General features: G+C 36.8%; 3 protein-coding genes and 2 pseudogenes across 3 annotated transcripts; 2 read left to right on the forward strand and 3 right to left on the reverse strand.

The window, feature by feature from the left end:
* Nucleotides 1-8,244: 8,244 nt before the first annotated feature.
* Nucleotides 8,245-8,741, reverse strand: LOC125217862 (annotated as a pseudogene).
* Nucleotides 8,742-10,783: 2,042 nt separating this feature from the next.
* LOC125219615 lies at nucleotides 10,784-13,099 on the forward strand. Its single transcript, XM_048121636.1, has 3 exons — nucleotides 10,784-11,014; nucleotides 11,087-11,227; nucleotides 12,801-13,099. Exons 1-3 carry the CDS (start codon nucleotides 10,817-10,819, stop codon nucleotides 12,939-12,941), a joined length of 480 nt encoding a protein of 159 aa, XP_047977593.1. The 5' UTR covers nucleotides 10,784-10,816; the 3' UTR covers nucleotides 12,942-13,099.
* A 24,089-nt stretch (nucleotides 13,100-37,188) lies between these two features.
* On the forward strand, nucleotides 37,189-39,189 carry LOC125221693 (acyl-coenzyme A thioesterase 13-like). Its single transcript, XM_048123901.1, has 3 exons — nucleotides 37,189-37,456; nucleotides 37,604-37,744; nucleotides 38,849-39,189. Exons 1-3 carry the CDS (start codon nucleotides 37,253-37,255, stop codon nucleotides 38,996-38,998), a joined length of 495 nt encoding a protein of 164 aa, XP_047979858.1. The 5' UTR covers nucleotides 37,189-37,252; the 3' UTR covers nucleotides 38,999-39,189.
* Nucleotides 39,190-39,801: 612 nt separating this feature from the next.
* On the reverse strand, nucleotides 39,802-45,061 carry LOC125221691 (beta-glucosidase BoGH3B-like). Its single transcript, XM_048123900.1, has 9 exons — nucleotides 44,857-45,061; nucleotides 44,580-44,784; nucleotides 43,811-43,901; nucleotides 43,058-43,203; nucleotides 42,649-42,892; nucleotides 41,835-41,939; nucleotides 41,567-41,749; nucleotides 40,757-40,958; nucleotides 39,802-40,480 (listed from the first exon to the last, which is right to left on the reverse strand). Exons 1-9 carry the CDS (start codon nucleotides 45,005-45,007, stop codon nucleotides 40,008-40,010), a joined length of 1,800 nt encoding a protein of 599 aa, XP_047979857.1. The 5' UTR covers nucleotides 45,008-45,061; the 3' UTR covers nucleotides 39,802-40,007.
* Nucleotides 45,062-55,860: 10,799 nt separating this feature from the next.
* Nucleotides 55,861-58,026, reverse strand: LOC125219961 (annotated as a pseudogene).
* Between the last annotated feature and the right edge of the window lie 14,063 nt (nucleotides 58,027-72,089).

Here is a 72,089-nt window from a genome sequence, read left to right on the forward strand (position 1 = left end):
TGAATGACGCCACAATCGAATATGAACGTTCGATTGATAAGTCGATAAATGCCTTGAATAAACGAGCACTTTGCTACAAGAAAATTCAAGACGAAGAAGAAGAATCAAAGACTCTAACTCACAAAATATTATTCATCACAAAAAAACTCGTCCCTTCCTTCCGTAAACCACACGCCTTTTATAGGCAAACTATTGAATATCAAATCTAATAAATCTCCTAATGAGATAACTACTACTAATTAAATAATCTAAGCTAACTCCTAATTCTAATATTTAAGCTGTCCCCTTGCTGATAGGGCTAAAACAAAAGTGATGGTGGTCTCCGGTTCTGGCGTAGCTTCTTCTTCGAAGGCTTTCTTCATCATCAGTTTCGCAAGATGGAAAATTTTCCAACCTATTCATTGAGGAGTCCGTAGACGCCTTCGACAAAGGGGTTGGTGCACAGGCTAATTGATGGTATCGCGTGGCTCTGATACCACCTGATGTGAGCCTCGCTGGCTCGCGGAACTCTCGCGACACCTCTCCGAACGAATTAGCCTCTCGCCTTCGCCACAGCTCGCTATACTTGTAATAAATCGAAAATAATGAATCTGCCATGACATTCCTCCGGTTTAAGATGGATATTTGTGCAATAATTACAATATGGTGGATGTGAACTCGACGTGAAGATGGTGGTGGGAGTGGAATGAATGACGCCACAATCGAATATGAACGTTCGATTGATAAGTCGATAAATGCCTTGAATAAACGAGCACTTTGCTACAAGAAAATTCAAGACGAAGAAGAAGAATCAAAGACTCTAACTCACAAAATATTATTCATCACAAAAAAACTCGTCCCTTCCTTCCGTAAACCACACGCCTTTTATAGGCAAACTATTGAATATCAAATCTAATAAATCTCCTAATGAGATAACTACTACTAATTAAATAATCTAAGCTAACTCCTAATTCTAATATTTAAATAAACCGAAAACTAATATATCTACTAAGGTGAATCTTCCTATTCTATCCCCAACATAAATTAAGGAATAAAATATACACAAAATATCTTATAAATCTCCCTAATGTAAATTATAGGAGATACACTTTAACTATGCTATAATTGAGATAGAATTAATCTTAATTAGTTTAACTATTCTTATCTACTCCTAAATAATAGTAATCTCCAACTTCATTCTCTTGTTTCATCCAACTCAAGACTTCGGGCCAAGCTAAGTTTCTTCTTCTCGTGCGTAGCTTCGGGATCGAAACGAGGATCACATCATACTCTCCCTCTTCAAAAGGATTCGACCTCGAATCCTCGAAATCCTCATATTTCCTTGCAATTACGAGATCCATAGTAACTCCTGTGAATAATGAATGTATCCTCTTCTTTCCTTGCCCAATGTATTTCATAATAAGCCAATCCATCAATTTATCTTGTTTGGGCCTTCTCGCACACAGACCATGTATGCAAAATTTGAGCCGCCAAAACTGTATCAATCGTCTATGCTCTTTGGATTTTCTACGATACTTGACCTGCGATATTTGCCACCTGATCAACTTGTGAGGGCGTGAATTGCTTGGAGGACCTTGCGTAAGTTTCCTCGCTTCTCTTGTTGAATTTTCGTTCAGATAGAGGCTGGGAATCCCAGAAAGTGGCCTGGTTGGCATTGCCTCAATTCGTTGCATCTGAACAGGAACATTCTCTTCCACATTTGAGCGTTTTAATGCAGCATCAGTTGGTTCTTGTTCATCTTTACATTGCTGTCCCCTTGCTGATAGGGCTAAAACAAAAGTGATGGTGGTCTCCGGTTCTGGCGTAGCTTCTTCTTCGAAGGCTTTCTTCGAATCACTACTGTCTGGTACGATGAAGGGCTGCAACTCTTTATCTACCTTTTCCACGGCGGCAACTTTCTCTTGCTTCAATTCACGATGTTGTCTCAATAGCTCCGCATAGGCCTTTTCAACACGTAACTCGATCTTTGGCTCTAGTCGACGCATTACTTTGTCAAGCAAATCATCATCAGTTTCGCAAGATGGAAAATTTTCCAACCTATTCATTGAGGAGTCCGTAGACGCCTTCGACAAAGGGGTTGGTGCACAGGCTAATTGATGGTATCGCGTGGCTCTGATACCACCTGATGTGAGCCTCGCTGGCTCGCGGAACTCTCGCGACACCTCTCCGAACGAATTAGCCTCTCGCCTTCGCCACAGCTCGCTATACTTGTAATAAATCGAAAATAATGAATCTGCCATGACATTCCTCCGGTTTAAGATGGATATTTGTGCAATAATTACAATATGGTGGATGTGAACTCGACGTGAAGATGGTGGTGGGAGTGGAATGAATGACGCCACAATCGAATATGAACGTTCGATTGATAAGTCGATAAATGCCTTGAATAAACGAGCACTTTGCTACAAGAAAATTCAAGACGAAGAAGAAGAATCAAAGACTCTAACTCACAAAATATTATTCATCACAAAAAAACTCGTCCCTTCCTTCCGTAAACCACACGCCTTTTATAGGCAAACTATTGAATATCAAATCTAATAAATCTCCTAATGAGATAACTACTACTAATTAAATAATCTAAGCTAACTCCTAATTCTAATATTTAAATAAACCGAAAACTAATATATCTACTAAGGTGAATCTTCCTATTCTATCCCCAACATAAATTAAGGAATAAAATATACACAAAATATCTTATAAATCTCCCTAATGTAAATTATAGGAGATACACTTTAACTATGCTATAATTGAGATAGAATTAATCTTAATTAGTTTAACTATTCTTATCTACTCCTAAATAATAGTAATCTCCAACTTCATTCTCTTGTTTCATCCAACTCAAGACTTCGGGCCAAGCTAAGTTTCTTCTTCTCGTGCGTAGCTTCGGGATCGAAACGAGGATCACATCATACTCTCCCTCTTCAAAAGGATTCGACCTCGAATCCTCGAAATCCTCATATTTCCTTGCAATTACGAGATCCATAGTAACTCCTGTGAATAATGAATGTATCCTCTTCTTTCCTTGCCCAATGTATTTCATAATAAGCCAATCCATCAATTTATCTTGTTTGGGCCTTCTCGCACACAGACCATGTATGCAAAATTTGAGCCGCCAAAACTGTATCAATCGTCTATGCTCTTTGGATTTTCTACGATACTTGACCTGCGATATTTGCCACCTGATCAACTTGTGAGGGCGTGAATTGCTTGGAGGACCTTGCGTAAGTTTCCTCGCTTCTCTTGTTGAATTTTCGTTCAGATAGAGGCTGGGAATCCCAGAAAGTGGCCTGGTTGGCATTGCCTCAATTCGTTGCATCTGAACAGGAACATTCTCTTCCACATTTGAGCGTTTTAATGCAGCATCAGTTGGTTCTTGTTCATCTTTACATTGCTGTCCCCTTGCTGATAGGGCTAAAACAAAAGTGATGGTGGTCTCCGGTTCTGGCGTAGCTTCTTCTTCGAAGGCTTTCTTCGAATCACTACTGTCTGGTACGATGAAGGGCTGCAACTCTTTATCTACCTTTTCCACGGCGGCAACTTTCTCTTGCTTCAATTCACGATGTTGTCTCAATAGCTCCGCATAGGCCTTTTCAACACGTAACTCGATCTTTGGCTCTAGTCGACGCATTACTTTGTCAAGCAAATCATCATCAGTTTCGCAAGATGGAAAATTTTCCAACCTATTCATTGAGGAGTCCGTAGACGCCTTCGACAAAGGGGTTGGTGCACAGGCTAATTGATGGTATCGCGTGGCTCTGATACCACCTGATGTGAGCCTCGCTGGCTCGCGGAACTCTCGCGACACCTCTCCGAACGAATTAGCCTCTCGCCTTCGCCACAGCTCGCTATACTTGTAATAAATCGAAAATAATGAATCTGCCATGACATTCCTCCGGTTTAAGATGGATATTTGTGCAATAATTACAATATGGTGGATGTGAACTCGACGTGAAGATGGTGGTGGGAGTGGAATGAATGACGCCACAATCGAATATGAACGTTCGATTGATAAGTCGATAAATGCCTTGAATAAACGAGCACTTTGCTACAAGAAAATTCAAGACGAAGAAGAAGAATCAAAGACTCTAACTCACAAAATATTATTCATCACAAAAAAACTCGTCCCTTCCTTCCGTAAACCACACGCCTTTTATAGGCAAACTATTGAATATCAAATCTAATAAATCTCCTAATGAGATAACTACTACTAATTAAATAATCTAAGCTAACTCCTAATTCTAATATTTAAATAAACCGAAAACTAATATATCTACTAAGGTGAATCTTCCTATTCTATCCCCAACATAAATTAAGGAATAAAATATACACAAAATATCTTATAAATCTCCCTAATGTAAATTATAGGAGATACACTTTAACTATGCTATAATTGAGATAGAATTAATCTTAATTAGTTTAACTATTCTTATCTACTCCTAAATAATAGTAATCTCCAACTTCATTCTCTTGTTTCATCCAACTCAAGACTTCGGGCCAAGCTAAGTTTCTTCTTCTCGTGCGTAGCTTCGGGATCGAAACGAGGATCACATCATACTCTCCCTCTTCAAAAGGATTCGACCTCGAATCCTCGAAATCCTCATATTTCCTTGCAATTACGAGATCCATAGTAACTCCTGTGAATAATGAATGTATCCTCTTCTTTCCTTGCCCAATGTATTTCATAATAAGCCAATCCATCAATTTATCTTGTTTGGGCCTTCTCGCACACAGACCATGTATGCAAAATTTGAGCCGCCAAAACTGTATCAATCGTCTATGCTCTTTGGATTTTCTACGATACTTGACCTGCGATATTTGCCACCTGATCAACTTGTGAGGGCGTGAATTGCTTGGAGGACCTTGCGTAAGTTTCCTCGCTTCTCTTGTTGAATTTTCGTTCAGATAGAGGCTGGGAATCCCAGAAAGTGGCCTGGTTGGCATTGCCTCAATTCGTTGCATCTGAACAGGAACATTCTCTTCCACATTTGAGCGTTTTAATGCAGCATCAGTTGGTTCTTGTTCATCTTTACATTGCTGTCCCCTTGCTGATAGGGCTAAAACAAAAGTGATGGTGGTCTCCGGTTCTGGCGTAGCTTCTTCTTCGAAGGCTTTCTTCGAATCACTACTGTCTGGTACGATGAAGGGCTGCAACTCTTTATCTACCTTTTCCACGGCGGCAACTTTCTCTTGCTTCAATTCACGATGTTGTCTCAATAGCTCCGCATAGGCCTTTTCAACACGTAACTCGATCTTTGGCTCTAGTCGACGCATTACTTTGTCAAGCAAATCATCATCAGTTTCGCAAGATGGAAAATTTTCCAACCTATTCATTGAGGAGTCCGTAGACGCCTTCGACAAAGGGGTTGGTGCACAGGCTAATTGATGGTATCGCGTGGCTCTGATACCACCTGATGTGAGCCTCGCTGGCTCGCGGAACTCTCGCGACACCTCTCCGAACGAATTAGCCTCTCGCCTTCGCCACAGCTCGCTATACTTGTAATAAATCGAAAATAATGAATCTGCCATGACATTCCTCCGGTTTAAGATGGATATTTGTGCAATAATTACAATATGGTGGATGTGAACTCGACGTGAAGATGGTGGTGGGAGTGGAATGAATGACGCCACAATCGAATATGAACGTTCGATTGATAAGTCGATAAATGCCTTGAATAAACGAGCACTTTGCTACAAGAAAATTCAAGACGAAGAAGAAGAATCAAAGACTCTAACTCACAAAATATTATTCATCACAAAAAAACTCGTCCCTTCCTTCCGTAAACCACACGCCTTTTATAGGCAAACTATTGAATATCAAATCTAATAAATCTCCTAATGAGATAACTACTACTAATTAAATAATCTAAGCTAACTCCTAATTCTAATATTTAAATAAACCGAAAACTAATATATCTACTAAGGTGAATCTTCCTATTCTATCCCCAACATAAATTAAGGAATAAAATATACACAAAATATCTTATAAATCTCCCTAATGTAAATTATAGGAGATACACTTTAACTATGCTATAATTGAGATAGAATTAATCTTAATTAGTTTAACTATTCTTATCTACTCCTAAATAATAGTAATCTCCAACTTCATTCTCTTGTTTCATCCAACTCAAGACTTCGGGCCAAGCTAAGTTTCTTCTTCTCGTGCGTAGCTTCGGGATCGAAACGAGGATCACATCATACTCTCCCTCTTCAAAAGGATTCGACCTCGAATCCTCGAAATCCTCATATTTCCTTGCAATTACGAGATCCATAGTAACTCCTGTGAATAATGAATGTATCCTCTTCTTTCCTTGCCCAATGTATTTCATAATAAGCCAATCCATCAATTTATCTTGTTTGGGCCTTCTCGCACACAGACCATGTATGCAAAATTTGAGCCGCCAAAACTGTATCAATCGTCTATGCTCTTTGGATTTTCTACGATACTTGACCTGCGATATTTGCCACCTGATCAACTTGTGAGGGCGTGAATTGCTTGGAGGACCTTGCGTAAGTTTCCTCGCTTCTCTTGTTGAATTTTCGTTCAGATAGAGGCTGGGAATCCCAGAAAGTGGCCTGGTTGGCATTGCCTCAATTCGTTGCATCTGAACAGGAACATTCTCTTCCACATTTGAGCGTTTTAATGCAGCATCAGTTGGTTCTTGTTCATCTTTACATTGCTGTCCCCTTGCTGATAGGGCTAAAACAAAAGTGATGGTGGTCTCCGGTTCTGGCGTAGCTTCTTCTTCGAAGGCTTTCTTCGAATCACTACTGTCTGGTACGATGAAGGGCTGCAACTCTTTATCTACCTTTTCCACGGCGGCAACTTTCTCTTGCTTCAATTCACGATGTTGTCTCAATAGCTCCGCATAGGCCTTTTCAACACGTAACTCGATCTTTGGCTCTAGTCGACGCATTACTTTGTCAAGCAAATCATCATCAGTTTCGCAAGATGGAAAATTTTCCAACCTATTCATTGAGGAGTCCGTAGACGCCTTCGACAAAGGGGTTGGTGCACAGGCTAATTGATGGTATCGCGTGGCTCTGATACCACCTGATGTGAGCCTCGCTGGCTCGCGGAACTCTCGCGACACCTCTCCGAACGAATTAGCCTCTCGCCTTCGCCACAGCTCGCTATACTTGTAATAAATCGAAAATAATGAATCTGCCATGACATTCCTCCGGTTTAAGATGGATATTTGTGCAATAATTACAATATGGTGGATGTGAACTCGACGTGAAGATGGTGGTGGGAGTGGAATGAATGACGCCACAATCGAATATGAACGTTCGATTGATAAGTCGATAAATGCCTTGAATAAACGAGCACTTTGCTACAAGAAAATTCAAGACGAAGAAGAAGAATCAAAGACTCTAACTCACAAAATATTATTCATCACAAAAAAACTCGTCCCTTCCTTCCGTAAACCACACGCCTTTTATAGGCAAACTATTGAATATCAAATCTAATAAATCTCCTAATGAGATAACTACTACTAATTAAATAATCTAAGCTAACTCCTAATTCTAATATTTAAATAAACCGAAAACTAATATATCTACTAAGGTGAATCTTCCTATTCTATCCCCAACATAAATTAAGGAATAAAATATACACAAAATATCTTATAAATCTCCCTAATGTAAATTATAGGAGATACACTCAACTTCATTCTCTTGTTTCATCCAACTCAAGACTTCGGGCCAAGCTAAGTTTCTTCTTCTCGTGCGTAGCTTCGGGATCGAAACGAGGATCACATCATACTCTCCCTCTTCAAAAGGATTCGACCTCGAATCCTCGAAATCCTCATATTTCCTTGCAATTACGAGATCCATAGTAACTCCTGTGAATAATGAATGTATCCTCTTCTTTCCTTGCCCAATGTATTTCATAATAAGCCAATCCATCAATTTATCTTGTTTGGGCCTTCTCGCACACAGACCATGTATGCAAAATTTGAGCCGCCAAAACTGTATCAATCGTCTATGCTCTTTGGATTTTCTACGATACTTGACCTGCGATATTTGCCACCTGATCAATGTCAATTTATTTCCATGAATTTAAATTTTAATTGTGAATTAATTTAATTGTGGGAAAGGGCTAGTGGGAGGAAGCAGTGGAAATTTGATGATATGGCGGTGGAATGGGGCCAGTCTTGACGTGGCGTGGGAAGGAGGCGAGTGGGAGGCGCCCATGAGCCTGTCTGACTATGATTTCATAGTTAGTGACAAAACTCATTTCACCAGTAAATGGTAGGGGAAGTCTAGAACATAAAACAGATCATAGATTCTTATAAACAATGCAACTATCTCTGACCTAAAATCAAATTGCACTACATCCGCTACGAAAATAAAATCGAGATTCATAAATAAACAGACGACTTTACAATTAAACAAATTCTAGGGTTTGAAAAGGCACAAACTTACTCTTTCTGTGCCTCTGAACAAATGGAGATTTCGCCGCCTCCTCCTCTGAAAAGAAAACGCACAAATCATGAATAAAACAGATGATAAAAATTGGGGAGAAATGGGGATTTGGGTAATACCTGTGAGGCTGAGGGACATCTTAGTGACAATGGTGGCAGTGACTCCGAATCCGACTAGGAATGGCCAGCAGCGGTTCCATTCTCTCTTGAAGAACACCGGCGATCAAATTTCCTCATTTTCTCTCTCTCTAGAGATGAAATGCGACGGAGGTATGGTGATGAAATCGGCTTGCTTGGCTTCTGTGGGCTTGGCCCATTTTTGTATTTTATCCCAAAGTTTATAATGCATACAAATTAAAATATTGCATAGCGATTCGAACCTAAGGAATTTGGGTAAGCATCAATCCTTTACCACTATCATTGTCACTATGGCAATGTTTGATTTTTCAGATAAAATAATAAGAGTACAATATATAATTTAGAATTGAATTGTAAATTTATTTTAATTGAAAAGGCTTAGTTATGAAATTCATTTAAGATTGAGTTATAAGATTGAATCTCATGAATCAAACACACCGTAAATTTCTTCACAGTAAGTACATATTGGAGCTTTGAATTCCAAGTCATTATAATGTCAATTCACAATTGTAATCAAACCAAATAACATAGCATTTTTTAATATATTTATAGGGTGCTGTTAATTAATTTTGATTTTTTTCGTTTTAACCGAACCACTAAATTATTTATTCTTTGTCATTCTATTTTATAAATAAGTACTCATTCCGTTCCAAAGAAGATTACAGTAGGGGTGGAAAGAATTTTTTTTACCAATTTTGATGCGTGGGAGGGATGGAATACCATTAAGAATGTGCAATTTACCATTTATTGATGAAACATTTTTGTACGTATTCAGCAATTATTATCCCCTAATTCCACAATTTTGTTTCTTGGGTTATATTGAATGAACAGTGCTGGCTTTTCGAAGAATCAATTCAGTTACTCCTCTCTCTGCCTTCGCCGGCGGCGGGCAACGCCATTTCGTGGTATCATTCGTAAGAGCATCCACTATAGGTGGATGCTTTTTGGTGGACAACTTTTTTTTGTCCATAACCCCATTTTATTTGTCCACGGCCACAAAAAAAAGTGTTCGCAGCAATAACGGACACTTTTTGGTGGACAAATTTCACTTTATTTTATTTGTTGTTATTTTAATTCAATTACAATTAAAATTATCGGACTATAAATAATTAGAGAACGAGATAATAATAAAATTAAAAAGTTCGATGAGACCAAATATTCGTTGTATTCATAGATACCGGAAAACTAAACAACGAAGTTTTTAAAAAAAACATACAAAAACAAATAAAAACACTGACCACAATCTACTTTCGGTAGCGGAGTCGGAATCCTACTGCCTCATCTTAAATCGCTTACTCACTCCGGCGTAAAAGCACTGGGACCAGTCAGACCCAGATCCTCTACTGGTCACTACACATTGGCTCGTAGTATATCGCACTTGGTGATCGGAATTGGGTGGCCGACTCGTAGAAAGCAGCAGATTATCTTGCAGTTGTTTCATCAATTGCACATTCAGGTTCCTTTGTTCGAGACCACGCGGATGGTTGGGCGAGTCCATAGTGGGTCGATAATCTCCAAATGCCGAACGACCCAAATTCCTCTGATGAGAAGATTGACCCCGATATTAGCTTTGTTGTCACGGCGAGGATGTCGGTGACCACGACTGGAATGGAGGGGGACTGGGACTCGATCCCCACAGCTGAGATGGCTGGGAAGAAGGATAGTATCCGTATCCCGATTCTTCCGTGCCGGGTGAATCTTCGTCTCTCCCGTGCATTTGGTAAAATCTAGGGTTGTGAAATTGGGGGTGGAGTGAAAATGGGCGTGGAGTGGAAAATAAATTGGTGGAGTATTTAAATAAGCCAAAAAAATGAATTAAAATTCGAATTTAAAAAAAAAAAAAAAAAACAAAAACAAAAATCCGGCGACCGCCGTGGCGGTGCTGCCGCGCAATAGATAGGCGCGGCGGCCGCCGCGATTCTCTCTCATGCGGCCCGTCCTCGCCGCAAAGCCGGCGATGCCCCTTCCGCCCCAAGAGTTTCGTCCGCCCACGGGGAGGACGCCTTCCCTCCTATAGATCGCCGCGGCTAAGCCGCCTCCGGGGCGGCCGGCGCGCCGGCCCTATAGTGGTTGCTCTAAGATCTCATCCTACGCCTTCCATTAATGTCCCTATATGTGATTGGTGAGTTCCGAACAGAAAAAGGGCATTTTAGGTAAAACGTGTTTTAGTCAAAGGAATGGCAGTTGAGTGGTTGAGTGATACACGATAGATTGAGATTGATAATGCGTTTGAGCCTGATTGATAATGCGTTTGAATGGAGAAGGCGAGAGAGTTTCTGGAGAAATACACCACCGGCGAAGCAGCCGATGAGGTGTCGCGGCTCCGCTTGCCTCCCCACCGACCCCTCGCCGAGTCCAGCTTCTACGAGTGCTTCGGCGGCAGAGGCGTCCGCCTCCACGTGCTCCGCCCGGATTTAATCTCATCCTCTTTCAGAGTGCCTCCCCGTCTCCTCGTAAGCTTGAATCTCCATTTTCATGTTTCCTGGAAATCGGAATTGGAATTGAATGTCAACAACAACTCGCAGGGTGGAGATGGCAACCTAACTATGGGTGCGATCAGCACTCTAGTTGATCTTTTAGGAGCTGCGGTGGCGTACCAGGGTGATGATTCCTGGAATCTATCAGCTGACATTTCAATCTCCTTTATCTCGCCTGCCAAACTGGATGTAATTGCTTCTCTCAATTTCAATTTCCCCTATGAAATTGGTCGCATTAATTCATTGAGGAGGAGAAGCATTGTTTGCTGTGATAATCGCTCATGTTAATTACTTTTCTCAGATAGATGTGATTTCATTTTCCCCTATGAAATTGGTCGCATTAATTCATTCAGGAGGAGAAGCATTGTTTGCTGTGATAATCACTCATGTTAGTTGCTTGTCTCGGATGGATGTGATTTTCATTTTCCCCTATGAAATTGGTTGCATTGATTGATTGTTACCTTTAATTATAACCGCGCTTCTGGCCTGCCTGCAATATCTTGTGTTTGGAATGGTAGTGGTGGTGCTTGGTTGCTACAAAAACTCATCAAATCCAACATTGTGTCATTTGAGAGTGGAGTTTCTATATGTGTAGAGGATATTAATTCAACTTGTAGTGAAATCATTATCCAAGTTATGGCTTTGCTAACACGTACCTTTCTGATTGAAAGCTACTAAGTTTTTAGATTCCACAAGTTGAGTAGGAGATAATGGATCCACTTTTTAGTTTCTACATCCAAAATACGGAATTATCCTCAGCGAATAATGGTAGAATTAAGGGAAGAAAAAATCCCCAATACACCTTTTCTCCTTGCCTACCCCTCATCATGTTTGGCCTTCCGGAACTGTAGTTTCGTAAGCTTTATAAGAACCACATTCAAAGCTTTGTATCAACTGTCCAGTGTCCAAGGATGCAAGAAGATGATGGGTTGCAAAATTGTCATAACTGCTTGCAAATTTAAAGTGCATATGTGCCAAGAGAAGTAGGGCTAGGTAGACAATTTTCATATTTGACCGAGTTAGGTTGAAGATAGATCAGAGGAAATATATATGGATTAAAAGTTGGAAATTAGTTTGATTGTATAATCAAATGAGAAGGTAAGGTTGATCTATTTAATAAATATCTTTAGCATTGCATGGCAAGTGAACTTCTAGCTTTAAATTTGTCTGTCCTTGCTTTGCCAGATTGGCGAATTCAAGTTGGTAGAAGAGTCATTCTTCTTATCTATCAATAATCAAAGGTATAGAAAGGGAATAATGCTAGTTGAAAAGTAGAAACAAGACCTGTTGAAAACCAGAAATAGGTTTGGAGGTTGGGAGGTTTATTTATTTGCATGGGTAGTGAATAGGGTCCTTCAAATGAAATCACAACCTTACAGTTTGCTAACCACTGTTATACATATCTAGAAGATGTTTGCTCAAAGATCATTAGATAGGTTTTAGACAGGTTTTAGCATGTAAGGATAGTTGTTGCAGAGATGGACTGTAAGAGATTTGCGATAATGTAAAAATTTAAAGGAGGTGATGGCATTGTAGCAGTGGAATTTTGGGTCGAACAAAGTTTGGTGGGTGCAGGAACAGGAAATATGAGGTTTGGGGTAGGTTGGTGCAATGTGTTTGATTTGCTGCTCAGTGTTTCACTTCTAGTATTTTGCCATGACATGTGTTCTTGAGTTTGCTTCAGATATCAGAGTAGCTGCTTTTACTGAGCATCCTACTAATATATTGATAGTTCTTACTTCTTATTCGTCTTCCTTGGCAGGATGAACTGGAGATTTTGGCAAGGTGTTTAGGACGACGAGGTGGCTACTCGGGAACGCACGTGCTCATACGAAACAAAATAACTGGAGCAGTTGTTGCTGAAGGCCGACATTCATTATTTGATGCTCGCAGCAATTTGTGAAGACGCTCTTGCATTCACATGCTTGCTCTTATATAGTTATATACTCAAACTTTCCAAATTTACATAATGCTATAATAAATGGAATTTTAAGGGGTGTTCAGTTTGCAAGATTGTATCTCGATATTAAATATGTAGTGTTTTTGGTTAATGAGATTCAATCCAACGACTCAATCCTAGATGGATAATCATAGGATAATTAGTCACAGTTAATCACCTTCAATTAAAATAATTTATAACTCAATCCTAGATTATATCTTAGATAATATTATTTTATTTAGAAATTTGAATACCACCTAAATGTATAAGTTGCATATTCTACTACGTAGGGGTGAGAAAAAAACCGAAACCCGAATATCCGAACCGATCCAAACCGAAAATTTGAAATTCGGTTTGGTTTTTTCGGTTTTTCGGTTCGGTTCGGTTTGGTTCGGATGAAAAAAAAAACCGAAAAACCGAAAAACCGAATTATATTTAATATATTAATTATATATATATATATATATATATATATATATTACCTATAAAATACTTAAAACTCAAACCCTAGAATAATTTCTTCCGCCTCCATTCTGCTTTACTCTCTAAACCTAAAACTCTCCATCTTCTGTCTCCCAAGTCTAAATCGACGGCTATCTCCTCCAGATTCCAAATCGTCGCCTCCAGCCCGTCGTCTCCGCCCTACAGCCGTGTTCCAGTCCGTCGCCTCCGGTCAACAGCCGTCCTCCAGTTTGCCTCCTCCCGTCTCCACATCGTCGCCTCTCCAGCCCACCATCCGTCACCTCCGCGGCTCCGCCTTTCAGCCATCCACATCGCCTCCGGGAAGGTACAAATTCAGACTTATGTTTAGGAATTAATTAAAGTGTAATATGTCCAGATTTATAAGTTTTCGATGTTGGCTATGTGTTATTTTTACTTTGATTCTTGAAATTGTGTGTTGTAATTTTAACATGTTGAAATTGAGTTTAATTTTCTCCAATTTACTGAAATTCATATGCACATATGGTTAAATTGAGAATTTTTCCTCTACTATTATTTGCATTTTCTATAATTTATAATTTATTATTATAATCTTCTTAATGTTTGTTCTTGCAGATGTTGAATAAAAGGGAGTACTTGAAGTTTGAGCAAGAAGAAGTTATGTGAAGTCTTTAGATTCTTGAAAAACACGGTGAAATCTCCATTAGTTAATAATGTTGTTGCCTACATATTTATATATTTATGAAACTTTATTTTTGTTGATAGTTGTAGCCTAAATATTTGTTTTTTGTTGTTTGAGATGTTAATCTTGCTATGGTTCTGTGAATATTTGTTTTTAATTTCGGTTTTTCGATTTTTTGAAATTTTATAGAATTTCGGTTTTTATCGGTGTAATTCGGTTTTATGGTTTTTCGGTTTTTTGAAATTTTATAGAATTTCGGTTTTTCGGTTTAATTCGGTTTTTATAGTTCGGTTTTCGGTTTTTCGATTTTTGGTTTTTTGGTTTTTCGGTTTGGTTCGGTTTTGATTTTCAAGAAAATTCGGTTTTTCGGGTTCGGTTCGGTTTGGGCAAAAAACCGAACCGAAACCCGAATGCACACCCCTACTACTACGCATCAACCAATTTCTGGACTCACCTTACAGAGTGGACGTTTAGATCAGGTGATTATCGATGTACATTCCGAACTACTCCCTCCGTCCCATTTAAGATGACACGTTTTCCTTTTTAGTTTGTCCCAACTAAGATGACACATTTCCTTTTTTGGTAACTTTTTCTTCCAATTAATACACTCAATCATTTTTTTTCACTCCTATTAAAATATCCATCTTTCTTTATCTCTCTCCAATTAAACACTTTAACCAAAAACTCCTAAAATCCCGTGCCAGCTAAACAATGTGTCATCTTAGCCGGGACGGAGGGAGTAATTTATTTGATGGATTTAACATGTTTGAGCTTCTTGGGTGATGTGATTTTGTAAATATTCAATCTAATAATATAAATCCTACCTATGTAAATATCTTTCCATAATAATGGATGGGTATGCGTATACCAGCATTTGCTGTGACAAACGAAAAACATCTTTGCTTAATTAAATGGTTAGGGATTCGATCTTTATCTTTCGATCGGTGGATACTATTGATCTAACTAAAAAATATGGGGGTGCGTTAAAATGACAACACCTCTTAAAGAAACATCATACCACCATTCCTAGCCAATCATTTGTATACATGGACAAATAATCGGCTACCATGTGACAATCATAAAAAATGTTCAAGGGTAAATTTTCTCGGCCATCAAATAAATTAGAACTACGAAACTTCATCTACAGAGTTTCGTCCCTTTGTCCTTCAAGATGCATTTTGAAAATAAATTAGAACTACAAAGTTTCTCATCAGTCAATTTTTCCACCCTTAGGTGACACTTACATTGCAGAATCAAAGTCCATTATAATTAAATTGTAAATCATGTTCATATTTCCAATTATAATTTTACAATACCCAATTAAAATATACTCCACCCGTTCCATAGTAATAGGGGCGTTTTTCCATTTTCGTCTGTTCCATAGTAATAGAGTCATTTCCCTTTTTAGTAAAAGTCAACACATTTTTTCACACCCACTACCTTTTTCTCTCTTCATCCCTCTACCTTTTTCATTTTTCCACTTTATTCTCTCTTTACTTAACTCACCTAACACAATTTTTCTTAATCTCCGTGCCGAAAAGTTTTGCCTCCATTACTATGGAACGGAGGGAGTAGTAAATTTTATTATTTTTTAATAATTAATAGATTTATTATAATGGATAATATATAACACAAAATTAGAGAAGGAACTTTTACAGAAATATTGTCTCCGTCCTCCATTAATTGACATCATTTAATTTGACACGAGTTTTAAAAAATATTGTAGAAAGTGGGTGGAAAAATTAGTGGATATAATAAATAGTGAGTGAAATGAGTTAGTGGAATGTAAGATTCATTATCAAAATTAGTAAAAAGAAAGGGTGTCAATTAATTAGGACGATAAAAAAAAGGAAATTGGTGTCAATTATGGGGACGGAGGAGAGGAAATAGAATATGATTAATTTTGTGGATAATGAAAAATAAAATAAAACAAAACTATTGAATGTGTACGAGTGGATGGAGATACTAAATAATTAAAATAATATTCCATTTGTTCTATTAGTGTTGAAGCATTTTGGGCACAAAGATTAAAAAATAAATATTTAATTTATTTAATAGGTTAAGTGAAGTGACTAGAAGAGAGTAAAATAAAAAGGAAAATAAAGTAAGAGAGATAAGAATTGTATATTTTAAAGAAGAAAATGATTCAACTCTAATGAAACGGCCTAAATATGAATTTGTTCCAAGCCTAATGGAACCAAGGAGCACCTTTTTAGTTGTCCCACGAACCGTCACATTTTTTTGAAAAAGTTTTATCGTGTTTAATATACTCCCTCCGTCTCATTAAAGATGACTCACTTTCCTTTTTTATTTGTCTCAATCAAGATGACTCAGTACTAAAAATGGAAACACATTTATCTCTACTCTATTCCATCTCTCTTACTTTACTCTCTTCACTTAACACACAAAATAAAGCTACTTAAAATCCCGTGCTGCCCAAGGAAGGGGTCATCTTCCTTGGAACAGAGGGAGTATAAAAAATATATTTTCTCACTATCTAAAATCTTATATCATCATCGAGACGTGACATTTTGTTTGGAACAGATTGAATAGTACTTCATTTGTCCACCATTTAAAGAACCATTTTATCATTTTGGGCTGTCCACGGTTTGTAGAACCATTTATTTTATTCCACTCACTTTCTCCCTTTACTTTTCTTCACAAAATCAAATATTCCCTCCGTCCCACTTTAGGAGTCCCGGTTGAGTTCGGCACAGGTTTTAAGAAATATAAAGGAAAGTTGGTGAAAATAGATAGTGGAATGTGGGTCCTATATTTATATATTAGTTTTATAATAAAATGTGAGTGGAAAAAGGTGAGTGGAATGTGGCGCCTATTACCAATTATGGAATATTCCAACCGGGACTCCTAAAGTGGGACGGAGGGAGTAACTTCTTAAAATCCGTGCCGAGTCAAAAGGGATATCTAAATGGAGAAAATATTCAATAGTCAAGGTATCTTCTTTAAATACTAGGTGGAGAGAGTACTTAAATGTTAGAATAATTGAATGAACATGTTATATAAAGCTCTCTATGGTGATTAACCAAAAACAATGGAGAGGGAGCACAAACTGTAAGGCGGAAGCCCAAATGTCTAACAATCCCCCACTTGGGCAACACATGACATCAATTGAATGTGTACAAACCGAATAAGCGCTCAAATATGCTATCACATGGTGTATTCCTATACAATCTTATTATCAACCATATCGACATAGGACTAAAGAGGCAGTCACCATATTTTTTCATGATTAAACCCATCGGTAATCACATGCAAAACAACATGTTTTGAGCATTAACAAAATGAACTACTCCCACTAAACGGTAGTGTAGTATGGAAAATTCATGCAAGGTGATCAAACATGCCTATTTCCAACTAGTCCTCCCAAATCCTTAGTGAGATCAAACCAAAACCAAAACTAAATAACACAAATAATGAAAAAAAAACATAACAATTTATTTATGCAGAAAATAACATGAGTTTTATAACATGTTTAAACACAATATAGAGCATTAACAAAATGAACTACTCCCACTAAACGGTAGTGTCCTCAAATGACAAGACACTCGTATGGCTTACATGCCTATGAAAGACCTTAAGTGCTAGTCCCTAAGTGAGCGGATCTACAATCATCAAATCCGTTCCTATATGCTCTATAGAAATTTGTCCACTCTGAACCCTTTCTTTTACAACTAGAAACTTTATCTCAATATGTTTTGACTTAGCAGAGCGCCTATTGTTATACTTATGGGAGTACTGCACTGCAGAGTTATTGTCAATACAACTTAGTGGTCTTTCAACTCCTTGAATAGTACGTAGCTCAGAGACAAAATTTCGCAGCAATAACCCATGACAAGATACTGAATAACAAGCTAAGAATTTTGTTCCCATGGTGGAAAGTGCCACAAGTGTTTGCTTAGCACTTTTCCATGAAATGACTCCTTCAGCCAGCAGAAATACATAACTCGAGGTGGATCTCCTACTATCTTGACATCCAGCAAAATCAGAATCAGAATACCCAATGATCTCCAAATGATTTGATTTTCTAAATGTGAGCATGTAATTTTTGTTCTCTGTAAATATCTCATAACCCGTTTTGCTGCTTTCCAATGATCCATTCTGGGACTACTAAGATACCTTCCCAACATGTTAACAATAAAAGCCAAGTCAGGTCTAGTACATACTTTGACATACATTAGATTAGAGTTCCAATAGCCAAAGCATATGGAATCTTTTGCATCTCATTCATCTCAAGACTTGTTCTAGGGCATTGAGCTAGACTAAACATGTCTCCTTTAGCCTCGGGGTGTCTATAGGCTTGCAACTGTGCATCTCAAACATTTAGCACTTTTTCAATGTATCCTTTTTATGGCAATCTTAGAATATCAATAGAGCGATCACGATGAATCTCGATTCCTAATACAAAATTCTTGGTATCATGCAACATTTCTTTATCATTTGTGGCAATCAATATGCCACCCATATATAGTACCAAGAAGATGCTTCTGCTCCCACTGAACATGTGATCTACACAATCATCAACAACAAACCTTTTCGAAACCGAACGAGAGAACCGCTTCATGAAATTTGTGGTACCATTGACGAGAGGCCTGCTTGAGCCCATAGATGGATTTCTTAAGGCTGCAAACCATTTTCTTTGGGCCTCCGACAACAAAACCTTCTGGTTGCTCCATATAAATCGTTTCATCAAGTTCACCATTGAGAAACACTATCTTAACATCCATTTGATGTAGCTTACGATTAAATTATACTACCAATGTCATGATTTTTCTAAATGAGTCTTTCAAAGAAACCGGAGAGAAAGTCTCTTTGTATTCAATGTCTTCCTTCTGAGTGAAGCCTTTAGCTACAAGACATGCCTTAAATTTATCCACATTACCCTTTGAATCCCTTTTGGTCTTAAAAATCTATTTGCAATCAATGAGTTTCACACCTTCAGGTAATGGGTCAATATCCTAAACGTCATTAAATATCATTGACTTATATTCCTCATCTAAGTCTTGAGTCCACTTCTTAAATTGAGCATCTTTCATTGCTTGATCAACAGACATGGTCATTATTTTTCAAACTAATATTAAGTAAGAAAAAATACATAATCATCCGGAATGGAATTTCTCCTTTCTCTAGTGGACCTCCTTATTGGCATTGGTTCTTGAGGTTGTTGGGGTTGAACTTGAATAACCAATGATGTTGGTCCTGAATGATCATCAACTTGGATTTGTGTATTTATAACATCATTTTTTTTAGGATCATCAACTTATTGGCATTTTTTTTAGGTTCTTGAGGTTGTTGGGGTTGAACTTTCAGGAATATAAATTTGGGCATTGTCGAAAGCAGCAGCAGCAGCAACAATCATTGTAGACGCCTTCTCAAAAGTGATGTCCCTTATTGCATTCTTCCCCCCAAACTCAACATTCTCAAAGAACACAACATTTCCAATCTCAAAAATTGTTCTTGTGGTGGGATCATAAAATTTGTAATCCGTTGACTTTTCTAGATAACCAATGAAGTTGCTGCTTACTGTTTTGGAGTCCAATTTCTTTTCATTTAGCTTGTAACGCCTAGCTTCAGCTGAACATCCCCAAATGTAAGTGTGACTTAGACTAGGATTTCACCCAGTCCAAAGCTCATAAGGTGTTTCAGTAGTTGTTTTAGTTGGTACCTGATGCACTTTTTATTAGCACTAAAAATACCTGCAAGTATACATGGTAGATCTAGTATAGCTAAAGGTCAGTACCGGGATATCGAACATGGGGAATATAATTGCAACTGGCTATCATGTACTAAGCGTCAAATACTATCTAGTGAAACATAGATTTGAGTTTGAAATATATAAAACTAGAGATAAAGTAAAACAATAAAAGCAAAGAAGATAGAATTAGGCAAATAGAGGAATTTCAAGGATAATGATTTCACTAACTCTTTAGTTATTCTAATTAGTTCTACGTTCATCCGACTCAAGTTTTACCACGATTTCTCCCTATCATGCATTAATACTCATATCACAATTATTGTATGAACATATAAGATAAACCAATCAAAGCTATCACCAATCAAAGATTGACAATAATCAAGGTAACGGCCAATTAGTTTAACAAAAGTTCAAGAAAAATCAAGTGGAACGAGTTCTGAACATTAAACATTAAAAGAACAACATAAAAATCAATTACTATCAAACCTCAAAATTCTATTGTTTAGCAACCCGTAGACAGATGAACTAAAACAATAATTAAAGTACGAGACATGAAATAAACAAACAAAATCCAAGGATGAATCTTGAAGTCTCCATGATCCTCTTGCCTTGCTTCAATCTCCAAGAAAGGTGATGGAAGGATGGTTGGAGGAATTAGGGTTGGAGAATGGAGGGGGGAGCCATGAAGGCTCCCCTTTTGGGAGCTATGAATTAGTTGAATTCTATGAATGAGGTTATGGGGTATATATAGGCATGAGAAGGATTTAAATTTGGTAATAAGTTTCCTCCAAGCATTAGGAAAGATGTAATTTTCGTTCCCTATAGTAGAAGGAAAAGATTTGGCTTCACAAGGTAATATCTTCTTTCCTTTGGTAGAACGGCCATAACTCTCTCCACAGAACTCCGATTGAGGTGACCTTGGTACTAACTTGAAGCTCTTTTCATGGCTAAGAGAATGGTGTGTATAACGCCCTGATCGGACTTCAAGATCTCCGGCAAATTGAGTTTGAAGACAGCTATCGCGCGCCACGTTTTCCCAGCGGTCGTTGGCAAGGGTGTAGCGACCGCTGGAGAGAGTCAGAGCCCTATGGAGTCTTTACAGCGACCGCTGCACTTGTTCCAGCGGCCCGCTGGGTGTCCTTCGGCTCCTGCTTCCGGAAATTCACCTTTTTATGTCCTTTTCCTGCTCTATTTTGCATATTTCTCTCAAAACACGTCAAAATACCAAAATGGATAAAATATGTAAATAATGGACATGTAATGTAACTTCGACACTCAAAACGGACCAAATAATGGCCTTAAAATCGTGCAAAATCCGAGCATATCAACTCCCCCAAACTTATATTTTTGTTTGTTCTCGAACAAAACAATAAAGACACAAGAATAGACGCACGGAAGCACAAGGACTAGACGTCATAATTGCCTCAAAAAATGAAAGAATAGATTAAGCATGAATTAACGCAATCAAATCAAGCAAGGCTTATTAGTGCACTTTCATTACTAACATGTGGAACACCTTGAATTCACGCACTCACATGTGGCAAACTTCCAAAGATGGGAAGTGTTCTTTCTCTCACTCTCAAAGTGTACATAGGTTAAGTGTATAAGCAATCAAATCATGCATCATGCAAAGTTTACCATAGGCTTGCTCAAAATCTAATCCCTCTCTACTAGATGTGATTAAGCATCAAAAGTCCGAAAGGTCTTTCTTTTTTGTTGTAATATAGGCTCTTTGGTAGGTGAGAAATATTTGGTTGAAAAGTGACTAAACCCAAACATAGCAAAAGTGATCAATTTCTACCACATCAAACTTAACACCTTACCAACAATTCAAATCTCAGTAAACTCTAGACTTTGTCTATATTTCTTCTCACTTCCCAAATTCCTTTGATTTTTCTTTTCTTTTCACAACCTTTGACAACCCTTTTTTTTTCTTTTTCATACACATCCTTTCTAGATCAAGCACATATTTTGACTTTTTTCTTTTTTTTCAACTTGTACTTTTTCAACATTTTAAGCACACTACTTTTTACAACTTTCTCCTTATCTCTCCAATTCCTTTACAAAATGTATAGAAACTATACTAACCCCAAGAAATTGTCCCCATTTATTTGGCTTCCAAAGAAAAGGTTTAAAGGATCAAAATTGGCTCCGAAGGGAAAAATTTTGAGAGGGTCGAAAATTTTGGATATAAAAGTAGGCTAGAAAAGATGGCCTAGCATCTTCCCTTGTCAACTTAAACACTATGTAAACTTAGGAAAGACTAGGAGCAAGTTCTAGAAACATATACATGAATGCATATAAATCACACAAAAGAAAAAATTTTAGCTCAAATCAAGATCAAAACGTCAAGCCATACTTAAACATGGATGGAATGTAATATCATTGGCAACTCGGTCTAAAGTGTGCCCCTAAGCATACGTATTTCTAAGTTCTTCATGTTAAGTTCATAACATATTTTCACAATAAATTCATCTCCGGGTTTTATTCCAAAACAAAAACAAAACAAAAACCCTAAACTCACGTTCCACCACGTCATCCCCCCAAACTTATTTACAACAAAGTGTAAAATAAGTTTATAGAGTCGGTAGGGACGTGAGTAAACTAGATAACAATAAAGATACCTTGAAATTTTCTCGTGGGGTCCGGACGGGGCTAAAATTAGAAAGAAATTGAAAAATCGCGCTAGAACTGTAGTTGGGCAGTGGTCGCTGGGCGTCCCACAACGGTTGCTGCGGACGAGTCAGATCCTTCCAGTGCGTGGCCAACGGATCGCTGCGAGCTCAGCAGCGGTCGCTGGAGAGAGTCCAAAACCTGCAAAATTTCAATCAAACATAAAAACGCAACACAAATCAAAAACAACTTTAAAAATTTAAGGAAAATTTGTTGGGTTGCCTCCAAACAAGCGCTTGTTTTTCGTCTTTAGCTTGACGTTCTTTGAAGCTCATGAGTTATCCCCTATCATGGGAATTCCTTTGGGATCCCTTTGTACCTACAAATTCACAATGTGAGCATAGAATGGAGAAAATTGTAGTAGGATACAACACATAGTATTTGGCAATCCCCCAAACTTGAACCATATCAAGGTGTAAACATAATCACATGCAAGACCAAGTAACCCATCTTGATTCAAAAATCATCCCCCATCAAGACTTCTGTCCCCCACTAATTTGCAAGAATTTTCAACAATAGACCAAGGACATAAAAAACAATATAAGCTCAAAAACACACACGTCATGCAAGATAAAATAGTATCTCAATGCTATGAACATGAACTATGCGTATCAACGATCAAATCAACGGGGTATTCAAATTTCTTCCACGACAAGAAGCTAATTCAAGCACACCCAACAATGATCAATTCCAATAATTCAACTCACAAATTCACCAACAAATTAGCAAAAGTATATCATCCCCCATCAAACTCCAATTCAAACTACCAAAATATATACCAACAACAAAGTCATCCAATGAAAGAATTCAAGATCAAAGCTCAGAAATTACAGGAAGAACGTACCTTGCGTTGGTTAACATTTGAGCACAAGAACAATTTGGTAGAATCTAAAGAATTTAATTGAGTGATGTGAATTAGGAGTGTGGGTGTGTGAATAATGTGGAGAAAAAGAATTTAAAGAGAGGGGCGAAGTGGAAGCTAGGGTTAGAAAAAATAAGAATTAAAGAAGGAAAAGAGGAAACATACCTTAAGTAAAATATCGTGTCTGACTCGCCACAGCAGTCGCTGGCTACAGTCTAGCGGACCGCTATGGATGTTCTGCCCACACTGTCCTTCTCTCGGCGGGCCGCTGAGTTCAATGCAGCGGATCACTGACCCTGCTCCAATAATAATAAATTTTTTTAAAAGGGAAAAATGAAAAAAAAAAAAATTTAAAGCAAAATGAAAATAAATAAAAATGTTTTTTGTTTTTTTTTTCAAAAACGAAAATAAAAATTAAAACCTAAAAAATTAAAGTAATATTGGAACACCTTCTGTCACGCCCGGATTTTCTAAGGATAGAAAACACGGTGAATCGCGATCAGAGGAGGGTTAAAGAAGCGGGGAAGAAAGGGGGAAACAACAAAACTCGGCCAAAGCTTAATATAATATAAATAGCTCGAATAAAATCAGAGTATCATTTCAATAATCAACAACTCCAAATGAAACTATCTTGACAATACACGAACTCAAAAGAAACAACATTTAGCGGAAGCATTTCGAGAGTAGAATAATGCCATGTATGAAGACACAACATATTCCGAACATTTGATAAACATCTTCTTCACTTTTATGCTCATCACCCACCACGCTCGTCACCGCTCAACCTGCACATATTTTTAAAACAAATGCAGGCTTGAGTACTTGATGCACTCAGTGGACTCATGCCGAAAACATTTTTTTAAAATTATTTATCATGCCATTAACGAGTGACCTCGGGGTTTTAACTTTGAAAGGGCCCGAGTCACTAAAACATTTCACCAACATCATCATCACCGTCAACCTCAACATCATCAACATCACCATACCATATCTGAACTACATGACAAGGAATGTGGCCACATTCCAAATCACTAGACCGGCCAACTAAAAGAGATACCGCACGATCTACTGGGTGTACACCAACCTGAGTAGGGACTCACTCCCTAGTCAGACCCGAATTTGATTAACCATACATGGCAAAAGCCACTTCAGATTGGTCCCACATCAACACAAAAATATGGCATGACAAACATATTTTGCACCATTTAAAAATAAACATACTTGGGACATAGTCCTTATTTAAAAAGAAAGTCCACCTCAAATACTTAACTCCTCAACTCGTCTTTCCATTCCGTTCTCAAACAGCTTACAAAAATTCACCCTTTTTATGAAAGAACATATCATGCAAAAATTAGACTTTAGAGAACACAACATTCAATTAAACCAAAGCACGAATCCTATGTGATATTAAATCTTACCCTTCGACATTACTTAGAAAATTCTGAAATCCTCGTCTGTTAGGACTCTTTAATCCAATCCTTGAAGCTCCTAGCTACTGGCCCAAATTCAATACACCATCACCTTTATTTCTTTGGCGCAATCTTCCATTCAAATAATTTGGCCCGAACCAAATTAAGTCCAATTCATCTCCTTTATTAAAATAGTAAGCCCAAAATTTAAATTAATTCATTAAGCCCAAAATATTAAATCAACAAGGCCCAAATCCTTAATCTTCCTCACCTTACGTGAAGTTCTAGAATGGAGTTGAAATCCTCTTCTCAAATCAAAACACACGCGGTCATCCCTCTGCTCTTTCTTCTACAGCTCTCCGACGTGCCATCATCATCCTTTCAGTGTTCGTCGCCCACACACAGACCATCGCGTCACCTGCTGTCGTCGCTGTTCGCTCTCTCTCCGTGACATTTCGCCGCTGCTGCCGTCTCCTATTTCTCTCTCAATTTGTTCCCAATTCCAGAAAGCACTCGTCGCCTGCATTCTCCTATCCCAAAGAAACTTCTTCTCTTTCTCCCCTTCTCTTTTCTCGGCGACACCGAGCTGTCGCCAAATTCGCGACGCTGCGGTTTGCTGCTGCTACTCGCCCTCTAAGTCCGACGTCGCCGTCGCTGAACCACTGCACGGCTGCTGTCCTTCGCGCAGCTATTGCCCCTGTTCCAAAACTCGCTCTCTCTGCCCTCCGATCTGTTCTCCGTTGTCACCGTCGGCGAGTTCAAGGGCTCAAGCCTCCGCCTATCTTCTTCTCTCATCACCTCTGCGATTCACCGCAGCTGCGACTCTCCATCATCGCTGCTGCCTGCTGGATACACGTTCTGCCCGCAGCCTTATTCTCAAAACCATCAGCCCCTCAGCGTATCTCTCTAAATCTTTCACCAACAAGCACCCTCATATTTCTCTCTCAAACTCTCGTTGTCTTCTTTCTCTCTCAAAATCGATCGCTCTGCCTTCCTCTCTCTTCGATTTTGATTCCAAAATCAAAATCAGTGAACTCCGATTCTACTCCTAATATCAATCTTCTTCTTCTCAATCCATATAGAACCCCTTATACTCTCCTTTTCTTCCCGCAGCGATGTCATGCCGTCTCCGACAAGTTGTCGTCCCTCTCTCTTCTCCTTCGCTGGTTTTCTCCGGCAAAACACAGCACCGCAGCCTGCTGCTGCTCTTGATTCCGAAACTCGTTGCAGATCGTGCCGCCGTGCAGCCGTGGTCGCTGCTTTCACTGTGCAGCGCTGCTGCTGTCACCTCGATCCAGCCACCGCCGCTACCTCCATCTATTTGAGTCTCTTTGTGTATTGAAGCATCTGCCTCTTTACATATTCTAGAGTTTTCCCCTCACGATTTCTTGAAACTGAACGAATGGTAGAGAAAGATCGTGTGATATAAAGATGAAACTCTAATTGTTCTTGTTCCTATTTTTCAGGTGGTGCTGCCAAAAATTTCGTAAAAGAAAAGGAGTGGCTGATTTTGTGCAATCCCCGTTTGATTCTCATGGAAGTAATTTGGACTTCTCCAAAAGTGGGCTCAAGTTAAAGAATTGGTCTAGAAAAGAATTGTCATAGGCCCAAAATTTTAAAATTATTCTCTCGATAAAAAAAATAAAGGCAAACAAATTTTTAAATGCGCAAACGACGTCTTTCGATGACAAATAAAAATGCATAAAAAATCGGGGTGTTACAATCTACCCATCTTAACAAAAATTTCGTCCCGAAATTTACTTACATCCTTCGAATATAATATCTCTCCATCATCTTGTCTTCCAATTCTTTAATTCCTTTCTTGTATTCATGGTGTATAAATTTATTTCTCAACTTTTGCACTTTATATTGTAGGATAACCTCGATTTTTCTTCGTTACACAAATATGGGTGTAGGCTCCATCACTCCTAGCCGCAAGACTTCTTTTCCTTTCTCTTGCGCTAGTTCTTATACATGTAAATTTGAATTTATGTTTCAATAATGAAAGTGGTGGTGCTTCACGAGATTCTTCTCTCGTCTGTCTCTCCCACTTGTTAGTTCTACTTCACACCTTGGACAAATCTCTATTGTTGACGACATTTGTTTGTTATACCGTAACCTATGAGGGTGCCCAAAATTTTCTCTACAACATCCTCGCATAACAAGGTTCGTAAACACTTCATCTCTTATTCGTTATTCGCGTATCGATCAATCAATCGCTTATATAGATATCTCGTGGTACAACAATGTTATTTGATATATATTATGTTCCTTCACATTTCTCTTTCTTGAGGCCCGTTATCTGTGTATATCGCATAACGTTCGATCCCTAAGCAACTCACTACAAGAGGTATGTAGATGTGGTATATTTAATGTCTCTTTTGTTGGTTATGTCGACTATAGAAACTTATTCCTCGTGTGTTTCCGAAAAGCTCAACTTCATCCTTTCACTAGAGTCTAGTGCCAAGAACTCAAAAATTGATCAAACAGTCTTACTTGGATAGAAACTTATTTCAACTTGAAGAATCACTACTGAAAATGTCTTTAATCGGAAAGGCTCCAAAATTAATCAAGGAAACAAGAACAGCGTTTCTAGCTCGACTCTTTCAAATCTCTTCACCAACTTGCAACAATTGGTTTGAAAACAAGGCAAGGACTAAATTCAATTGAACTTAACACGTTCATTCCGAGAATTAAAAGGTTTAAAAGGTATCAAATAAAACTCATAGATCTTAAGAATTTACTTCAGATGAGAGCTCGAAAGGACATGAGATAGACCATGATAATAACATGAAACTGAATTAAATCTCAAGTTCCATAGGAGGCTGCCAAACAAGATAGTTCAATTGTCCGATCAATTATACGAAAATTTTCGACATCAATGAATGATGGTTCAAACATGTCAAGGCCTGAAATATTCAATTGCATGGGGATTTTAAAAAAACAGGCATTGGTGTGAAGCAACATTGATTTTGGTTCAACAACATCACAATGCAGAATGATGAAGTTACATCAATAGGTTCACGGGTTAAAGGCAACTCAAAGTGAAAGAACTTTTTGGAAAAATCAACTAGATCAAACCCGTTAAGGAAAAAGAGGACATGATAGCCTTAACTTGGTGTTGCAGAAAGAAAAATCTCTGAGCATGTAACAATATATGTAGTGGAACTGAGTTAAAAGAATTTCACTTCACCAAGAAAGAACTTGCCACATGGAGTACATGATTATGAAATAAAGAAAAGTGAACAACAGTTCAAGAAGAGAATATTCCACCATTTCAGAAAGCATGTCTGGGATACATGATCATAATGAAGGTAACCGTACAAATGCAGTTATATGACAGGAGCTCACGAAATCAAAATCTTGCTCAAATGAATGATGAGTCAAAAGACTACAACCCCTCAAGGTGTCTGGAAATATGAGGGAAAAACCTGATATCCGAAAACTGGAAGTGAGTTACTAATTTCATAGGAAGAAGAAACAATGCTGGAAGCTCACAATATCAAAATAAACTCATATTTTAGTCGGTTTAATTGGTATGTTGAGGTGCTTAATGTTGAGTTTCGATGCTTGAATTGTCTATTTCCAGCCAATTAACCTATCTTTTGGAGTTTCATGTGTTTGTTGAGTGTTCTAGGATAAGTAGATAAAAAAGAGGCAAAAATCCGGCCAATTGTGCATAGGAGGCAGCAGGGCCTTCAAAGGCTACACCCGGCCGGGTGAGTTTTACTATTATAAATTCTACCCGGCCGGGTAGGACTTGAGGATCAGAAAGGAGCCGGAAAACGACACTCGACCGGGTGAATTTACAGCACAAATATTCCACCCGGCCGGGTATCCTGAAGACAGCGTGACGAGTTCAGAAAGGGGTCTGAAATTGTCACCCGGCCGGGTGGATTTACAGTTCATAAATTCTACCCGGCCGGGTACGTCAGTTTGACGCGTCTGAAAGCTGAAAACGCGATTTTTGAAGTGGAAAAACGAGAAGAAAAGGCTAGGGTTGGATGTGAGGAGATTCATTCTACCTTACCGCCTCCAACACCTACACACACCTCCAAGAACACTTCTAGAGAGAGAATTGAAGATTGAAGACTCCAAATCGGAAGATTGAAAACTTCATTCCATAGATTCGTTCCACAGGAGTTCTTAGTATCTATCTTTCATGTTTTTGTTCGGATTCTTTGTGTTAAACTTAGTTTTCTCCATGAACATGAGTAGCTAAACATTTCTTGTAGATTCTTGGTGATGATGCATTAATTTCATAGTTTTTATCCAATTGATTTTGTTCTTACCTTGCTCTTGTAGTTATTTGATTATTCTTAGGTTTATTCCTTTCAATTGCTTGATCACCACTTGATTGCGTAGGATTAATTAGATTAATCGGGAGATGAAATAATTAATCTGGAAATAAGAATAATTCACACCTTAATGCAATAAAACTCGGGAGAGTTGAGGTTTTGAGTAAGGTCATTGACCTAATCGAGCTTAGGGGTTTTAGGATTAGAAGGGGACTTCAATCCTAGCACCTAATCTGCAGGTTTCTCACCTCGGGAGGGGGTTTAATCTATAATTGTGGTCGGCTTAGTAATTCTAGAGACACCAAAAGGTAAGGCAATTTGATTGGACAAGAGCTTGAAATTGTGCATCGGATCCTTGAATTCTACATTTTTCTCCATATTATCTTTTCACTCCGTGTTTATTTGCTTTTACTTGTTTATTTGCTTAGTATATGCTTTTATTAGTGTTAGAAAAAAACCAAACTTTTCTTGATTCTCTAGATAGTAGTCAACATTTGTTCGTGGTAGTTAAGTTGATACAAATTTGTCTCTGTGTGATACGATACTCTTGCTTGTTAATTGCTACACTAGCCTCGTACACTTGCGGGTATCACTTGTGTTAAAATAAGTCGAGTCAATCATTCTGAGGCCGAACATGGTAATATCGTTCTAAGAAACCATGGATTCCAAGTTGATATTCATCACGTCATTACAACCAAATAATTGTAGTCAGTCGAAAGTCATATCTTCATAATATTCTTGCATGTTATAACAATCATTCTCTTAAAACATTTTAATCGTACCCTCGTCATGCTATACCGGTCGTTTAGTGGCATCGCCACTTTTGACCAAAAATATTTGGATTAATCTTATTAGATCGCAGGTATAATCTCTCTCCAGTGTAGGAATACATCATTTAGTATCTCTTTGTCTCTAACACTTTCTTGTTTGGAACTTCTCTTCTATTTCCACCCAGTGGCGGATCTAGGTGGGGTCGAGTGGGGTCAGCCGACCCCACCGTCGGCTCCGGTGAATCGCCTAGAAACGCCTTCAATCAACCGCCAACCCCACAGTCTCTTCATCTCCGCCCCGTCGTCAATATCAGTTCTGGCGGCTTAGAGAAGAAGGGTTATGTTGATTGGGCCTTCTTTATTACAAATTAGTTAAAGCCCAATTCATTTTACCTTGTATTTTAATATAAGTTCCAATATTAAATTAATTCTTCATAATATTGAATACGAAAACTTTAGCATAAGTTTCATCTTTAATATGATATTTTTACTTTTTCTATAAGAAATTTTTTATCATTTTATTTTTTCAACTTTGTTGTACGAGTACTTATCAATAAGTATATTCTTTTCTCTAATCCGTAAATTCATTTTTATCATATTTTAAATAAACATAGTAATTAATATACTGTTTATTGATTTCATTACTTTGCTTATCTTAATGAGACTATTTATTAAAGTGCTACAGTATATTATAAGGATTCTTAGTTGAATATATTTTGACTTTTGTGTATATTATAAGGATTCTTAGTTGAATATATTTTGACTTTTGGTGATTTCATTAAATATATCCAAACTATCATATAAACTATCATATGATAAATTTAATAATAATATTATATTTAGTTGTTTTCAGATTTTGAATGCTCATTGAACCCAATTATCATGTACATAACATAGTGCTATTTAAATTTTAATAATTTTTTATTTAAAATAATTATTTAAATATATATTTCCTAATGTTCCAAATAGTTGAGATATTTTTCGTTTTAGAATGTTCTACTATAATAAAGTAATTTTTTCTTAATATTCACGTCGAAAGAATATGACTATACTATAGCAGAACAAAGATATAAGTTATCTCATTTATTTCGACCCCAGGATTATCAGTTTCTGGATCCGCCATTGTTTCCACCTCTTCTCTTCTTGAACTCTTTATCGCACGTAACATCTTTTCGCATTCTCCTTGTTCTTATCGTTGAGGAAACAATTGTAAATTTGTAATTATCCAATTAAGTTTGACTTAGGAGGAAACAATTGTAAAATACCTGCAAGTATACATGGTAGATCTAGTATAGCTAAAGGTCAGTACCGGGATATCGAACATGGGAAATATAACTGCAACTGGCTATCATGTACTAAGCGTCAAATACTATCTAGTGAAACTTAGATTTGAGTTTGAAATATATAAAACTAGAGATAAAGTAAAACAATAAAAGCAAAGAAGATAGAATTAGGCAAATAGAGAAATTTCAAGGATAATGACCCCAAACTTATATTTTTGTTTGTTCTCGAACAAAACAATAAAGACACAAGAATAGACGCACGGAATGCACAAGGACTAGACGTCATAATTGCCTCAAAAGATGAAAGAATAGATTAAGCATGAATTAACGCAATCAAATCAAGCAAGGCTTATTATTGCACTTTCATTACTAACTTGTGGAACACCTTGAATTCACGCACTCACATGTAGATCTTGAAGCTTGATAGTGATTGCAAGACCAATGATCTTCTAACCTATGACCCAACGCTATAGATCTAAATTCCTCGTGGGATGAATCTCTTAGAAATTATATGGATCTTGAAGGAGAAGACAAGAAAGCCAAGAACACACAAAATGAAATTTTCAAATTCCCTATAGAGAGAGGGGGCCGGAAATTCTCAATGTGGAGGCTAGGGTTTCACTTCTTGTGATGTGTGTTTGTCTCCTCTCCTTACATCCTTATTTATAGAGTTTGTGATGAGCTAGGTTAGGGATCTACGAGGCTTGAATTGGGCCTCCCCTATTGGACCTTCTTTATTAACTAAATTATAACACATAATTCAATATAAGGCCAATGGAATATTTCTTGTGCCACTATTGAATAAATATTGACCGCCCATCCAATCCGTGATACAAGCAATCCGGGTTAACCTCTTCAATATATTATTTCCCGTGTCTAAGACTTTCTAGATCCATTAATTAATTTGTAGTTTGCTATGGAATTTAAATTAATTAATATCTTTTTATTTCCAAGAGTTTGTCTAGTACGAGATGTATATTAAAATAATATACTTCACTTTTCTAATTATTCTTGGATTAAATCCAAACCGGTCGGGCTTCCGAATAATAGAACTTCTCTCGAACACCTCTTGGGGATATAGTTAAACCGCGCAGGTACACGATTCAATGTAATAATAAAACTGTCACCATACTAGTTATTAATTGCTACTCCCTTTGTCCCACTTAAGATGGCACGTTTTTCTTTTTAGTTTGTCACAACTAAGATGACACATTTCCTTTTTTAGAAATTTTCTCTCTCCAATTAATACACCCAACTACTTCTTCTCATTCCTATTAAAATATTCGTCATCCTTTCTCTCTCTATTTTATTACTTACACCCACATTTTCTCTCTCCAATTAAACACATCAACCAATAACTCCTAAAATCCCGTGCCGGCCAAGGAATGTGTCATCTTAGCCGGGACGGAGGGAGTACTACCCAAGATATCAGGAATATTGGGTTGCGAAAAACCCGCACCTATTGATAAGTCAAAGCAGCGTATGATTAAATAACGTGCGTCCTATATTATTACAAAGATTAAGAAATATTAAATCTCCAAGACATCGTCTTTCAGTAGATAGCAATAAAGACGTGTTTATACTTTAGATTCTTTCAATGCTATACCACACCAGTGTCACTAGTCATTCTCAAGGTAAAGACGACTTTCGGATGGACACTGCAACCTTTCGCGATACGTAGCCAAAGCCTATCTAGGTTGTGAAAAAAGTTTTACTTCTACAAGGTTCCGGCTGTGATGACCTGTTCCACGACCCAACCTTCAATGTAGAAAACTTAGACCGATTTTACTTTCCAGTTTTTTAATTATATATTTAAATATATAATTAAAGACGGTCAATACCGATTAAAGTAAAATACACAGCATGAAGAAAACATTTATTATTCTCATTAAATAAGGAGAGTTTACAATATACAAACAATTTATCAAATTCATAATAAACTCGAAAAATGCTTTTTAGTCTATATGTTCCAACACTTTCCCTTTTGCTTGAGTTAGTAGCCAGTTGAGCAACCTCAACTATGTCTTGCTTCAGTTCTCCTCTTCTTGTACACAATATGAAATGAGCTATTGAGAGACCACTTCTACTTCTGGCAGTTATAACTGAACTTGAATTAACTGAATTGTGTCAGGAAGAGAGAGTAAACCAAATGCAGAAGCAAGTCCTCCGGGACTTCAAGCTTGTGCGCCCTTAGATTTGAAACAATATTAGACATCTGCATAATGTACTCCCTTATGTTGCCCTTGCCCTTATACTTCATTGAGATCAAGTTTGCAAGAAGCGTACTTGTCACGGACTTTTCGTTTTTAGCAAAACGCTCCTCAATTTTTGTAAGGTACTTATTGCATAAGCAATATCCTCAGAAGTCGTGTCCCGAAAGGCTTCTGGGATACTGCACTTGATGATCGTAAGACTCACGCGATTCGAGAGCTCCCGTAACTCAAAATCACGCTTAAGATTAGCGGTACTTACACGTAAGAGTGGTAGGTTTCTCGATTCTTAATGCGAGGTCAAGATCCGTGCAGCCCAAAGTGATCAGGAGAGTTTTCTTCCAATCCTTAAATTTAGACTCATTCAACATAGAATGTTTTGCATGTTTTCACGTATTTAATCAGTACAAAGAGGTGACCACTTACAAGTTTATATATTGTCTAAAGACTTGATATAAATGTTATATCGGTACATCGAGATGTTACTATATTATTTGAATTTTATGATATGAGCATGACAATTAATTTGGTTTTGTTTCTCTGTTCAGTTATAACATCTTCTGCTACTGTATCCACCAACGTGCAAAACATTCCTATGTTGGATGGGTCTAATTTTAAGGATTGGAAGGAAAATCTCTTGATCACTTTGGGCTGCATGGATCTTGACCTTACATTTAGAACCAAGCGCTCCCACCTCTCAAAGTCCCGCTTAAGATCAGCGGTACTTACATCCGTAAGAGGGGTGGGTTTCTCAGTTCTTAATGCGAGATCAAGATTCATGCAGCCCAAAGTGATCAAAAGAGTTTCCTTCCGATCCTTAAAATCAGACTCATTCAACATAGGAATGTTTTGCATGTTGGTAGACACAGTAGCAAAAGACGTCACAACTGAACAGAGAAACAAAAACCAAATTAGTTGTCATGCTCACATCATAAAATTCAAATAATATGGTAACATCTCAAGGTATCGGCACAACATTTATATCCAGTCTTCGGATTGTAATAAACTTGTAACCGACAACCTATTTGTAGTGATCAAACACTGACAATGACATCATGTCAAGTAATGTCCACCTTTGGGCACCATACTACTTACACGGAAAACTGGATAATTATCACGTATTTACCACCACAGGTATGTGTATCACGTGCTAAATAATAATCTTCCTTTAGGCCGACTAATAATTGCACTAAAATACGCACACTTCACCGTCCTAATATTCGCAATAAAGAATTCTAGACAAGAGAGGTTACTTTTGCAACGTCTTGTTTCGACTAATCTATTTTAAATACTATAAACATAAAGGAACATGAGATGCACCAAAATTATTGAATTTAAACTTTAAATGAATTCTGAAAAGGATTCTTAATTCTCAATTAATTGAGAGACTTTATATGAATTAGTTATTCAACTCCTTAAGACATTAAAAAACGTTCATAACGCACATAATACTCCCTCCGTCCGCGAATTGGACTCCCGTTTTTTCATTTTAGTTCGTCTGTGAATAGGAGTCCCAGTTCACTTTTACCATAAATGGTAATAGGGTCCAACTTCCACTGACTTATTCTACTCACATTTCATTTAAAACTATTATATACAAGTGGAACCCCTATTTCACTAACTTTTTTCCACACACTTTTCTTAACATTTCTTAAAACCCGTGCCGCCAAGAAATGGGACTCCTAAAAGCATCTCCAACAAGGAAGGGTAAATAAAAAAGGTATATCATACATATACCTCCTCAATAAGGGAAATATACCCTTCCAAAAAGAAACATACTCCAAAGGAAAAAGATATATAGAAAGGTAAATGAATTTTTAAACATAAAATAATAGTACAAAATGCATTAAAAAACATAAAGTGTGATACATTCTCCCTTAGACAATGGTTTTTCATGATAAGAAGCCAAATATGGTAGTTATAAAATTTTTACCTCTCCATTGATGGAGAGGTAAGATACCTCTTCAAAACGGGGAAATGTATAATACCTTCTCAAATACCCCTCCCATTGGAGAATGATTTTTCATGAAAAAAAAAGTAAATATGGTAGTTATATAATTTTACCTCTCCATTTATTTCATGAAAAATCCTTCTTCAAGGAAAAGGTATTTGAGAATGTATTACACTTTATATTTTTTAATGCATTTTGGAGTATTATTTTATTTTTAAAAATTAATTTACCTTCTCTATATATCTTTTTCCTTTGGAATGTATTACTTTTTAGAATGGTATATTTCACTTTTTAAGAAGGTAAATATATAATATACCTTTTCTATATACCTTCTTCCTTTGGAGATGCTCTAATGACAGACGAAGGAGGTAAATTGAATCATTAATTCATACTCGATATAGTACATGCATAAATTTTGCCGAAAGGAAATTCACGCAGCATCAATACATCAACTAAAATATATACACCACCATACATATTAGTACAATGTTTTCCATAACCAACCATATAATTATCAAGCCACAAATCAAATTCTTAATTCATCACAAAAGGAAATATACTCCATCCGTCCATAAAAAATAGTCATATTTATGGATGACATGAGTTTTAATGAGATATTGATAAAGTAAGAGAGATGAGAGAAAAAATAGGTAAAGTAATAAAGATATGGAGAAACATTAGGTAGAATAAGTGAAGTATGAAATAGAAATTTTTTATGTTTAGAAATGAAATTATTTCCATGACATTCCAAACTATTTTTTTGATTTGCACAATATTACATAGCCACACAAAAGATTTGCACATAATAACCAAAAGGGAACTATTATGAATGAATCTACTGTTCCAAAAAAATATATATATATTCGGCCATATTAATTCATAACGTAGAACATGATAAACTCAATTTTTATTGAAACTTGTTCTAGTCAATTTAAAACATACAAATTGATTTATCAACACATTCCATATTCAAAACCGTAACAGAGAGTCAGAGATGGATTGCAATTATTAACCAAAGATTTAATAATCACGGACAGATTATATACACAGAATAATCTTTCTTAGAGAACCGCAACAGAAGGTATACATAATCAAAACAACCAAATAAATTCATAAAACATAAATCCTAAGTTTTATGGATTCACCAAAAACAAGCTAGAACATGAACCCTAATTCTCCTTTTTTATTTCTCAGATACTCATCAATAGATTGGCTGTGTTACCACTTATTAGATTGAATAAACAATTATATAAAACTCTTCACAATGATTAACCAAAAACAACATAGAGGAGCACAAATTGTGGGGCGAAAAAGTACCTTGATCCATCAAAGACAGAATTGCTTTGAAAATACAGAGATACATTTGGGGTAACCCTAGCTTATACTTATATATACTCCCTCCGTCCCGCTCAAGATGACACGTTTTCCTTTTTAGTTTGTCCCAATTAAGATGATACATTTCCTTTTTTGGTAACTTTTTCTCTCCAATTAATACACTCAACCACTTTTTCTCACTCCTATTAAAATATTCATCTTTCTTTATCTCTCTACTTTAATACTCACACCCACCTTCTCTCTCTCCAATTAAACACTTTAACCAATAACTCCTAAAATCCCGTGCCGGCTAAGCAATGTGTCATCTTAGCCGGGACGGAGGAAGTAAAATATAAATCCTTTTATTTTCTATTTAGTCCCTCTTCAAATAGAAAATCTCATATACACTTAGTTTTATAACTAATAAATACAATTTTAGACAAACTTAATATTTTTTGAATCACTGTATTTTCACACGCATTAGATTATATACAATATTTTCTCCTCCATTTTTTCAACTGAGTAGGCAAAGTGAAATCATCTAAAATTAAATTCATAAAAGATAAACGAAGTGGACCCATATTTGGAAAGAGTAAAGGAGTAATCGCATTGAATAGTATTATAGCGGGAGACGACAAGCAGCACTCACAGGCGGTAGCCAAATTAGCCATGGTGGATACAGCTAGAGAGTTTCTCCAGAATATCACTGCCGGCGAACTAGCCGATCGCGTGTCGCAGCTACGCTTCGCGCCGCATAAACCTCATGCGGAGCCCAGCTTCTACGAGTATTCAATCCTCCGAGGTGTCCGCCTCGACTCGGTCCGACTCGATTCAACACTTTACTGCTCTTTCACTGTCCCCGCTCGTCTCACCGTAAGATTTTCCTAATTCGCTACACAGAGTTCTCTATCGCTGCGATTGGCTCCAAATTTGTTAATTTTTCGTCAATTCGTTGAGGATTATATTGACACAGCCTTGTGTTTCGTGATAAACATTGGATTTTCTGGTTGATTGGCGCAGGATAGAAATGGAAAGTTGAGTGCGGGGGCGATTGCGTCATTGGTTGATGAAATCGGTGCAGCGGCGATCCATAAGTGTGGCAAACCCATGGATGTTTCGGTAGACATGTCGATCTCCTATATTTCCGATGCTAAGATGAATGTCAGTCATCTATTTTCTTCTCTTATTCGCCTTTGTAGAAATTTATCAATTGCTCTGTGTTGCTCGTCTTAATTTGTTGATTTTCCAGTTCTAGTATGATGCTTGCAGTGAGAATTTCATTTGTGGCTCTTTGACTGGAGAAATACCGATGATGTTATGTGTTGAGACTTATATTTGCAAATAGGTTCAACCTCTTTGCCTCACTATATCTTGTTTGTTACTTATATTTAGAGACAACCGCAACCGGCTTGGTTAAGAGAGACTAGAAGGTGGTAGGAGACTTGTACAGAATATAGAATCAGCCTCTGCCCTGTAGGTAGCTTGCCTAACTATATCGTGTTTGTTAATTATATTTATAGATGACCACAACCGGCTAGGTTAAGAACGATTAAGAGGGGAGGGGGGGGGGGGTAGGAGAGTTGTGCAGCAAATAGAATCGTTTTTACTCAACATCAAAGTATCATTGTTGTGTTACTTGTGTGTGTGTTATCCCTAAAATGTAATGCTAATTAGGTCACGGTTATGAACACGAGTGAAATGTATTGACCACTGGAATTGCAAATGTTGGAAGGGGGAAGTTCCTAAGAGAGTCTTGTAGAGATAATACTGGACAGGGGAAGGAAGGCATCTGCTCTAAGAGGTTGTTGGTCTTGGAAACTAAGTTGTTGCTTGTGTTTTATTTATTGTACTATTACTTGTGAACTGCAATTTATGCACGTTTCATTGTTTCAACAGATACTAAGTGGACTCGTTGATTCTAGTTGGATACTTTCTTGCTTGTGAACTGCAGTGTATGCACATTTCATTGTTTCAACAGATACCAAGTGGACCCGTTGATTCTAGTTGGATACTTTCTTGCTTGTGCTCAGTTAGAACACCATACATTATGAAATTACAAATCACATGCTTCTTAAGCGCGATATGGATCCAACCCTTTTCTTTGATAGATAAATCTACTGCTGCACCATGCAATTATGGATGTGCTACATACAGAATATGGATGTTCACCTGAACATGAATTATGTTAATGCTGATTGTCCAAATCTCATACCTGCTTTTTGTGATAATATATTGGACATCTTACTCCTTTTCTTGTTGGCGCAGGACGAATTGGAGATTACCTCTCGTTGTTTAGGCCAGCGTGGTAACTACCATAGCACAGGCGTGCTCATACGTAACAGGACAACTGGAGAGGTTGTTGCTCAAGGCCGCCATTCCTTATTTAGTTTACCTGTCACTGCCAGCAAACTGTGAGACTGCTTAACTCAGTTGGGTTAGAAATGCGTCCAATAAATACATGTTAAGTTTGTTTCATCATGAATCTCGTCATTGTTTATACAAATATGTACATATATGTGTATGGGGATATACTAAATAAGTCCAAATTCCACGATACCGAACGGGGGCCTTAGAGAAATCGATTGTTTTAAAGTAGTTTGAAGTTACAACTGCATTTCATATTATTTGCTTTTGAAGTTGTTGCATGCAGAGACTAATGTTTACAAATGCAATAATATGCTCTTAAATAGTCAAATTAATGTAACATTTTCAAATTTTAAAAGAATCAATATTAGAAGAACAATAACAAAATTACAGCTGATCAGTTGAAATTTATTGTTTATGTTCTTCTAATATTGTCACTGAGTTTGAATTTTGATAGTAATTTTTTTGTCCTTCCACCAACCTTCGAATTTTAAATTGTTGAGTTTGAATTTTGATATTTTTTTGTCCTTCCAACAACCATATCATTTTAGTTTTATACTTTCATTAGAAGTATCCTTATAGGGTCTACAAATTGGTCGTGTATTCCTCAATTTTATATTGAAGACTTAATTACATCAACCCCATGCGTGTTACACGGATTTAAATATGCAATTAATAAAATAAAAGAAAAATGCAAAAAAGTAAGAGAGAGAAAAGATTATGTAAATAATGTTAGTGGAGTGTGGGAATCAACATTATTAGTGGTGTATAATTGATTTAAAAAAATTCTATATTTAGACTTGTCTATTTTTTTTTAAGGACGGAAGGAATATAAATGACAACAGATACTCCTATTTGATAAATAATAATACCATAGCTGATATTTCATAAAGATACTGGATTTCACAATATCAAGTATACTCATAATACAACATCAATCCATATACGAATATTTGGATCTCAATTTAAGAATTCCGAGTAGCGGCTTCTTTCTGTGTAATTAATCTTGATGTAATTCATGCTTTATTACCACTGCCAAATTCAAGATCACCTCACAGCTTTAGCATGATAACCCGAACCCAAATGGGAACAGAGGGTCAGAAGAATTCTCCCCCGCGTGGATCGGAAGCTTATCGACACTGGTGAACCATGTCACTGGCAGTCGTCCTTCAAATGCATAATCTCCAAAGACAACATCTGTGACTCCCCTGCCCTCGGAACCTGGCAGCCAAGCAACAACCAAGGCATCGATCTTTTCTAAAAGCCGTGGCTCTAAAACCAAAGGCCTTCCTGTTACTAGAATCATCAATGTCGGAACTTTATCTGCAACTAAGTTCACCAACTCAGATCCATTGAAAGGGATTTTGAGCTCCGGATCATCACCACCTGATTCAACATAAGGACCCTCACCCACGGCCACAATAGCAAAAGAGAAATCTTGACCAGAAAATGTTTCTGGAGTAGGATTTAATTCGTATATCACTTCTGCCTCGTCTTCCACTGCTTCTTTTATAGCATCCAAAATAGTTGTTCCTACCAGAACAATGATTTCAGAAGATGATCAATTAAATGTGCTCAACTGTATCAAACAAATTCACGAATCAGTTCGTTTTTTGGCACAGTGTTCATTTCCATGGTAAACATTGTGATTTTATCCACTGATGCACACACTTAATATAGGAAAACATAAAAATTCAAGATTAGTGAGCAATCTGCATAAGTACATCTTATCCTCGTCCTGATCATGAAAATTAAAATGAGAATCCTAGATTAAAAATAGTTTTGTTGACGGATATTACAAGACCTTACCTTCAGTTATTCTGCCAGTTGTTCCCTCCCAGGTAATTGTCCACCCTCCGCACTGAAATCCAAGGTTATCAGCATGTGTTCCCGCAACAAGAATTCGCTTAGCCTTCTTGTCTAGAGGGAGTAAAGGTTTTTTTCCATCCTTCCCATTCTTTAACAAAACCAAGGACTTACGAACAGCTTCACGTGCCAATTCTCTATGTGCCTGAAATAGTAAATTGGTAATTGAGATCATCTCATATGCTACAGTCTCTCTTTCTTATTACCATATAAGTTTCTGAAGTTTCGGATCTACTTAGCAGCCAGAAAATCAATCAAGACTAAGAGAGAGAGAGTGGAAATAAAACAAGCTGGGAGTAAAAACTTGCCCTGTATTTTAAAGTTGAGGTTTTTGTCTATGGAACTGATTACAATTTGAAAGATATATATACAAAAAACGAATATCATGAGAGAAATAAGTATTAAAATTTCACAGAAACGCATGATGTCCAGTTACATCTACAAATCTCCCAAACAAATACTTATAGTCGAAAGAGCATCATAAGGAGAAAATAGTTTTCTTTATTCAATAAATTATAGAACCCATATGTTGAAATCAGGATATAAAGCTACTAACATTAAGGTCAAATGTCATGTCAATGTATCTATCAAATTCACCGAGACATGTATCCAAAAAACGAATTTGTTTATGGAATTAACAAAATAAAATGCAAGCATTTACAGGGCTCCAACACAAAAGAGTCCAAATGATTTAACAGGGAATCAGATATGCGTTTGATTCTATGAATAACATAAAAAAAAAGAAGAAAATACCTTACAACCAACTAATTCTAGTAAAGATGAGTCAGCCAGAGGATACTCAAAAAGTCCAGCAACAAATTTGACTCTCAAGATCCTCTCAACAGCATCATCAATGCGGGACATTAGTATCTCCCCTGACTCAACAAGAGAAAGAAATTCATCCAAGAATAGTTCATATCTAAAAGGAACCATTACCTGCATATATGAAGAGACAAGGATAAAATTTTTAACTAGATCAAACAAATTGAGGGATAAAAAATCATAGACAAATTATTCCTACTATGTCAATCCCTGCATTTATGGTTGATAGGATGCTCTGACGATAATTTGAACCATGAGGGACATAAAGCCGGTCCAATGCCTCCCAGTCTGATATTATAAAGCCCTGTGGCAGGTTATCGTTCACTATAAAGTAGCTCAATGATCTGATAAATGGAAAAAAAAGGAAAAAGAAAAACATGCAGTCTAAAATGTTCAGAGTGATTTACAACCTCAGTTAATGCTATTTTTTCTCACAGGGAAAATTGACTTGTTACAGAGGACATACAGCTGTAGTGAATAGCATGAGGGTTCTGGTCCTCATAGCTGTTTACAGTTAACCTCATATCTTAGTTTTGCTGGAAAAGCTTTATCTTCAATTACACAAAGATAATCCACAGACATTTTTGTGAGGTAAACTAATAGAATCTCTCTATTACTTGGTCCAAAATTGACGATGAAAAATTATACATATTCCAACAATTGTACCAAACTATAATCATGGGCAATCTGGTGCATAACATTGGCCTTGGTCTCAAGTGTTTAACTTAGTCTAAGCAGATATCCTTTCTATGTCAACCAAGAATTAGTAGATATAACACCAATTCAATTTCACACAATGGTTACCTGTTGCCTTCAGCGACATTTTTATGAACTTTCAGTAATTTCTTTTTCTTTTCACATTTGAACTAATAACAAAATTTCAAAGTAGAATTGTCTCTGTCTTTTATTAGCATTGTCTGTATTAATCTTATGCCTTGATGGGCTCCTTGATAAAAAACAATGTCTGAGAGCTACCATAATAGAAAAGATAATGATACTTCAAATTTATGTACCTTGAATCCTAGCTTGTTTTTCAGAACTTCGGTAAGAAGATAATGGTCAGTATGCAATCTCTTTCCATTCCAACTAGAGTATGATGCCATTACAGAGCAAACTCCTTGGGAAAGACAATCCAAATATGGTGCCAAGTGAATTCTCTCCAAATCCTCATATGACGTTATGGTATTTCCCTCATTTATACCTTTATCAGTACCACCATCACCAACAAAATGCTTGGCGGATGCAAGAACGTTTTTTCTGTAATACCAGACTATGAGTCAACAACACTTATACAATTTCCAAAGAAAGGTAATATTTCATCATAAATACCAGACTCTGTATGGTTATTAATTATTATGAAGAAACTTTGCGACAAAATAAACATTATAGTAAAGATAAATTATTTTGTTTTGGTTTTTTCACCTCCCAGCCAGAAATGGATAGCCCTTTGGATGCCCTTCAGGTGGCTGTCCTTGCAAGCCTGTAACAAGAGAGGTCATCTTTCTGACTATTTCAGTGTCTTCACTATAACTTTCATAACTTCTTCCCCATCTGGGGTCTCGGGTAACCTGAAATGCTTATTTTTAGTAGTTAGCACTGAAAAATAGTACTCCCTCCGTCCCGCTTTAGCAGTCCCATTGACTTTTCTGCCATCTTTTTGTAAAAATGATAAAAAATAGTTAAAGAGGAGAAATGATAAATTAAGAGAGAGAATAATATAGAGAAGAGTCTTATCTACATTATTGTCTCTCTTACTTTACCATTTCTCCACTTTAACTATTTTTTATCATTTTCACAAAAAGAGGGCGGAAAAGTCAATGGGACTGCTAAAGTGAGACAGAGGGAGTAATATAAAAAAGGCACCAGCAGTGTATATGACTAACAAACCTATAAGCAAATAGAAACTACTGAATGTAGACTGCGATAGAAAAGAATCTAAAGCTGCTAGAATAACAGTTTAGTGTTGTACAGTTAGAGGGAAATTATAGTTCCTCATGGGTTAATAAATAAAAAACGAGGTGTTGATGAATGCATAGCATTGATAGTTGATACTCACTCAATAATAATCTGAACATGAATATACTATTCTCTAGTATATTCAGCCTTTCCGACAAGTTGGTTATTTAGACGATATTTTCAAATCATGTTACCACCTTTCTATTAAAAAGTACTTACAGCAACACATGGAGCAAATGCATAATGGGCTCCGCTTGCCCTAACTTCAATAGCTGTTACCTCCCCAATCTTCCTGACTAAATCTGCATCTCTATATTGAATTGTCAGATATTAGTTTCATCATAAAACCAAATCGTCAAAGAATTCCGTTGCATAGAAAATAGAAAATCCTTCATTATATGCCCATGGGAACCATGTTATGGACAAAAATCACATAATCATAGAATGAATTCCACCTCAAAAAAAGGGAAAAAAACTTTTTGAAATATAAAGGGGTATCGCCACAAAACTTAGCAACTCATCCTATTTTCTGTCAACTTTTAGATCATTAGAAAGCAATGAGAGGATTTTTGTGAAATACCTACCTATTAACCGAAATTCTGACACACAACCTAAAAGGATCATAAACTTTTCCACTCTCTCCGTTCTTGTGTTTCCCTTAGCACCTCCTTTTCCTATTCCAGTAACCCTAGGATATCCTCAAGCTAAAGAAGCAACTCTTATCTTTATTATAAAAAAAAACACAGCTCCACTTTTGGTTCGATTTGAATGAAAGTTGGGGAAATAAATACATTACATTATTGACTGTTGTGAAATTTCATTTCGAATTAAATTGATTTCACCTTTGAAAAACCAATCAGAGTCACAGCTTTAGCTTGAATCTTACAAGTAGTGGTATTGAATCGATCCTGAATTCTTTTAGGAATTTGAATTTGATTATTTGAAAAAGTGGAGTCGTTAATATCATAAGGTGGCCTCAAATGCTGACCTAGTGGCGCCAAGGCCAATGTTGTGAGGAAAAATGGTGGCGCCGTAGACATTGTTGTTCCCGTGGACGGCGTCGACGCCGTAGAAAATAGGGATGCCGAGGCGCGTCTCCAGAGCCCCCTTCTGGAAGCCGTCGATCATTTCCGCCCAATCCGCCGAGTTGGCATTGTCAAACGGCTTGCTTCCTCCTCCACTCAGCACACTCCCTGTATAATTACATCATATCAATCGAATCGAATCGAATTGAAATGGCAGCGAATTAGTTAAGAGAAATGCACCGATGAAGCGGTCTCTGATGGCGGCGGCGGAAGCGACGCTGCGCTCGATCTGAGTCATTTGGCCGATCTTCTCGAGGAGAGTCATCCGCGAGAGGAGGTCCTTGACACGCGCCTCCACGGGAGCGGCGGGATCCTTGTACACGCAATCCATGGAAGAGAGCAGCAAATGCAAATCTCAGGTGAGAATGCAAACAAACTGGTAAAACTAATGAGAGAGTGAGTGAAGAGACGCAATATTTAATGGAAAGGAATCTACAGAGTTATTTAATTCCTAAATTAGTTGCACAATCAATAATGACATTGTATAAAACAATAAACTACCGGCATTTCTGCATTCGTCATTCATGTGCATTTTCCTTGCCACTCTTTGCAGCCAAGAAGAAAATTAATTTTGGTAGATTCTCCATTATCATGCAATCCGACTTGAGATGCTAAGTTTCTTGAGATTCTAAGTTTCTCATCCGACTCTGGAATTCAAATTATTTTCAATAGTTGCAAAAACTTTAGATATATAACCCATCATAAGTTGTTGTGGCACAATAGGTAAAGAAGTTGACAACTCTAGTCTGAATTCGCTATCAAATTTATGGTTATACTGTTCATTAATTTCTCATATATACATCAATTAATATCAAATGACACCATTATTTTTATTCATTCTATATTATTTCCATCGTTAAAACATGTCCAATCTATAATCTATAAGTATATAAAACGCTCTATAATCTATAATTATATAAAACATGAATTTTGGCCTTAATTTTAAATATTATGAGTTTTGAGTATGACTTTAAATATTTATGAATTTTGAGTAAGATATAATACCATTTGGAAATAATTAAATTTCAATATTGAATACAGTTAATACATAGTTGGCGGTTAATGATTTTGTGTGCAACTATTTTCGCTATTTTTAGTATTATTTAATATGGCATCTAATTAAATCCATGGCACGAAAGATATGCAACTGCATAGTGTATATTTATATTTGAATGTGGATATTAGTTAGGGGTAGCATTAGGATGACTGATAGGGTCCTCAATTCAACAGATATTGCTGAAGATCATCTACTATCTTTCATGAATTTATTTGATAAAGAGTATCTTTTATTTTAGTTAGTTATCTTTAGTTATTTTCCATATCTTTTTATAGTCTTTTATTTTAATTATCTTTCTTGATTAGCAAGATTGTGTTAGGATTTAGAATTCTATATAATAGAATTCTATCGTATTTTCATTCATTGAGAAATAAAGTTAATTACTTGTTCTCATTCTGGTTCTGGCGGAAATCGCCCCCTAGCACCTCAACTAGGGTTTATCTTGTTCTTCAAATTGTTCGTTCAAATCGTGGTGCTCAGGCTCGATAGGTCAAGGACCTATCAACTGGTGCTTCCATTGAATTACTCTTCTCCCACCATAATCAATTTCTCTCAAATTCACGTCCACTATTGAAACCTTAGCTTTTGTTGCTTGAACACCATAAACAAACGTCGAGACTACTCTCTCCCTCTCCGACGCCAATCTATTCTAGAATTACCATGTCTTTTCTTGGTGCATCACAACAACACACTCTTCAACATATTAGTGAGTTGCTTGTGGAATTACGCCAATTAATCAACGCTCCAACCACAAATATCATGCCAACAAGGTTCGAGCAGCGATCGTTGACCGAGGAGCCCCCGGACAGCCTCGACGTGTGCTCGCCTCAGCTTTCGACGTGGCATACTCGGCCACCCGATGAGAGCCGTCAGCGTCGCACACTTCCCTGCAACAGCAGCAACTCGCCAGTCCAGCCCCTGCAGCCAACGGTAGCTTCGTCGAATCGGACGTGGAGACCTCCGCCGTCACGCACTACTGGAGAATTTGTTCCCCGTATTCAAAGCGTGGCACCTCTCTCGCACATCTAAGTTCTTTGATTCGATAGTTCTTTAGTTCATCATGCATAAAAATAAACAATAAAATACAACATGCTTCAAATCAAATAACACATGCATACAATTTTAATTTCGCGGAAATGTAACCAAATAATCGTGAGCCAAAACCTGGTCATGATACCAATTGGCTAACCTGGCAATGGAAGGAAAGGACGATTAACATAATTTAACTATTATTACTCGACAAATAAATCAGCATAATAATCAGATCTATTTAGCAGATTATTTAGACAAAATCTATTCAATGCACTTCACATTTATCATGCTCATAACTTGAATTAATCATGCTTTAAGAATATTCAAACCTAAAACATGCTTTTCTACTTGTTAAATAATACCTAATTAATTCTCCAAAGAATTGAAGATTACTATAGCGCTTTCTCCACGCCACGTATTAATACTGTAATTCACAGATCTTCTCTCCGTTCCCCCAATCAGACCGATATCAACGCCAATGATTCACTTAATACTAGACTTAAATAAAGAAGAAAGAAATAGAAATCCCTTTTGGAATAGGAGAGAATTTCGAGCTCCTCTTGGACAAGCGGGGACGAAAAATTATATCATATAAAATGGCCATTGCCTCTTTTATTCTCCTATTTATATTAAGTTCCTTTGGGCCCGTACGCAGATCTGTGGGAAGGTTTTCGATATGAGTCATCCAATTTATTTCTTTACTAATTAAATTGAACCCACAATTTAATATAAGCTTTAATCGAATATTGATGCAGCCACTACGTAAGTAATATTGAACTCTCCCCATCCAAATCCGAAATTATAAGTAACTTGGGTTTTCGTTTTAACTTTCATTTCCCGCTTAAGATAAAATACCTATTAATTAATTAATGTAAAGGGACTAATTAATTAACTTTATTAATTCCAAGAGTGGACTTAGCATGAAACGCTTATTTATTATTCATGAGTAATCAAACTCCAACTAGCCAGTTCCGAATAATAAAACCTTGTTTCGTGGTCCTCTTGAGGACATTATCAAACGAGACTCCTCGCACGATTCAATATAATAAGCAATCCTAGCACTCGTTAGATATTAATCACCACTACCTAATATATCGTGTTTATCATTAATAAAACCCGCACCATTTGATAACTCAAAGTAATGCATAATCAATACCCGTATGCCTCAATGCCAAACTATCGATTAAGAAACAAATATTTATCAAGACCTCGCCGCAGATAGCCTAAGGACAAGTCTTGTCGTTAGATCCGTTCGCTGGCTATACCACACCAATGTCATCTTATTTCAAGAAGGCTTAGAAATATGCGGATCGACATTGAAACCCTTTTCTCGATGGATAATCTAATTCCATCTAGGTTGTGAAATTCTTTTTTTCTTAGTTTAGGACTGGCCGTGTTACCTTAAAGTGGACCCCGCCACAATCGGTCTACTCAAACAAAGACTTAGATTATGTTAAGTTAACTTAATACATTTAAACATGAAATTAATATCCATTAAATGTAAAAGTAACTGCTTTATTCCTTAAAAAATAAAATAAGAGTTTTACAAATTCAACACTCAAATGTGATTTCTAGTATACAAATCAAACAGCTTGTTTGCTCCAATTTTAATTGTTGCACTTTTTATTAATATTAAAAATAACTTTCAAAGATATAAGAGCCTTTATGGTGTGTCTAGAAGCTAATGATGGTTAGTGAAAGCGTGTTCTTAAAAATATAAGAAAACCCTCGGTCCATGAAATCCGCTAGACTTTGGGTCTAGGTACCGAGAACCCTTGAGCTACCTGGTCGCGGCACACAATCACTTCCTTAACTTCCTCTTCAAAAATCCCTCAACCCGTTTAGCAAAAACTAGACGTGGAAGTAGGGATCGATTCCACAAGATGAATGCAAGTAAACATGTTTAAAGACTTGGGGACTAATTTTGTTTTGGGCGCGCCACCCAATTTTATGGTTGAGTTTTTTTATTTTTTTTATTTTTAATTTTTTTTATCCTAGACTTGGTAATTGAAATATGCTACTCTAACAACTAGATCTAGGCAAACTTAAAAACATGCATATAAACCAATAAGTGAGACAATTACTAGATCGAAAGAACTATTTCCTAAATTAACCTAAGCGGGAAAATAACCAAGGTGGGGACCATTTTCAAAAGGTAGAGTACGTTGAAAAGTCAAAAAAACTAACTATAGGGCTAACTAATAACGACATCATCTTCTCCATGGCATGAAACAACCAGCTTAAAAACAGAGCAAAACGTAAATCAAACTAAGCTAATTAAAAGAACAAAAACCAAGAACAAGTTAAAACTAAGGCAGATCTATGGCTACTAGACGAAGCAAAGTAAAAACGATACAGAAAAACAAAGATCCATGCACAACTCAGTTCCTCGCTCAGATCCACACTTCGGGTGCTAAATCCAAGCAACTCGACAAACCGATCAAAATCATCTCCATAACCAGATCTCGATTCAACACGATTACAACAACAACCACAGATCAACTCGATTTCCCAGATCAAGTACACAAAACATCCAAAGTTGAGAATAACAATCAACCTCCTAAACAAAACCTCAAAACATATAATCAACGTAAATCAACACAAAATCAACACCATCGTGATGTAAAATAAAATTCATAGATAAACGATAAGTAGAAACGAGCAATCGACTTAAAACGGTGAAGTTCGACGGAAATCAAAACGCAAAAGCTGAAAAGTAAACAATTGTATCTTCTCCTCCTTGAGGACGGTGTTGCAACAGACTTCCTAAGATGAACCTCTAAACTACCCGAGAATCCCCATTTTTCCCAAGTGTGTGAGTGTGTGTGTAGCGAGAGCTAAATCATGTATATCTTGTGTGTTGTATGCTCCTCTTTATATAGGCGTGGAAGTGGTCCACAGGGGCTCTTTGTGTGAATTGTCTTTTGCCCTCAACTTTGGACTCCCTGTCTAGCCAATTTCTTCCTGATTCCGTCACTTTTCGTCTCATTCCTTCCGGTCCACTCGCTCAGCTTCTTCCCTGACCTACGAATTCCTTCACACACCGGCTTAAAAATTGTGTTAGACCAGAATTGGTGATTTTTCATCACATAACCGATGCATGAAATTAGCCTTATCAAGATACAACGTGGGATAGTATATTTTAAAGGTCATTACGGATATCTATTCGGCTATGGTGAACCATGCACATCAAGACTTTTATACATAAATAAACCGTATCTAACGGATCTATTTGACAAATTATGAATTAATTGATTCACATGCTAAATAATTAATTGCATATAAGAACGCAAATAATTCATGCATAAAGAACTAAACTCAAATCATGAAATCTACTGCTTAAAAGTTATGAACCGATTCTCAAAGGAATCAACGATTGCTTACAATGTATTCACATTAAGTTCTTCATACTCAATCACGAATCTTCTAATCTATTTTCCGAACTCAAGTTATGACCTTTGGGTAGGAAAAGTCGGTCAAAAGCCAAAAGGATTTGACAGAATCAAGATTGAACTTCTCTTCGAAGAGCTCAAATTTTGACCACCATAGAGGTATGAAATTTATGAGGGAATTTTCTATCCTTTCATTCTAGTCTCTTTTATATAGAGTTTTTATGGCTCGAAAAGTATCCATGGGGGTTTGGACTTGAAGCAAACCTATTAGTTAAATTGAGTATCAACTAATTCAAGCTCAAAAATATTATTATCATACTACTAAAATTATATTGATTGCCGTCTAATCCCAAATTATGAGTAATATGGACTTTCCTCTTTAGTTAATTAATACCCTAAAAATAGAAACAATATGATTTCTACTTTTTTCACTCTATTATTGTGCTTAAAACAAATTTTTCATATTTAATGAGCAGAGGTAGATCTTTTCCAAAAAATTTATTCATGGAATAAATTCTAACGACCATGTTTCGATAATAAAACCTCTTTCAACGCCTTGTGGATATTATCAAATTAGACTCTCCCACCACAGATTATTGCAATAATAATATTAGCACCATTGGGTACGATCAATGCTACCTAAGATATCGGATTCTTGGATTATGAAAAAGCGCTCCCCTTTTTAAAAAGTTAAAGTAATGCATAACTATATGATTCCTAATGTTATGTCGAAAATGATTAAAAATAACAAACAACAAGACCTCGCCTTTTCGAAATAGCCAAAAATGATATATCTACATTATTAGATTCATTCGTGTTATACCCATCATTATCGTTAGTTGTTCTAGCAAGAAACTTGTAAACGACTCTTTGCTTTGATCATGCAAAAACCTATCTAGATTGTGAAATACTCCCTTCGTCCCAAAAAGATATCACACTTTCCTTTTAGTTTGTCCCCCAAAAGATGTCACATTTCTATTTTTTGGGAAAAAATTTCTCTCATAAAAAAATAAAAATAATATTTCTCTCCATTTAACACACAAAAAAAACCTCCTAAAATCCCGTGCCCCCCCACAAGTGTGACATCTTTTGTGGGATGGAGGGAGTACTGTTTACTTCTATAAAGAACTGTCGCGTACATTATGTGATGACATGTTTGTTTCACGATTTTCTATATGTCAAGAATTATACATCCTCCATCTCCTAATGATGTCACCAATTTCTTTTTTTGTTTGTTTTACAAAAGATGTCACATTTTCTTTTTGGAAAAATATTTCTCTCACATTAATATAAATATACTACTTCCTCTCTATTTGTAACACAAAACAATACTCCCTCCGTCCCACAAGAATTTGCGTTTCCAATTTGGAAACTCTTTTCTTTCCAATGTGGTGGGACTCATTCTCTCCACTAACAGTTGTTTAATTACTTTTTCTCTCTACCCCTCTCTTGCTTTACCATTTTTTGCATTAAAACCCGTGTCGAACCCAAAGTGCATATTCTTTTGGCACCGAGGAGTAGCTCCTAAAATCTCGTGTCATTACCCTCAAATGTGCCATCTATTATAAGACATGGAGAGTACTTATTTGATCTTATTCATTTAAATCTTTGAGAAAAGTATAATCCACATTTGGGAGCCACAAATTGATAATTATGAAAATATGGATCACGCGTTGCTCTAGCGCATCCCACTCGGACCAACCGCCAAAGAATGAATCACATGATGCTCGTGCTCCCCATTGTGAGTGCTCGTGGCTTGCACCACTCAACGAGATTGTGACCCTGGGTGACGGACCAGCCAGGGGCATCGTACTCGGGACTCGGTAGCTCTGTTCCGCATACTCGAGCTGCGGTGCGACAACCTATCTTGTCGTGACTGTTATACACCCATGTCCACCTACCCGAACACCCGGCGTCTATGACGCATTGAAGCTGGTGGGCGTGGCAGCATGACCACATCTCGCCGTTGCGAAGTTGGATACTCCATCACATCGGTATGGTTCGTCGCACGAAGGGCCACAACGCCATTTCTCGATCGCCATAACCAGGATCGTGTCATGTTGGGAGGTCAAATGCCATATCCCCGAATGGTCTCAATCTAGATAATAGAATCATTACAACTAATCTATACAAACTTAAAACACAATACATTTTTATATACAATAACATACCAACACTTTCATAGATGAGGCTGATTGTTCATCCCAGGTATTTGATTTCCCGGTGGAGTTAGGTACGACAACGTGATCCTATTGTACCACGCCATATAGCCTGGATTAATGCGACCATCCATGGTCTCCGTTGCATGGTCAAAAGTTGATTGGAACTGTCGTGTCTCATATCCCACTCATCAATGAAGAATTTATGTTTCTTTGCCCAATCAGCGCCCTTCATCCCACGACGTGACTTTTACACAAATGTCCAACATTCTTTAGCATCCCATCACGATATTCGGGAATAGGCTGGTAGCGGTTAAATTGTCGGCAAACTCGTCCACTCGTGTCCTCGACAAATGACAAGACACCAAGTAAGTGTCGCAAAGAAGGATCGATCAAATCAATGCGATGTCGGCAAGATACAATCGCATACGGTGTCCACATAAACTACAAACATATAATATAAAAATCAAATTAGTTTCATAGTATAGTAAATTCATTAACTAAGACAACAAAAATAAATTTCACCGTAGGACGAATCAGTGATAATTGATCACGATAATAAGCAATGAATATCCGGGAGCATTTCCTATTTATAACTCCATGCCACCTATACATAAAATTAATGTCAAAAGTTACCAAAAAAAATAATTAAGTGAGTTAATGTGAAAAATATATTACTTGGCTCCACAGGGGTATACGGCGTGTGCATAAGCGATATCACAAAGGATGGCCTCAATGTGGGCATTCTTCCCCACACCCATGGGCGCAAAAGAACCAAAGAACCATAGGTCCACCCAATCTCTTTCTTTGCCCTCGGATGCCTCGTATAAATAATGATACTGAAACCTAAACAACCCATTGATAGTAGACAACTGTTCGGATCTTCAAAGGCATTTAACCACATAAAGGGGACCTTGCACCCTGTGGTGTCGTATAATAAGTCCCCAACAAGATCGGGGCATGTATGTGTGCCCTTTGGATGTATGCATAAGCATGCAGCTCATTACCAAAGGTATCGTCACTTGGTGGATTAGAGATGTCATTAACAACCGTCCCCTTCGTTTGTTTCTACGTCGGTATCCATCCCAACGAGATCTCGACACTTGTTGGACCAATCTTCAAATCCGTTTGGGTCGTCAGCTAGTAAAAACACGCTCGTCCACTTTCAAACCCCACGGGCTTTACACATCCCAAGGTTACGGTAACTTCTCCAATCGGTAGGTGGAAAGAGTGTGTCTCGGAGCCCCCGGCTCGATCAAGAGCGAGTAATAAGCTCGTTGTCCATCCCCCATCGGCCTATTACATTCCAACACGCCTTTGAAACCCCATACATCAAGCCAATACTTCACATTTTCATGTATTTCCTTGCCAGACCTTACTTTCCGTAAAGCGAACTACGAAAACATTTGATGTGCCATTTGCCATCAATAAAGGCTTTGAAATGTGTTCGTTTTGATGAAAAAAGTAGTGATGGATCCCGAGTCCATAACATAACCGTCTTTGAACTTGAAGATGTCATCGCTTCAAAATATTCACCCATTAACAAAACTAACATATTAATCAACAACTTAATATCTACATAGCACTCAAATACCTCAAAAATAATTAAACAAAATGTAGCGACAAACTAAAATCTTTAGTAAGAAAGAACAATGAGTAACTGTAACAAAAGTTTGAAAAATATTGTAAAACACAACCAAACATCAATTTTTATCATAAAAACTCAACAATCCTACTTAAATTACAACTTCAATTGACAAACAATAAGCTATATTCCAATTTGAAAACATAACCAAGATTCAATTTTATCTTAGTAAAAAGAGCGCAATCACAAAAACTGAATCACTTACTTCTACCCATTGAATTATATACATGTGAAACACAAAATAAAGCAACAAAACAACAAAAATTGACCTAAATTCATCAATTTCATCATAAACCTAATTTTGCCAAATTAGGGAAAACTCACAAATTAAGCAAATAAAGGATCATTGTGGCCAAATTGAAGAACAATTACCGGAATATGTTTGTAAACGGTTGAAATTCGCCGGATGAGTCACTCCCTAAGTCGGAAAAGGTTGAAATCGCCACAGCTCCCCACCCTTTCACCTTACGTTACGTTACGGCTTTGCTTCGCGACGATTTAAACCGACCAAAGACACACAAGAGACATGCGTCACTACACAAAGACGCACAACAATTATGCGTCCCTATAAAAAGCATATTTCTTATGTGTCACTAAGTAAAAACGCACAATAGTCATGCGTTTCATTAGTAAAGACGCATATTGGTGATGCATCACTCCCCGAGTAGGAATAGATCAATTGTTCTTCATTAAAATGGAATGCAATTAGCATCCTAGAACAAAAGAAGAATTTTCCCCCACATTCTACTATGTATTTTCATTTACTTTCTTTACAAAGTCAAACAATTTTTTAAAATCCGTATCCATTAAATAGAGTTTGAGATTTCAAGGGAGTATATCTTTTTAAATATTTCATATAAACTAATAGTCATGTTTCAACAATATATCCCGTTATCACGATTTTACACTTCTACAAAATCATTTTTCATATACATTCTATCTTTTCCATTAAAAATGAAATGTTTTCAAAATGGAAACAACATTATCTCAACTTTTTATCTCTCTCACTTTATTCTCTCATCATTAACTCACAAAACAAACGTATAAAATCTCGTAGAAAAATAAATACTTATGCAATGGAGCCGAGGGAGTAAATTGTATTACTCCATCGGGTCCCAAAGAGTATGAACTATTTTCTTTTTACATCTTTGAAAAGTTATGAACTTTCTAGTTTTGAAAAATCCAAACAACATATTACCCTTACACATCATTTTAATTACAATTTATACCATTACTATTAACAACTTATACCATTATACTAATGTAGACCCCACTCTCTACTAACATTAATTCCACTACCATTTTCTCTCAGCTTATTTTTTCCTTTATTTATTAAAACTCTTCCAATTCATTATTCATACTCTATGAGGATTCTACGAGGATGGAAGATATTAATTACTATCTCCTACAAACTATTGTACTCCATATTAAAGTCAAAGTGGAAAAAATCAAGATTGCAACAAAAAATCTCGATTGCAACATAAAATCTCGATTCTATTTTGAAATCTTTAATCTTTTTTATGTATTCTATTATTTTGTCTTACTGAATATTTTCTCCAAACTAGTATGGGATGCGCTATATTATAATTTTTTAAATTGCTAATGTCAATTCATTAATACGTGTATTAATAATATTAACACTGTCAATTTATAAAGTGAACAAAATATATTGAAATATCAACAAAATTATGTGTTGACATTTTAATATCATCATGTGTGATTGATGAGTTAGAAGAGTTTGCAACTTAAAAGTTTGCAATTGATCAACCTCCACTCATATACTATATTTAATTGTTGTAGAATTTAAAAGAAAATGTCCCATTTAGAGTAGCATACGTCGGATCAAACTTGGACGATATCTACGATGGAGGAGTACTTATTTATATGAAACTAAAAAATCCATGCTTAAAAAAAAGTAAACTATATATAGTCAAAATGACAAAATCCAACTGATCAGAGACACCTCGCTAACTTCAACTTGTAGTGCGACGACGACAATGGAGACGCCGGCGGCGACGAATCCTCAATATCTCAACAGCCGCATGGAACAAATCCGACAGATAATTCCCCAAATTGTCCGGCGATAACCTAACCAAAACCTCCAGATCCCGCTCCTCGTTCACAATCGCCACGTAGCAGCTCTCGTAGAACCGCCGGTACGCCGGAACAACCTTCCGCGCGATCGACATTTTTATCTCGTCGCGCAGCTTCGGATCCGGCACGCTCCACGCGCTCTGCTTTTTGCACGCCGCTTGGAACGCCGCGTTGAATCTCCTGAAATGCTCCTTGCACGCGGCGGCGGGGACGATTCCGCCTCCGCAGCCGCCGGCAGCGCCGCCATCACCTTCGCCCACGCGACCGACTCGTAGCTCCCGGCGTAGAGCTTCACCTTCTTCTCTTGATTCGACAGCCATTCCTCGCCGAGGAGTAATCTCAGGGAGGTTGCTCCGACTCTGTCGACGACGAATTGGAGGTTGTTGGCGAGGAAGAGGTAGGAAAGCCCTATGTCTTTGTAGATCTCGGCTTTTTTGTCGAGTTTGCAGAGGAGGACGAGAATGATCCACGCGATTCGACTCGCTACTCCGGAATTGGGGTAGGGCTCGCGCTGTCGAAGTAGGATTCAGGAAAAGGCGATTGAGCGGCGTAGTCATCGCCGGAGAGAATATCGGAGAGCGTTCCGGCGCGATCCGCTAGCAGAGCGACGTAATCCATCACTTTGTAGGTCAGCGGATGAATTCCACCGCCGGCGGGGGCCGTTTTCGACGCGTTTTTCTGAATCGACGAGACGAACTCGGCGAGAATCGCTTGAGTCGACTCGGTGAGCTTCTGGATTGAGGCGAGCGCCTGCGATTTGATCGGCGAGAGCGTTTCGTACGAAAAAATAGACTCGATTTCCGGCCAGAGATCGGAGATGGTCTCGAACAGGTTGATGAGGAGGACAATCTTCTCCGGCGATGCCTTGGTTTTAGCGAGGAGCTCTGGAAATCGGAGCAGATTCATACCTGCTTCCATGGTTGTATGCGCGATACATGTTTGATTCATTGTGTCTGAGACCGCAAAAACACGGTCACACAGCACTTTCTCGCCTCGGAAGATGGATTTCACCGCGATTTTGGCGGCAAAAATCCATTTGTCGACGTAACGCTGCAGGGATTTATGATCTAATCTCATAATCTGAGACGGATTGTAGGTTCTGATGCCGAGGCGATACACCTCTTCATCAACGATGGATTTCCTGGTGACTCTGTAAATGTTTCCGCACTCCTTGCTATATCCACAAGCAATCATTGTCTGAGCAATCATTTTCAAATCCGTCATGGCTCGGTCGAGCAGCAGGGAATCTGCATCCTCGTTGTCGTCCTCCTCGGAGTTGCTGAAGGAGAGCGACCTCGGGGAGAGGCGGGAGGAGCCGCTGGAGACGGATTGAGGGGTCAAGCAGTCCCTGTTTGCGGATAGGATGTAAAAGAACTCCTTCTCGAGGCGAAGCATGGCCAGTTTGATGAGATTGTTGGCTTCCCGAGGAGGTGGGAGCAGGGGCGGTGGGCGATGAGGAAATGCATCGCGGTGCGCAGCTGCTCGACGCAGGCGATGAATTCCTGCGCTTGGGGTCGGTTTTGGTGGAAGATGGAGGTGAATTTTTCCCATTTGGCTATTAGGTTTGTGGCGTTTTGGATGGTTTCCTGGGTGGTAGTGAGAGAGAGGTTGTTTGTGAAGTGTGGGATTTCGGAGAGGGAGAGGAGAGCGGCCATAGTTATGATTGCCATTTTGGAGTAAGATTTGATTATATGATTGTTCTGGGATAGGAAGTGGTTAATATAGAAGTGGCAGAAGAAAGGGAAGGGGGTTGTGGTTGTGGTTGTAGAAGTTTCTTCTATTAGGTGGAGTGGACATTTGACTGACTGAGTTGGATGCTGGAATTTGGAAGTTAGTAGTCTCCAGTTTTTTTATGCACTTCAAAAGTTTTTCTGATTTTGCGGGCTCAAGATATGTGGTCGCGACGTTACGTTCAAAAAATAAATTGGTTATGTTAGTCTAGTTAAAATTATTTTGTATTTTTAATTTTATAATATTTGTTAGGTTTGTGATTTTTTCAAAAGTCCAATTTGTGACAACATATATTGGCGCACCTTTCAACATTACACTCCTCTGTACTATATAAATAAGTTATATATCCGTCATATCTAGTTACAAGTTACAACAATATTTTTCATCCATTTTTACTTTATTATTATGTATGAACCTCATCACTCCTTACACAATTTAAACTATTATATTTCTTTTGTCTAACTTTACTAATTATACATTAAAATTTGTATCAATCTTATATGACATATTTCCATTGGAGGGTATATTATATCTGATGATTAACATATCATCTTCATTTCTATAACTATTTTAAATCTAGACAAATCTTAATGTTGTATATGTGAGAATTTCACTATTATTGAACATATCTTTATTTATTTAACTTGGATGATCAATTCTATCTATCACTGAAGTCAACCCTAATTAAGTTGGGAGATGACCAAGCTTATTTATTTTTCTAACACAGCCTATCGCGAAATCTATTTGAACTTAGGAATTTTAATAGGATTATTTTATGATCAGGTTTCAGTTTTATAATTCGCAAATCCTCTAATGTCAACCAATCCAAATACAATCGACTAAACAAATTCTTCCCGGAAGTTTCTTCCACATTCCACATTTCACGAAATTTCTAAGCATACATGCATGCGTTGAAATGCACTAATGCAGTCTACCCACAGTGTATCTATATGTGATTCTACATGAGAACTAGTGTGGAAGTCTTGATAAATTTTGTAGAAATATGTGACTGGAATATTTTCTTTTCCATATATACGTAGTATGATGATGCCATAACTCTTAATCTCTTATAACTTGGAATGATAACATGATATGGTAGTGATCAATGCATAATAAAAAAATAATTAGAGATCGATCAAATCTCAACTATTAAATCAAAAGTGGAATACAGGACCGAATGAATTTTGAACACATGGACATCGTTTTAAGAGTGTTTCGGTTCACTCCAACAGTGTTTTAGTTCATTTTAAATAAATTGTATTGAGTGCTATGAATTAAAAAGCCTTGATAATGAATTATGTGTTTTCAAATACAATAATTTTAAAGTTCAATCTCATTCTTCTCTTTTTGATTGTTGTTGAGATTTGATCTCTAGTTATGCACAAAAAAGATAGTGTGATGTGAATCCTAATGTCTTAAAGAAGAATCAAAGAACCGATTTGAATAAATCATCTCAAAAAGAAGGAGAAGATGATGTGCATCCGAAGCGCTAAACTAATAGAAAGAGTGAAGGCATACAATGAGCCAAACCGAAGCTAGGGTATGATTCAAACCATTTGTTGCCTGTCAAGACGATGTCCAAATTCTCTTATCTTACCATCATTATCTTCGTTCGAAAGAGCTTCACGTGGGTACTTTGTATGCTTCAATCGGGCCGGATGAAGAAGTTACTGGTCGTTTGTTAGAGTTTGTATACTAGAAATCATCTTTCGAGTGATTGAATACGTTAAAACTCTTATTTTATTTTCCAAATGAATAAACAGATTATTTTTGTCATAATGTTGTTAGGTTTTACATTTAATGGATGTTTATTACATGTTTAAATGTATAAGTAACTTAACAAAGTCTAAGTCTTTGTTTTAGTAGACCGGTTGTGGCGCGTTCACTTTAAGGTAACACTGTCGTTCTAAACAAAGAAAAAGAAGAATTTCACAACCTAGATAGGCTTAGACTACCTATCGTGAAAGTTTGCAATGCCTCGTCCGATTATTTCCAAGCCTTACTCGAAATAAGAAGATGTTGGTATGGTATAGCACTGAATGGATCTAACAATGAGACAGCTTTATGCTATCTACCGAAAGACGAGGTCTTGTAAATTATCATTTCTTAAGTACGTTAGCATTGAACATACGGTATTGATTATGCACTACTTTGACTTACCAAATGGTGCGGGTTTTTCGCAACCCAATAAGCCTGGTATATTGGGTAGTGGTGATTAATATCTAGCGGTGCTAGGATTGCTATTATGTTGAATCGTGCGCGAGGTGAGTCTCGTTTGATAACATCCTAAAGAGAAGCTTGAAATAAGGTTTTATTATTCTGAATCTAGCTAGTTGGAGTTTAATTACTCTATGAATAATAAATAATATTTTTTTGCCGAGTCCTCTCTTGGAATAAATAAGATATTAATTAATTAAGTCCATAGCAGACTATAATTAATTAATAGATGTTTCTATCTTAAGCGCGGAAATAAATATCAAGCAATGGAAATCCGAGTACTTATAATTTCGGATTTGGATGTGAAGTGCAATATTACTTCGAGTGATGCTTGTAATATTCCAATTATAAGCTTATATTAAATCTGGGTTTAATTTAATTCGTAAAAGCTAATTGGAGGAGCCCATATCCAAAGTCTTCCATAGATCCGTCTGGGCCCAATATGTGACTTATTATAAATAGGAGAATAAAGGAGACGTAAAAGACACGTGTTTTTCACTCAAAATTTTCGTCCCCCCTCTACATAGAAGAGGGACGATTTTCTCTCCTCCGAGGGAAAGGATTTTCGTCTTCTTTATTTAAGTCCTAGTACACTGGTGAGATCAGCCCACCCGATATCGCTTTACATCGGAACCAAATAGAAGATCCGTGGTTTTGTACTAAAGATCTTCACGGAGAAGGCGCTAGCTATCTTCGATTCTTTAGAGAATCATCAAGGTATAATGGCTAAACCGTAGAAAAGCATGTTTTAGGTTTCAATTAATTTAAAGCATGTTTTATTTGAGTTATAAGCATGATACATGTGATAATTGCGCGAATAGAATTTGTCTAAATAATCTGCAAATAGATTAGAATTATTATGTAATTGATTTATGTGAGCGCTCCGCCGCCCCCTACACGTTTGACGTAAGGCCGCATGGAGCAAGGCAAACCGAGCGAGCTAGCGCGGGTTCGCAAGGTGGCGACCTCCCGATGCCTGCGTAATTTGACAGAGTCTCTTCCCATTTTGGGTGAGATGAATGTTTGGGATTCAAGACACATATGTTTGCCCGAACTTGTTCTTGTAAATATTTCAATTACCCAACAATAAATAAAATAGTAATAAAAATGGTGGAAAAGGAAGAAGAAGAAGAATGTGTTTTTTTTTTTGTCAAAGACACTCAAGATAGGGTGGGGTTTAGGTAGACCCTCAACCCACGAAGAAGATGAAGGTGTTATGATTTAGATGGATGCTTTGAACCTATGAACCTTCTACAAAAAATGAAGACAACCCAAGCCAACTTTCACCAAAGCAAGAATTAATGGCTCCACAAAACTAGCAACACAAGAACTACTAAAGTATACCTTAACATTCAACCTAAGCCCGACAATAGATTAGAATGCAATCGAAGGAATTTTGATAAATCTTCAAAGATGAAGATAAGTGCTCTCAAATGGAGTCTTTGTTCTTACAAAATTATTCAACGCCTCAAGAATAAACCCTTGTGTTGTATTTATTAGGGTGGAAAAATAGTTCCAAAAAGCTAAAAACACACGTCAAATCATGCCTCCGGACAAACTGGTGGGTCACTAGGTTGGTAAGGGCGTGAAGTCAGTGACTCGCGGTGAACCGCTTAAAAATCCCGTAGGCATCCGGCAGGTCACCGAGTTCGCATTCCTAGCGAACCCAACGATTCGCTAGCTTTACACGCCCACGCACTTCGTCAAACGGCCATAATTAACTTCAATCCGGCTCCGATTGAAGCATACAAAGTATCCACACGAAGCTCTTTCTTAGACGAAGGTAATAGTCAAAAGATAAGAGAACTTGAACATCGTCTTGACAGAACGAATGGTTTGAATTAGATCCCAACTCGATTTGGATCGTTGTATGTCTTCACTCCTTCTATTAGTTTGGCGCTTCGCGAATTCACATCATAGTGCCTCTATAATGCTAGTCTATAATCATATATACAAGTATATATGTTTAATGTACCCTGTCGCTATTAAGAGTCTAATTTGAGTTTAGCACAAGTTTTTAAGAAAATAAAGAAAGTCGGTGGAAAAAGATAGTGAAATGTGAGACCTATTTTTATATACTACTCATTCGTCCCACAAGAATATGCATTTTCCAATTTCTCTCTATTGAGGTGGGACCCATTCTCCACTATACTTTAATTACTTTTTCTTTCTATTTCTCTCTTACTTTTTCAATTCTCCGTTAAAATCCGTACCCAACCCAAAGTGCATATTCTTATGGGACTGGAGAGAGTACTAGGTTTTTAATAAAAGTGAGTGAAATAGTGGAATATGATGTCTACCTAGCAACTATATAGTAAAGTGATCCGAGACTCCTAATCATGGTAACAAAAATTGAAAACCGGCCCCTTGGACAGTGAGTATCCCCGACGCTCATAGTTGAGTTATTTTTCCATTTTGGGAATTTTTCCCCATAGTTGAGTCATTTCTATATATAGTACCCCCCCGTAACACCCATTTTTTAACCCTAATTTTCGAGTCATAAAATTTTTGCATTAAATGCTTTTGCATGAAGTATGGGATTAATTGATGAGTAAATTTAAATTCATGATTTTTTGTGACCTAACCGATTTGGAGTTGAGATTTATTTGAATAGTTAAATATGTTGAGTATATGACGGTCTTTAAACCCAAAAGATGTAAAATACGACGGCCGTTGAAAGGTCAATGTTGAGAATATGAGGTGAAATTAAAAATGGTTGATTTTGTGAAATGATTGTGTGAATATTTGGATGGGGGGAAAATATATATTGTGGGAATTATTTCCTAAGGGGTGAGGAGACTAAAAGGGATTTTCATAAATATCCTACACATTTATTTAATTTTCGACCCCATGATTTTTTGGGAGAGGCCATTTTCTGGATATAATTATTTTTAAAACCCAAAATTAAATTCAAAGCCCAATTTTTTTTTATTTTCTCCATGAGAAAATCGATCCCTATGTTTATTCCAAGGAGATTTTAAAAAAATCTCCTTTTTTTTGGGAGAAGGGATTATTTTATTATATTATTTGATCCCTATTTATTTTCTTCCATGAATAAACTTAAATATTCTAACATATCACCGTATCTAAAAGATCTTGTCATACCCTTTTTTAAAAGATTTAAAATTGATTCATTGTGGAGGAAACATAATTCACGCCTTTTCCCCTTTTCTCGGGGAAATTATTTTTTTATTCCTTTCCCGATATTTTATTCTACTCCGTAAAATAAAAAAAATTATAATTAAATAGCCTAGTTTTCAAATTCCCTTATTCCCCCTCAAAAATACGCCATCTATTTCCCCAAAATTTTTCCAAATCTTTAATTTATTTAATTAAAGATATTATATTTTACTCTATAAATAAGGGGAAAAACCCAAACCCTTTTTTCAAAATCACGCTCCTCCTTCCAATTCACGCCATTTCTCCCCCCTCCTTCCCAAATTTTCTTCTACTTTTCTCCAAAATTTCTTCATCTTTTGAGAAAATTAAATTTAAGCCTCAAGAATTTTTTAAGAATAAAGATTCTCTTTGTTTCTCCCGTCGTTTCATCGGAAAAGGTATTTTTATATTAATATTTTTCATCTAACCGATAAATCGATGTTCTTGGACCCTCATGCATATAGATTGACAAAAGGGGAAACAATTGATGAATATGAAGGAGGGGGGGCGTGGCACGTATCCGTGTGTGGGGGGTTTTGGGGGTGGCGTGGAGATGTGTTGAAGAACACCTGGTGCAGGATGATAGATCGGAGTTGTGGTGCGAATAAAATTGATTTGATAATCATGCCTTGTTTTGAATGGTGATATTAAAACGAATTGATGGAAAAAGGGGAAAAGTTGGGAAAATGCATGATTTTTGAATCAATGATTAGACTTATTTGTGATACGCATAAATTAAAGGTGATAACTCGCCTCGGCGTGATAGCAAGAGGAAGAGCGATTTTTGATCTAAGGAATGGGGGGGGCTTTATTCACAAACTCTTTTATTACCAAAATAATGATTATGGTGTTATAAAGGGGGGTTTTAAAAAAATTATGTCAGCAGGGCGTGATTGTTTTGATTATGTTTGGGGCCCCATGTCTAGTTTGTGAGTCCGCTCCCCTTGGCTATGGGGGTATATAAACGAATTTGGGGCCGGTAGGGCCCCAAACCCATCGGGGTAGTGTACACCTTGGGCGGAGCCGCCCGCTGCGTCCGGCCCGTGGGCGAATAGCGTGGCCACACTTTCGCGCACTATGGAATTGTTGATTGTTGAGAAAATGGGGAAATTGTTTGGTGCGCCATGAAATTATTTTGTGATACTCGAGATATTTTTATAAGTCCGAGTTCACTATGGTAAAATTTTCATATCTACTAAAATGTTTTGGAAGTCCCTGGTATGTTGTATTACCCCGCATGTGTTTTCAGGGAAAATGAGTGGCCGGCGTTTGGGGGGGGAGCGTTAATTGAATAACATGATCATTTGAAACTAGGTAAGTGTCTTCATACATGACTTCACCCTTTTATGCTTCCCCAAACATGAAACTTATTATCGTTTTTTGAGTTTGAACTTATTCCTTTTGGTTTAAAATATTGAGACATGATGCTTTTGGATTATACTAAACCCTTGCCTTTTTTGCATAAATTATGATATCTATTCATCATTTGGTTTTTCTTGCTTAAGCCGTCTTCTTATTTCCTAAATAGTTCATCAATTACTTTGGTCAAATCCCTTTAAATGAAACCTAGCCTATGTTCTTTTTGCATTTTAAGTCCGTCTAGGTAGCGATCGCGTATTTATTATACCCTAAAAGAGGGCGGGTGTCACCTTTTGTCCCACCATAACAAGATTTAAGAAGTTGATATTTAAAAGTTAAAGTGGAAGAACAAAGTATGAGAGAGGAAAAGTAGAAGTGAGAAGAATAAAGTATGTGGAAAATAAAGTAAGAGATGTTTTTTTCTTAAAATAGAAATGACTGATTATGGTGGGACATCCGAATAGGAATGTGACTCATTTTATGGTGGGACATAGGGAGTAATAAGTTAACATATTTCTTTTCACCTCTTTTACTCTCTTACTTTATTCTCTTTTCATCTCTCGTCTTTTATTTCTTACTTTATTTTTCCTTACTTAGCTCATTTAACGCAATTTTTTTAACTGCGTCCCAAAAAAAACGCCCAACTACCACAAAACGGATGGAGTATGTTTTATGATCACTAAGTTAAGGAAATGATTCAAGTTCCATTTTCTTCGGCAGTTGGAAGTCTTATTGTCCTTGGCATAGTAGGTAGTACCAGTCTAGCATTGACCAAGATCATTGGATAGTGGTAAAGATTATTCTATAAATTATAGAAGGACTAAAAGGCGTGGTTTAATTTAAGGGTACTTGTTGTGTTTTGTGGATCATACCAATTCAAACTTTAAGACTAGCGGTACTTAGATAATCGAACTCAGGCTATGTGTTCACTAGGAGATGGAGCTAAGACATGGAGGAGCGTAAAGCAAAAAATGCATCCCGAACTGCACCCCGAAAGCAAAATATATGGTTTCTTCTAAAACTGCTAAATCTATATTCATAAAAAGCATACCAAAAAATTTTGAATATTATTCTCGTATTTCTAAAAGTATTATTTCCTCAGTCTCATAATAGATATCACACTTTTTTTTTACAAAAAAATTTCTCCCTCACATCAATATATAAAAATATATATTCTCTCACCCCTTAACACACAAAACATCTTTTATAATCTCGTGTCATCATCCAATGTGACATCTATTATGGGAAAAAAGGAGTACAATGGCTACTCTAGTGAAATGACTTACTCAGGGGAACCACGAGCCTTTAAGGCTAATGAGCACATAGTGTGAAATTATCATATCAATAAGGGATTTAGCTCTAAAGTGAGACATTAAGGTTATCTAGATAGCACTAGAGAACAATCTAACTATTTTTCACAAAGTGCTACCCAACAACACGTTAGATAGCACTAGAGAACAACCTAACTATTTTTTCACAAAGTGCTACATGACAAGACGTTTAAACGTCATATGGGAGGATTGGTAGTTCGATGGATCAAAGGACTAGACCTGTTTTTAGTGTAAGTGGCACATTTTGATAGTAAAATCTCTCTCATAGTCCTATTAGAGTGCTCTTTGATCGGGCGTGAGTTTTAAGAAATGTAAAGAATAGTTGGTTGAAAAAGTTAGTGGAATGTGGAACCCATTTTTTATATTGGTTTTATAATAAAATGTGAGTGAATTGAGTTAGTAGAATGTGGGACCTACTTACTATTTACGGTAAAAATGAAGTGTGACTCTTAACTGGGGAGAGAAGAAATGAAAAAGTGTGACTCTTAATAGGGGACGAAGGGAGTATGTTTTTAGTGTAGCGGCACATTTGATAGTAAAGTATACTCGAAAGCATGTTTTGTGTGTAAGTGAGATATTATTAGGGTTTATATATTATAAATGATTCAAGCAGCTAGGATACGGAAAACTCAACATCCACTTTAACCCGTTGCGAGAAGAAGTTATTATATTACATTATATTTGCTTATTCATTACTATGGTCAAACATTTATGGCTAAAAGCAAACAAGTTTTAGTCTTATACATTATACATTATACATTGGGTATTAGGATATGGGTTTGTGTTAAAAATGACAACTCTGTTAAAGTGACACGTGACACCACTTATACGAATATTGTAAATGCTACATAACAATATTATAAACGCTAACGCAATCTATAGATTGCTTTACTGCGTGTTGAATATTATTGCGAAAAAATTCTTGTATAGTGTACAAAATATTCTGGCAGTCTTTTTCAGATTTTTTGCCACGTGGCAGCTTTTATTCATCACGTGTACAAATGATTGGCTATAAATGATGGTATGATGTTATTTTAAGAGGTGGGGCACCTAACCCTCCCCTTAGGATATGTTCTTATAGTAGGTGACTCAATAAATTCCTCGTATTTTGAAGTCAAACGAGTCGTCAATATTATTATCCATAGTGATCTAAATCTACTAAAATTGAATTAAACTAATGCGCAATTAATTTGTAATCATCCAATGAGTATGGCCGGTTCAACTTTCACGAATCTCTAATTTGTTTAATCACAAATAAAATTTTCGAAAGCCTTAGTTCTTTCAAAGAGATTTTGAAACCCCCTAATATCATATGTTAAATCATACTGTATTGCTCATAAACTAAACGTATATAATACGCATATGTGGATATACCATGCGGATTCGATTAACTGATCAATATAAATACTGAAATACATACATCAGGAAGTATAATCTAATTAACGATATAATCTGTGACTAATAGAAATCAATATATTGTGAAAACAACCGCTTAACGACTAACTTGGTTTGCGCAATAAACTAATACACTCTTTTATAGACTGATTCTCTTGACTTATAAATATTACATTATTTTCCACTAAAATAGTTGTTTATTTATTAGTCAATAAAACCTGCGTGTCCTATATTTTCCACATATATTAAATCATTATTAATATAATTTATTACGTTAAGCATCTTTGACATTATTTCATGCACACATGTCATGCTTATAGTATACTTAAATTAATTTTTTAAAACTCTTTCCTATTTCAATCATGTTGATACATCAATGTGCATATATCTGACACACACATATATATAGATATTGATTTGGAATTCTGGATATATTGCCCAAAATAAGTACAAAACATACGAGTGGTATTTTATCAAGGGTAGGCTTAGGCTATATAATTTTCAGATCAAAGTTTGTCCATTTTTTAAGAAATAGTAGATCATACTTTACTTTATTGACAGAATGATATATTTAGGTTTATTTTCAAATTTTGATTGACTCACTTTTCCACTACTGGATGTTAGCGTTAATTGGCACCATAAAATTTGGTCGAATTAAGCTAAACTACATCGTATCTGGTCACAAGAAAATAATAAAAACTCTACACATCATTAATTCTATTCGATGTGATTAATTCCATGCAATTTCTCGATTCTAGACCAAAAAATTCAATCCCATTATGATTGGAAAACTATATCAATGTATAAGCTAAGTATTTTTTTTTAAATATAAAGGACAATTATTAACCATTTAATGTCAAATACTAAAATCTATTAGAGACATATATAGCCAACGGTTCATCTTTAATATCATTAATTCTTTTATCATATATTCGGATTTAGTGATTTTAAATTTTAATATCGACCACGACCATTTTTATCTTCATATATGTCCGGTATTCATAAAAATTAGTTATAAAATCTTAAATGAGTTAGTACGGTTGCGCACATCTCTTTCTCACCCTTTTGAGTAGTGATTAATTGGTCTTCATCTTTATATAATCTTGCTAACCCCATCTCCTTCAATATAATCGATTTCCAGTGAGATTTTGGATAAACCTAATTTATCTTCTCTGCTTAACCAATTGATTGATATTCGTAGTTGGTATATATCTTTCACAAGCCCTTCTTAGTACTCGTATTTATGTATTTCATATTTGCTTCCTTTTTTTTTTATAAGCTGAAATGTTTAAGCCAAAACAGTACATTAGAAAAGTCCCGCAACAAACTACACTAAAAAAACAAGCAAAAATAGAAGCTAATTAAACACCACATAAGGATAAACCCTACCTCTCAAAGAGGTCCCTGTGAATCAAACAAAACACGAAGCACACCCAAATGAGATGAAAGAGCACGTACAGGATCACAACACTAAGTCAAGCCCAAAAAGCAAGCAAACATCCAAAGAAAACTCATCCCATTGCAGCAAAACAAAACTAAGGCCGGGAGCAAGAAAGAGCAATAAAAAAAGACCTCAGTCGGACATAATAACTTAATCACTAATTCAATAATGCAGCTTATGTGGTCACAATGAATTTGAAATTTCATATTTGTTTTCTTTGTTTGATTCATATCATTCTTCTCAAATTATTTTGATATTGATAAAAACTAAAAGACAGATATAATAAGCGATAGATAAAAGTATTTGATTCGTATATGTTTGTAATATATTAATTGCACTTATATCATTTTGTTATTCTTGTCAAATTGTCAATTCATTTGACCGATGAGTTGTAAATCTTAAAGAAAAAAACAATATTCAAGCTTAATTTAGTAGTATTTGATAAATGAATCAACGTAAGCAGAGCATTAAACTATTGAATTTGATTTAAATATCGAACGTTTCAATTATAGCAGTATTACTTAGTGGCTTGTAACTAGACATTTGTGAGGTGATCAATTACTTATAACACATGGATTTGACTCAAAAAACGGCTGACTTTACAAAGGAGGGGTTTCTTGTGTTTCATAAAATACAGATATTTATACACATATGGAGATTTTGATTCGTAAACATTGATTAAAAGTCTACGAACATTGAAAGTTTATCCTGAATCAAAAACTAATTTCGAATACTCTTGATCATTAGAAAAATATAAAAATATAAGATCAATATCTTTTTATGCTAGAAAATTTGCTATTGATATGGCAAAAGAAATTATTTTGATAACCAAACTCGTTTTATGTATACTATTACACTCTTTAGTTGATAGCTACCATAAGAAAAATAATTCCAATCAATATAAATAGAAATTAAGATTATGTCACGACCAAACTCCCTAGTGCTAGTGGCGGGTTATTTCGCGATTAAACAATTCTCAACAATCATAGGACAACATAAGAAGGGTGGAACCACTTAAAGCAATAGTCTCGAAGGCATATGGCTACATAGTCGAACGAGTTCGAGTATCCAGTTCATAACTTTCTAGCACATAACTCTAGATTGCAGCGGAAGAGTCCAAGACCAAAAATGCACGTATGAAGACATGCTAATTTGGGTTACCTAACTACTTTTTTAAAAAGTCTTGTCCCAACACTCGCCCCCTCGTACGTTCTCACGCACATTAGAAAAAGAACAGGGGTTGAGTATTTGATATACTCAAGGACATTGCGAAACATAATTTTCGTAAAAGTTTTGTCGCCATTGAGTGATCACGGGGTTTTAACTTAAAAGTCCCGAAGTCACTAAAAGTATTTTGTTCGTAAAATTGATTGCACAATCACATAACATAAAACCATATCCAAACGTAGGTGAACCGGAATGTGGCCACATTCCACGCCGGAAACTGGATCGGCCAACTTAAAAGCTAGCTCACGATCCCCATATTTTACACTAGTCCAAGTAGGCTTTACTTCCCCGGCCCCAAATTCGTTTAAAAAATTTGGGCATACCCAGCGATAGGTAATCCATAAAACATAAAATGGCATGACAAAACATAAATAGCATAATTTTCACATAATCATGCTTGAAGGCAAGTTCACTTTTTAAAAGAAATGCCCACCTCAAAAGTTTAAATTTCCCTTAAAATTCCTGACTTGATCTTAAACGAGTGTAGGGACGTCCCTTTAGAAATAAGGTAATATTTTTAATTAGACTTTAAGACGCCAAATAACTTAAACATGAATGCATCCTAAGTGCGTGGTCATTTTATTCTTCTTCTTAGTCTTCTAGAAAAGTTCTAGAAATCTTGAAACATTAATTAAATCGAGTTTTAATTTTTTAAAGAAAAGCTTAAGACATTATTCATTTAACCTTGAGACTATTCTTTCCATGTATCTCGTTCAAATTAAATTATCATCTCGGGATTTAATTAGCGAACCTTCCATAAAAATTTGATCGAGCAACTTAGGAGGGCTCGTGATTTAATTAGGCACAACAAGCCCAACTCCTACTTTATTTTAATTAGGGGCCCCAAGCTCCATAATAATTCTATTAACGAGACCCATTTCTATTTAATTTCTTGGTCCATACTTTTAATTAAAGAGGCCCATCAAAACAAAGTATTGGCCCAAAAACTAATACTCCTAACTCCATCGGTCCTTCTCTCAATTCCCAACTCACAAAAATCCCCAAATTGAAGAAATAAATCCCAGATCGTCTCTCTCATTCTGGTTTTAGGGGTCGAAACGGGGTCCCATTGCCCAGCCCTATCTCCTGCGTCCTCGACGAGAAATTGCAGGCGCCACCGTCTCTGCCCCGGGCCCGGATCTCTCTGGCCCCCGCTACCTTGGGAGCGGCATTTAGGGCTGTCCCAGCGTTGTCCAGTGAGCAGCGGTCTCCTCGGAGACTTTGTCCCTCGCGTTTCCGTGTGACCGCACCGCCGTGCCCCTTACTACTCCTCCGATGAGAAACTCGAGTCCGCCCATGTATAGAGATGAGTTCTCCCAACTTCCTTCTCGATTTTCGCTAGAAAAAGTTGCTCTCTACAACTTGATTTTATTAAGAACATGAGTCTTATCCGTGTGTGGATTTTTGGTGATTTATGGATCAATTCCTTTAATTGGGTGTTTTCAATCAAAAGCTACTCTGATTTGTGAACTATTTGAAGTTCTAAACATGAAAGGATATAAGAACCGAAGTTGTTGAGCTATGGCTACAACTCCGATCTTATCATTAGATCTTGGGCATTTTGTTTGGAAAGAAAATTATTAGACTTAAAGGTCTATTGTTCTATCAATTTATTTCTAGTATCGTGTACATGAAGTGTTGATTTTCTAAACATGTTTGATAAGAAATTGTGTGAAAAAAGGGGTTTACCTTGATGCTTCCTCTGTTGTTAAAAAAAAAATCACAAAGAACTTCTCCACCAAGCTTCCCCTCTCACTTAGTTTCTCATTGGGATTAATTGGAAGTGGTGAAGGAAAAAATGTGAAACCCAAAAGAGATATAGTGTTCATATATATTGGAATCAGTTGAGGATGTGGTTAAACGAAAACCAGCCTCTTGTCTTTGTTGAGGACTTGATGGCGTTTTTTTTGCAGGACATGGTGGTCCTGGTATTAAAAGAGGTGATCTCCTCCTTTGTTTTTTTACTCATAGCAAGATCTCTTTGATGATCTCCTCCTACTTTTGTTTAATTTGTTTTGTTTTTATTCGGAGTACAAGCACTCTTGCATTTATACACTTTGTCGATTATTGAGGTCATAAGAGAGAGAGACGGCTCATGGGAAGAGAGTGTAGGGTGACTTGCCCTTTTAGGGAGGCCCAGATGCTCATAGCTAAAACAAGTTTGTTCCTTTCTC

The sequence above is a fragment of the Salvia hispanica genome, chromosome 4 (assembly GCF_023119035.1).
Source record: "Salvia hispanica cultivar TCC Black 2014 chromosome 4, UniMelb_Shisp_WGS_1.0, whole genome shotgun sequence".
Classification (NCBI taxonomy): Eukaryota; Viridiplantae; Streptophyta; class Magnoliopsida; order Lamiales; family Lamiaceae; genus Salvia; species Salvia hispanica.

Bases quoted from the DNA above. Each gene is read 5' to 3' on its own strand.
- LOC125219615 (XM_048121636.1), top strand. From the start codon at position 10,817: ATGGAGAAGGCGAGAGAGTTTCTGGAGAAATACACCACCGGCGAAGCA. The intron at 11,015-11,086 runs GTAAGCTTGAAT...AACAACTCGCAG, and splicing joins GAGTGCCTCCCCGTCTCCTC to GGTGGAGATGGCAACCTAAC. The intron at 11,228-12,800 runs GTAATTGCTTCT...CTTCCTTGGCAG, and splicing joins TCTCGCCTGCCAAACTGGAT to GATGAACTGGAGATTTTGGC.
- LOC125221691 (XM_048123900.1), bottom strand. From the start codon at position 45,007: ATGGATTGCGTGTACAAGGATCCCGCCGCTCCCGTGGAGGCGCGTGTC. The intron at 42,893-43,057 runs GTGAAAAAACCA...CTGGTATTACAG, and splicing joins TATCCATTTCTGGCTGGGAG to AAAAAACGTTCTTGCATCCG. The intron at 41,940-42,648 runs GTACATAAATTT...AACCTGCCACAG, and splicing joins AAAACAAGCTAGGATTCAAG to GGCTTTATAATATCAGACTG.
- LOC125221693 (XM_048123901.1), top strand. From the start codon at position 37,253: ATGGTGGATACAGCTAGAGAGTTTCTCCAGAATATCACTGCCGGCGAA. The intron at 37,457-37,603 runs GTAAGATTTTCC...TGATTGGCGCAG, and splicing joins CTGTCCCCGCTCGTCTCACC to GATAGAAATGGAAAGTTGAG. The intron at 37,745-38,848 runs GTCAGTCATCTA...TTGTTGGCGCAG, and splicing joins TTTCCGATGCTAAGATGAAT to GACGAATTGGAGATTACCTC.